Source organism: Pinus tabuliformis, chromosome 4_1 (genome assembly GCF_031772625.1).
Source record: "Pinus tabuliformis cultivar Carrire ecotype Pingquan chromosome 4_1, CPIR1, whole genome shotgun sequence".
Taxonomy (NCBI): Eukaryota; Viridiplantae; Streptophyta; class Pinopsida; order Pinales; family Pinaceae; genus Pinus; species Pinus tabuliformis.
Window position 1 is genome coordinate 966390064 of NC_142303.1, and position 72089 is coordinate 966462152.

A 72089-nucleotide genomic window follows, 5' to 3' on the forward strand; every position below is an offset into this window, starting at 1 on the left:
TTTTGTCCATCTCTAGAAGACTCTTCTTGAGTGGATGTCTCCACTCCTAGAACCTCGACATCGAGCTGCTCCACATTAGTCTGAGGCTCCTCCTCCTTAGGAACCAACAGTTCCTCCACAACCTGTAGTTGGAGCTTCGTCTGAAGGGAAACTTGCATGTCCTTCTGCTCATCAAACTTGAGATCTCTGCGAACCACTATCCTATGACTGGTAGGCAAGTACACCCGATAGTTGTGAGGTGTATTAGTGTACCCCACAAATATCCGCAACTCTACTATTGTATCAAGCTTCTTCCATGCATCCTTTGTCATATGGAAATATACCGATGAGCCAAAGATCCTAAAGTGACTCACATCTGGTCTCTTACTGGAGAAAGCTTCCTCTGGAGTGTTCATCCCAGGTATGCAATGCAGGCTTCTATTCTACAAGTAGACCGCTATGTTGCATGCCTCAACCCACAAGTGAAGTGGTAGGCCTTGGTCATGCAGAATTGCTCGTGTTGCCCCTACAAAAGTTTTTTTCTTCCTCTTATCCACCCCATTTTGTTGTCATTGTGGTTTATGAGGTGACATCAACTCTCGTTTAATTCCTTTCATTGCACAGAATTCCTTAAAATGTTGAGAGACATATTCTCCACCGTTGTTGCTTCTCAAGGCCTTAATCTTCTTCCCTGACTCTTTCTTGACCAAAGCTTTGAACTAACAAAACTTTGTGAAAGTTTTGTCCTGCTTCTGCATGAAATAAATCTAGAATTTACTAGAATAGTCATCAATGAAAATCACGAAATACCTTTTCTTCATTGTGGATGTCGTCGAGAATGGTCCACACACATCAGTATGAACTCACTCTAAGATAGCCTCTGCTCGACTGTCTCAATCATGAAAGGAAGAATTGGTGCACTTTCCCAAGGTACAACCTTTGCATGTGTCAACTTGCTCAAGTTTACCTCTGGGAAGTCCTATAGATATCTGTTGCATTATCTTCAAAGCCCCATGATGCAAATGGCCTAACTACCTATGCCACAACTTGCCAATGTCTTGGCTTTGCACCAATTCTGCTTTTGTACTTAATGTTGCACAATCGTCTACCTCTAGTTTATAGAGATGCTTCAACCGAATCAGTATCCTCTTGGTCTGACCCATGGCTATGTGTGTTAGGAATGCCTTTCCTTTACTGAGGACAACATTGTAGCATTTTTCCTCCAGCATTTTGACTGATACCAAGTTCTTCTTCAGTCCAGGCACATACTTCACATATGTCAAGGTGATAGGAGCTCCATGCTCCCTCTGAAAACAACTGTGCCCACTCTTGAAACACTATACATTCTGTCATCACCCATCTCTATGTGCATCTTGAGGTGTTTCTCCTCCAAGGCACTCAATGAACTTTTATCACCGGTCATGTGGAATGAGGCTCCACTGTAAATATACCAGACACAACCCATCATCAATGACACCATGCATGTGATGCGGGTAAAGTCCATTTCGAGCTAAGAATATAGTGCCTCACCTTCCAATCCTTCCGAGAATCCCTTCTTGGACTTCTTTGATGGGAAATTAGTCACATAATGTCCCATCTTGTGACAATTAAAGAATCTTACTTTAGACATGTCATCCTTCCTCCCTCCATGAGAATAATTTTATTTGGAATGGGAATTCTTCCCCTTCCCTTTCCTTTCCTTACTTGCTAAGGTCATATCTTTTTCATCATCATCCTCGCATGAAGAACCATCTTGTGTGCTCCTCCTGATCTCCTCCTACATAAGATCCAACCATAGTCATTCCCAACCCAACAGTTTCTCCCTTCCACTCACAGAGTCATTGTAGCTATTCCAACACTTTGGAAGGCCAAGGAGAAAGAGGCTCAACATATCATCATCGGCAGTAGTTATTCCCACACTGCCAAGCTCATCCCTGTAGGTGGTGAGCTTGTTCAGATATGTGGAAATAGTATTGCCCTTGTTCTGGTAGAGGTCCTTTAATGTCTTACACGTTGATAATGGAGTATCCTTCCCATGGAGACTCGACACAATATGGTCTCAAACTCCCTCAAGGATGATCTATCTCACCTTTGCCACACACTTCTTCCACTCGGCCAACTCTTGTGCATTAGTTGAAGATGGCTTTGTGATTTCTTGATCAAAGAATTCCTTTAAGGCATTGTCTTCTAATACGAATTGCATTCTATCTTTCTATGCTATGTAATTCGACCTACCTTCCAAGGCATACTCGAGTCTCAAGCCCAGAACGACACTGGTCAACCTTGAAGTATGATATGAGTTCTATTTGCACCTACAACCCCGAACATCAAACTTCGAATTCTCTTCTCAGTATATTGTTCACAACTCTGATACCATGTATATATTTCTACAAATCCATTTCTGATACCATGTAGAAAATCTAATGTAGTTTAACCCAATAATGCAGTATAAATCAAAGCAGAATACAATAACCTACTTCTACTATCAATTTGTAGAAGCTTAAACATCAAGCTGAACAATATAACCCGAAGAAGAAGAATTAATGCACAATACACATGAAAATACTTTGGGGAAAGCCTCAGCTAAAAACCCCACTATCTGTATTATCATTCAAGGTGGAAATACATATGAATTATACAAAGCCTTAACTCTCACAGCTAGCTATCTCTTAGTACAATCTACACAGATGCTCACAGGAAATCTTGGCTTCTCTCAAGCCTTCCTGTGTACCCTCCAAGCTCCCATTTCCTTGCATTATTCCTCAGGGATGATTCTCCTATGACCAAGTGGAAAACTTCCTCCAACCATGTGGAATACTTCCTCCAAAACTGCAATCCTTAAGGCTCAAATCCTTTACTGCATGCACTAGTTTTTTCCATGAGAAAACACATGCAACTTATAGTACATTGTCCTTGAAATTAATCTCAACTGGGTCTTTCACATAATATAGATGCATGAGTTTTTGAGGAGGGAATCTTCAGTTAACTAGAGTAGGCTCATTTCCTGTCAAGAATAGACCGTCATTATATAAAACCAAAATCAAAGCCATACCTTGGTCCACTTTTGAAGTATAGGTTTTGATTGATACATCATCCTAGATTCAACAAATAACTACCAATGTAGACAAATCGGGCTGAAGAATCTTGCTTCATACAATGCTTTCTGCAAACATAACACTTGACCAAGGAAATATGTTTAGCCTTACACAAATCAATATTGTGCAATCAAATCAACTATGTCAAATTATCAAAGTTTAGATATCAGATCAAAATTGATATCAAACTCATCAATAACACTTTAATGAATTATTTGGACTAGGTGACTGGTAGAGATCATTTCCAAATGTCTAGTTACAACACTATCAATCAAACTTTATCAATCCACACTCATGAGCATAGCATGAACCATTTTTGCTACTAAATATGACTGGATAGATCGAGGACAAGTCATATAAGTGTCCTCACAAATAAAATCGCACCCCCACCCAAGGGGACACATTGGGTCTGATATAACCTTTATCTAATAGTCCTTGAAGATACATTTTTAACTCTATCAACTCTGGAACACTCATTCTGTAAGGAGCTTTGGAAACTGGAGCAACTCTAGGGATCAATTCTATAGTAAAATCAAGATTCCTTCTGGGTGGTAATCTCAGAATATCTTCTTGAAAGACATCCTTAAATTCTTTAACAATTGGGATGTTGCCCAAGACATATATTATATCTTTAGAGTTAGTATATCCTACCTAGACTGCGTAAAGTTTTTAGCCTTTACACATACCTTTCCCTAATTGGTGAGGTGTAATGGGTCACAACTTAACTTCTCTTCTAATACCGTGAATTTCTACTCTGTTTCCATTATCATATTGGAAGTTAATTGTTTTTCCCTTACAGTCTAATATGTTCTAATGTTGCTCTAGCCAATCCATACCTATTAATACATCATAGAAATGTAATGGTAGAAAATTTAAATTGGTTTTAACTTGTTGTCTCGGAGATATATTTACACAATCATATACATTTGCATTAACTCTTCTCTTAGATCCTGTTACTAATAGGACCATTCAAGGATTCTTGAACTTTGTACTTATCAAACGACATAAATCACTACTCTTGGGTTAACATAGCTTAAGCTTTCACCCATATCTATTAGAGTGGAAACAGGGTCGTTGGATATATTACCTTCCAGTTCCACCATCGATGGTTGTTATTCTGCATGTTGATCCTTCCACATTGTGTTAATCCTTGGTATTTTCCTAGCCATATCACGAACAATAGAAGCTTCTTGAACATTCGCAACTAGTTCAGTTCTCCCTCAATGGAGACATTTTTTCAGTAATGGGGTTCCCCACAACCCCAACGCTATAAAGGAGTCTTAGGAACGTGATTAGTTTCCATCTTGCCAGATGCTTCGGTCTGTTTCACTTCACCTTAACGTCTATAGCTTTGTTGATTCCTACCTACTGGTCCACTTGATCCTTTTCGACCTGGATATCTGGTACTAATATTTTTCATGCTCTTGCTAGTTGAGAAATTTCTTTACCCTTTCTTATTTGTCCAATTTTTGGTGATGTCACCCTTCTGTTTCATCTGCTGATAGAAAGTTCGAGCCTTCCGAACAACCTCATCCATCATCCTAGGATTGTCATATTCCAAATTTTCCTTCATATAAATCTGTAAATTGTTGATGAAGCATTGGAATTTAGCCTTCTCTTCCTAAATGAAAGGAAAATATCCCAACATGGAGGTAGACATAGCTATGAACTCATCCATTTGCTGTCCCAATTTTAGGTCATGAAACTCTTATGCCCTGTCATTGTAGAACTACTCATTCAGATATTTGTCCTTAAAATGCTTATGGAATTGTCCCCATGTGACCTTTTTCTCATCAATATCCCTCACTATTTTAATTTCTTTCCACCACAAAGTGGCCTTACCCTGCAGCTGGTATATTGCTAACCATACCTTCAAATTTTCATTGTATTGACAGATTTGAAAGTATTTTTTCATGTTGATTAACAAAGCCTCTACCACTTCCTCAACCTCTCCATTGTATATTGGTGTATTGATCTTTTCAAATTCCCCTTGAAGTTTGGTTTTATGTCTCTTAAATCATTTTTCACCAGAAAAGTTATTAGATTCTTCTTCACGGAATGTTCACCCTCCCTTAGACTTTGGATATTCATCTTGCTATCTATGTGACTCTTTTCTATTTTCCTTATCCTAAATGGGATTAGGATTCCCTTGATTCTGCCTGTCCGAAAGACTATTCATAATCTTTTCCTGCTGCAATCGTAATATTTCATTATCTGCTCATAAGTTAAACATCTTTGCTAGTAGTTGTTGGACTATTTCCAGTATTGTTCCCCGTAGTGCAACATTTTTGTTCTGATTTGGCTCACTCCACTGTACTCAAACCTCTCGGTTAGGTCCAATTGTCCCTCTAGAGGGGGCATATACTGCCCCTCATCTCACAATGCATCAACCATCTTCCTCTGTGTATCATAATTACTTTTTTTATTCAATAATCTTCCTTTCTAGCCTCAGTGTAGCAACCTAAGGGCTCTTATACCACTTGTCACACCTACATGACCTAAGTATAAGGTAACGAAAGAAAATTTACATTCATACTACCTTTTAACTCGCTAGCTCATCCAAATTACCATAAAGGTCTATTCAATATAATTCGGAATTAACTCAAGCAATACGATCATGCCATAAGCATTTGATTAATTACATATATACGTCTGATTATACTACATATATTTAATGGGAATAAACCTGACAAAGATTGCAAATCTAAATTTGGACTTCATGCTACATTTCCTGACAATTGTTGTGAGATTTAACCATGGTAATTACTATATGCACTCATATTTAATTTGGATGGTTCTCAAACCCTCAAGTTTCCCTCTAGGTGCATGTCGATCCACCCTCCACTTGGCATCCCTTCCATATTGTTTCCCCGAGGCAGCTCATAAAACGCTCGAGAGGGAACACATGAGGGTTAGGGTACCTGCCTACTTGGCTCATCATGGACCATCCTCATTCTTATTCCTTGCATCTGAAGAAATGAGCTCAACTCTTCCCTAGTTCTACTATTCTCCACTCAGAAAATATATATGGTCATACTGTTTGAGGTTCATGTTGAGATTTCCTTGTCACTCGATGGCTGGTACAGGGTATTGCCGCTGCTCAGCACTTAGCCTACCCCCGTCATGTCATCGCACTTGCAACAAAATCTAGGAATCCTCATTCACTTATTCATTTTTGGTCTTTTTTGTTGCGTCAGAGGTGAATATCGAGCTTAATGTCTATCTCCTTCTATTTGTAGGTTCCCTAATGGGTTTTCGAAGCAGTGGGTAAGGTTTAGGGTCCTAGAGGATGGCTTGGAAGGAATGAATCTCCACCTTCAAGTTGGAAATCACATATGTTCCCTTGCAGCTCTCGTGAAAAGTTATCCCTATCATGCGAAAAAAGCAATAGGCTCTTAAGGCGTTTCTTCAGAACAGAACCTCAAAGGTTCTGGGTTTGCACTTCAAGCTTGTTAATGGAGCTAAGGACTAATTCAAGTTCCTTTTGCCATTTTGCTGAGGTTTAATATTTTTTTCGAGAGAGTTTAACCATCATGTTTTCTCATGTGGCTTAAATGTAACACTTGCTTAAGTTTGTTTAATATATGTATATCAAGCATGATTTATTACTACTTTCCGTTTCAAAGCCATTGCTCTGTATTGCATATTTGGCTCTTTTCAATTACAGGCCTGCTGCTACACTATCAGCTAGGTTAACTAGTCAAGATTCCTCGATGTAACTTTGTTTTCGAGGGTTTTAATCTCTTGGGAAATAATATTCAATCTACCTCTCTTGAGTTCAATTTAATTAAGAAATGCTTGGTTCATCATGGACCATCCTCGTTCTTATTCCTTGCATCTGGAGAAATGAGATCAACTCTTCCCTAGTTCTACTATTCTCCACTCAGAAAATCTATATGGTCCTACTGTTTGAGGTTCATGTTGAGAATTCCTTGTCACTCGATGGCTGGTACATGGTATTGCCGCTGCTCAGCACTTAGCCTACCCCCGTCACATCATCCCACTTGCAACAAAATCTGGTAATCCTCATTCACTTATTCATTTTTGGTCTTTTTTGTGGCGTCACAGGTGAATATCCAGCTTAATGTCTATCTCCTTCTATTTGTAGGTTTCCCAATGGGTTTTCGAAGCAGTGGGTAAGGTTTAAGGTCCTAGAGGATGGCTTGGAAGGAATGACTCTCCACCTTCAAGTTGGAAATCACATATGTTCCCTTGCAGCTCCCATGAAAAGTTAAGTTATCTGTATCATGCGGGAAAAGGAATAGGCTCTTGATGCGTTTCTTCAGAACATAACCTCGAGGGTTCTGGGTTTGCACTTCAAGCTTGTTAATGGAGCTAAGGACTAATTCATGTTCTTTTTGGCATTTCGCTGAGGTTTAATATTCTTTTTCCAGAGGGTTTCACCATCAGGTTTATCTCATGTGGCTTAAATGTAACACTTGCTTAAGTTTGTTTAATATATGTATATCAAGCATGATTTATTACTACTTTCCGTTTCAAAGCCATTGCTCTGTATAGCATATTTGGCTCTTTTCAATTACAGGCCTACTGCTACACCATCAGCTAGGTTAACTAGTCAAGATTCCTCGATGTAACTTTGTTTTCGAGGGTTTTAGTCTCTTGGGAAATAAGATTCAATCTACCTCTCTTGAGTTCAATTTAATTAAGAAATGCTTCCCCAAGACTCATATCTGTTTTTGTCTTTGTAATGGCTAGAATGAATGTTGTAGGTTATCTATGCTTGCTACTCATTTGATATTATTGAAGCTAATGTCATTTTGTGTGTTATGAATTAATTCGGTTACAATTAGTGGCTACCCTAATAAAAGTGTTTCCTTTCTTTAAGGTAAAAGTATCAGATTCCACCTTCAACCACCAGGAACTACCTCCTCATTGTCCTAATGGGACCGGCCAAAAGGTAAATTCGGTGGGTAGGTTTGGTGTTTTCCTTACTATGGCCTAAACGTGACTCAAGTTTGCGATTCAAAACGTAGAGTTTTTTGGTTTAGGTTCACTGTGCAATAGAACATCTCTCACTGTTAACTATTCTAAATCAACACAATTAGCCAAAATTATTCTTATATGCATATACATGTTTGATATTCATTATTATTAGGATAGTGTTACCTCTTTTGGGTGCCATGCATGATTGTTCTCTGTATTTAGAGAGTATTACTAGTAAACTGAAGAACATTACTCGCAGGGTGTATTTAGAGGGTATTTCTAGTAAATTGAAGAGCATTACTCACGGGGTGCATAGCCATAACAAGAATCCATTCACCACCCTATTCTTAGGTATAGTCCCTCCCTTTTAGTTCAACAATTATTTAACAAGAGTAACACACTTTTTAACTCAACAATGCTTTTACCAACAGTAACAGGTTTTACATCTTATTATCAGCAACATTGTCTATAGTTTTCCCTTAACAAGGGTTGACATACTCGAAAATACACATTGTTGGTCCATACCAACCATTAAACCTTTACTCCTAGCTAACTTCAATATAAGAAAGAACTACAACAAATATTTTTAAAGAAACAACGAAACGTTTACTTATTTCTATTCATAAATTAGTTGGAAGTTCCAAACATTATTATGAACTTATTCTATCATAAAAAGCAATGAGTAATATACTTATCAGAAATTCCTTACATGATTAAGAGTTTGGAACCAGAATGAGACCAGTCCACCATTCCAATGGAACTCACAATTACGTCCACATTTCCCCCCTAGCAAAATTTTCACACAACTATATATAACTTGTCAATATTAGGCTTCCAAACCTTACGACCCGAGTCTAGACTAGAGCTTCTCAAAAATCAATCTCACTGGAGAAATTTCCACTTGTCCAAACCAACTCTGGAAATACTCCTACTTTTCATGTATCTTTCTTCTTTAGGTGATTCCTCCCTATGGTAGGAAACATCCAATTCATCGATATGGTAGCGAACATCAAATTCATCCCTCACTAGCCTTTTTTATCTCGAGGACTTAGAAGAAAGGAACTGAATAATAAGTGCCTTCAACTATTTTCCCAATCTTTCTTTAGATTATCCTTGAATCTTCATTATATTTTGACTCTTACCCATTTTCCAAAATTCCAGAAAAGAAATTCATTATTATCTGTTGTAACTGTTCATTTTTATATTTATTTCCATAATTACAAAAATTCAAAAAAAAATACTAATACCAAAAATATTAATCAAGAAAAAAACAAACCAATCTATATCAATTTTGAAGTTGAACTTATAAACCATTTAAACTCATCATATTTATTTGACTATAATATTTAATGGTCTTATGTAAATAAATTAATATACAATATTTCATTAAATAATAAAATAAAGTGTAATATGTTGTGTTTCTATTTAGTACTTCCATCTTATGAAAAAAATAATTGATAATTTGGAAAAATACCAATATTTTTACTGATAATTTAAAAAAAATGTATATATATATATATATATAGAGAGAGAGAGAGAGAGAGAGAGAGAACATAGTTTAATATAATTTATATTAATGTAATGTTAAAATTAATTATAAAAATTTAACATAATAAGATCTTCATAATATTTTGAGAAATCACAAATTTTATTTAGAAATCAATTGAATTTATATATTTAAAATATTAATTTATCTTAAATTAAAACATAATCATTTCTAATATAATAGACAAACAATAAATATAAGGTTATAACAATAAATGTAAGGCTATAGAGTGCCTACCTATTCGGTCAAGAAATTAGCGAGTATAAAAATGTTATGAAATAAAATTAAAATAAATTATTTTGATTTTGAAATGAGTTATGGTTTTTGGGGAAATGTTATTGAGAAGTCATGGTAATGGCCCATGGTATTGTAACAAACTCGGATAACAATAGAAACAAAGTTATAGATTGCGTACCTATTTGGTCAAGAACTAGGTAAGTATAAAAATATTATGAAATAAAATTAAAAAAAAATATTTTGATTTTGAAATGAATTATTGTTTTTGGGCAAATGGTATTGATAAATTATGGTGTTGCCCATAATATTGTACAAACTTGTTAAACAATAAAAACAAAACTATAGATTGTATAATATTTTCCTCATCTTGACTCGGATTAGGATTCCTTTGATTCTGCATGTTTGAAAGACTCTTCATAACCTTTTCCTACTCCAATCGTAAACTTTCATTGTGTGCTCGTAAGTTCAACATCTCTACTAGTAGTTGTTGGACTATTTCTAGTGTTGTTTCGAGTAGTGCAACATTTTTTTTTCTGATTTGGCTCAATCAACTGTACCCAAACCTCTGGGTTATGTCTAGTTGTCCCTCTATAGGGGGCATATCTTGATCCTCCTCTCACAATGCATCAACCCTCTTCCTCTGTGTATCATAATTACTTTTTTCATTCAATAATCTTCCTTTCAGTCCTCAGTGCAACAACCTGAGGGCTCTAATACCACTTGTCACACCTACATGACCTAAGTATAAGGAAATGAAAGAAAATTTACATTCATACTACCTTTTAACTCCCTAGCTCATCCAAATTGCCATAAAGGTCTATTGAATATAATTGCGGAATTAACTCAAGCAATACAATCATGCCATAAACATTTGATTAATTACATATATTAGTATGATTATGGTACAAACATTTAGTTGGAATAAGCCTCGCAGACATTACAAATCTAAGTTTCGATTTCATGCTATATTGCCTGACAATTGTTATGAGATTTAAACATGGTAATTCCTATATGCGCTCATCTTTAATTTAGATGGTTCTCGAACCATTGAGGTTCCCTCAAGGTGCATGTTGATCCACCATCCACTTGGAAGCATTTCCATATTGTTTCTCCAAGGAAGCCCATTAGACGCTCGAGAGGCAAGACATGAGGTTTAGGGTACCTACCTACCTGGTTCATCATGGACCATCCTTGTTCTCATTCCTTGCGTCTGGATAAACGAGCTTGACTCTTCCCTGGTTCTGTTATTCTCCACTGAGAAAATCGATATGGTCCTATTGTTTTAGGTTCATGGTGAGCTTTCCTTGTTGCTCAATGGTGAGTACAGGGTATTGCCACTACTTAGCACTGAGCCTACCCTTGTCAGGCCACCCCACTTGTAGAAAAATTTGTTAATCCTCATTCACTTATTAATTTTTTGTCTTTATTGTGGCGTCAGAGGTGAATATCTAGCTTAATGTTTGTGTCCTTTTGTTTTTAGGTTACCCAACAGGTTTTCGAAGACGTAGGTAAGGTTCAGGGTCCCAGGGGATGGCTTGGAATGAACGACTCTCCACCTTCAAGTTGGAAATTGTGTATGTTCCCTTGTGGCTCTCATGAAATATTATCCCCTTCATGTGGAAAAATGAATAGCCTCTTAATGTGTTTCTTCAGAACAGATCCTCAGAGGTTTTATGTTTGCACTTCAAGCTTGTTAATGGATCTAAGGACTAATTCAAGTTCCTTTTGGCATTTCATCGAGATTTAATATTTGTTTTCAGGATGGTTTCACCCTCGGGTTTATCTCTTCTATCAAGAATGTATATCAAGCATGATTTGTTACTCCTTTCCATTTGAGAGTCATTGCTCTGTATTTCATATTTGGTTCTTTTTTATTGTAGACCTGTTGTTGCACTGTCAACAAGGTTAACTAGTGAGCTAAGCTATTTATGTTTGCTACTCATTTGATATTATTGAAGCTATTATCATTTTGTGTGTTATGAATCAATTCAATTACACTTAGCGGCTACCTTGATAACAAGGTTTCGTTTCTTTAAGGTAAAAGTCTCAGATTCCACCTTCAACCACTGGGAATCGCCTCCTTGCTGTCCTAATGGGACAGGCGAGAAGGTAAATTCGGTGACTAGGTTCGGTGTTTTCCTTACTATGGCCTAAACGTGACTCAAGTTCGCTACTCATAATGTAGAGTTGTTTGGTTTAGGTTCACAGTGCAATAGAAAATCTCTCATTGTTAACTATTCTAAATCAACAAAATTAGCCACACTTATTCTTATATGCATATACATGTTTTATATTCATTATTGTTAGGATATTGTTACCTCTTTGGGGTGCCATGCATGTTTGTTCTTTGTATTTAGAGGGTATTACTAGTAAATTGAAGAACATTGCTTGCAGGATGTATTTAGAGCGTATTACTAGTAAATTGAAGAGAATTACTCGCAAGGTGCATAACCGTAACAAGAATCCATTCACCGCGCTATTTTTATGTACAGTCCCCACCTTTTAATTCAACAATTCTTTAACAAGAGTAACACACCATTTAACTCAACAATGTTGTTACCAACAATAACAAGTTTTCCATCTTATTATCAACAACATTGTCTATAGTTTTCCCTTAACAAGTATTAACATACTCGCAAATACAAATTGTTGGTTAGTACCAACCATAAACCTCTACTGCTAGCTAACTTCCATATAAGAAAGAACTACAAGAAATCTTTTTTAAGGAAACAACCAAACCTTTATTTCTTTCTATTCATAAATTAGTTCAAAGTGTCACACATTATTATGAACATCTTCTATCATAAGAAACAATGAGTAATATACTTATCTGAAATTCCTCAGATGATTAAGAGTTTGGAACTAGAATGAGACCAGTCTGCCCTTCCAATGGAACTTCCAATTACGTCTCTGGATCTTCTTAGAAATCAATCTGCCTTGAAAAATTTCCACTCATCCAAACCAATTCTGGAAATACTCCTACTTTCATGTATCCTTCTTCTTCAAGTGATTCCTCCCTATGGTAGCCAACATCCAATTCGTCGCTCACGAGCCTTTTTTATCCCAAGGACTTAGAAGAAAGCAACTGAAAAATAAGTGCCTTCAATTGTTTTCAAAAACTTTCTTTATATTATCATGGAATCTTCAATATATTTTGACTCTAGAAATTCCTTATTATCCATTGTAACTGTTCATTTTTATATTTCTTTTCATAATTACAAAAATTTAAAATAAAAATACTAACAACAATAATTTGATTTCATTTTTTACTTCCACATGTGGGGCGTTACATATTTACATGATCGAAAATATTAATTAAGAAAAAAACTAACCAACTTATATCAATTTTGAAGTTGAATTTATAAACCATTTAAACTCATCATATTTATTTGACTATAATATTTAATGGTTTTATGTAAATAAAGTAATATATAATATTTCATTAAATAATCAAATACTTGCATCTTATAAAAAAAAGTTGATAATTTAGAATAATAACAATATTTTTAGTGATAATTTATATTTATCTATATAGAAAAATCTAACCTAATAAGATCTTCAAAATATTTTCGGACATCACAAATTTTATTTAGAATTCAATTGAATTTATTTATTTAAAATTTTACTTGTAATTTACCTTTATGAATTTTATTTTAAATTAATAGAAAATTATTTCTAATATAATAGACTTACAATAAATACAAGGTTATAGAGTGTGTATCTATTTGGTCAAGAAATTAGCAAGTATACAAATGTTATGAAATAAAATTAAAATAAATTATTTTGATTTTGAAATGAGTTATGGTTTTTGGAGAAATGGTATTGATAAGTCATGGTAATGGTCAATGATATTGTAACAAACCGGGATAACAATAAACACAAAGTTATAGATTGTGTACCTATTTGGTCAAGAACTAGGTATGTATAAAAATATTACGAAATAAAATTAAAATAATAATTTGATTTTGAAATAAGTTATGGTTTTTGGGAAAATGGTATTGATAAGTTATGGTAGTTGCCCGTGATATTGTACAAACCCGATAAACAATAAACACAAAATTATAGATTGTATACCTATTTGGTTAAAAACTTAGGGCGTAAATAAAAAACCTCATAACAATGTACTGTCTATCTTAAAAATAATATATATATCTATATATATATAAAACAATACTTTACTTTCTAATCTTTCGGGTGTGCACACCACTCATTATAGCAATAAATAAAATTAAATAGATTGATTATATCCCTTTTATAACTATAAATGAAACTAAACCTATGAATTATATATTTTTTAAATATATATATTTTTTTGTTAATAGGATTAATCTTTATTTTATTATTTAAAATTAAATATTAGGTCCATCTTTATTTTATATAGATAAAAATAATAACTGTTTTTATTTTAATTTAAAATACAAGAATTGTTTGGCTGAAAACCTACTTTTCCGTTTACTATTTAGTATAAGTAGTTGAATATTCTCCTTGAGAGTTATATTGTGTTAATGGTGACTCGCCAATGCTACAAATAGAGAACCGTCTTGGTAGCTTGTGATGGAGCAGAGAACTGTCTTGGGTAGATTGTGATCCAGCAGAGAACTGTCTTGGGTAGCTTGTGATACTGAAGTTCTGTAAGAAGAGAACTGTCTTGGGTAGCTTGTGATCTAGTAGAGAACTTTCTTGGGTAGCTTGTGACACTGAATCTCTGTAAGAAGAGAACTGTCTTGGGCAGCTTGTGATACAGAAGGTGTGTAAGTCTATAGCTAGAAACAGTGTATTGGAAATCATTTGCAAGACATGGGTGATGATGATAGATCAACTTGTGGAAAAGCTTTTAATGGAACTCCAAGGATACGTGGCAGGCCTAGTCGAGGTCAAGATATGGATCCTCACAGCGTAGATAAACCGGTGAGAAAATATTTTATTTTTCCTCTGAAATCTTTTAGTCTTGTGAAGGTTTTGACTTTTTTGCTAATTATCTGGCAGGAAGGGAGAGACAGAATTGGACAAAACTTGAAAGCTTTGCATGAGCTTGTTCCAAATGCTAATAAGATAAGTAAAAGAGGAATTCGTAAATATTAGTGATTTTTTTTGAAGTGTAAGTAAAAGAGGAATTCCTAAATATTAGTGATTTTTTTTTGAAGTATTCCTGTTTTATATGAGTAATAGAATAGCAAATCCCTGATGGCAAGAGCATACCCTGATTTATCCGTAATTGTAAGAGCATACCCTGATCATCTAGAAATGTATTTGTGGATAAACACTGTGACTCTTTACTACTAGGCTCTTAGTGTTTTTCATAATTTCGGCCCTAGCTTTTTCACAATTCACCTTCCACGAGATATTTGACATGAAAACGCCCATGTTGAATGAACTTATATGAATGGCGAGTCAAATTTGATTAGAAATGCTGGGTGATTGACAAAAATTCTCGAAATTATATTGTATTCAGTCGTTTTGACTATGCAAATAATTGTAATTATGTTTTTAATCTGAGTATAATAAAGTTCAAATAAAGTTGATGGCCTCCACCATTCTCCTCAAATTATCTTCTATAAGTTGATAAGTTCGGCACTTATTCACACCTGGTTCTAGTCCAATTCCGACCAAAACTATGTATTTCTGCGAAGTATTCCCAGCCTGATTTCTTCAGTTCAGAAATAAATTCATGACACTGCAAAGAAACTAATATATATAAATTGAAGGAGATAACGATTCTCCATTATGCTATGGGATCACATAGTCTTGGGGATCAAATGGCAACCCACTCATTGCCAGAGATAGAGACAAATTTGTTAATATTTGTCTGTTGTTAGCTCATGTAAACTGTGGAATGCTTATATGCATTTACTGTCATTCAATACATGGAATGTTGGTGATTGATAAGAATCCAAGGTACTGGGTTGTTTGAAGTTTTTGATTTTCGTAATTGTTTGTTCTTTATATTTTGGTAAATGATTGTTCTTTAAATGATGGAAAGATTGCTGTTATATATGCAGACGGACAGAGCATCGATGCTGGATGAAATAATTGAGTATGTCAAACTTCTGCAGATGCAAATAAAGGTTGTTCTCAAATCTCTTGCAACATTGAATTTCTGCAGCCTATGATAAGCTCAATTCTTGTTCTCAAAGCTCAGCTGTTCTGCAGGTTTTGAGCGCGAGTAAGCTTGACAGCAATGTTGCAGCTGAGGTACAGGCCTGATTATTGATTTTTACTAGCAATAGAAATGTATTCTGTTACTGGAACAGCGACGTTGTTTTACTTTGTTGCTGATGCTACCTTTTTTCGGTTTGCAAGGCATCAGCGGGTCTGCTTCAACCTGGTAGCTCGCTATTTAAGGAAGGCCGAGAGTTTGAGCACAATATTGTGAAGTACATGGAGAGGGATATGAATGGAGCTACGGAGTACTTACGAAGTAAAGGGCTCTGTTTGATTCCAGTTGCACAGGCAAGGGCTCTCTTTGATTCCATATCTAATGAAGGTCGAAACCCAGGGCTCGGATCATCTCGGGCTTCAGATTCTATAACTAATGAAAGTCGAAACGCAGAAACTATCACCAGTCGTTCAGGTGTTCTTGGAATGGGAGCTGCTGGATCTGGCAGCGATTTAGCTTTAAAGGGAAACAAAGTAATAAAGAAAGGAAAAGAATTAGTTCCCACCGATAAGTCAGATGAAGCAGATTCTCTGTGATAATATCTTGTTTGTGCAAAACTATGCAAAAAGAATAGGGAAGGTATCTTGAGGCCAATAACACACTTTTACTATATGAATTTTATCGAATTTTAATAGGATCTTGTACATAAATGGAATGTATCCTGGCAGTGCAGATATGAAATACCGTAGGTTGGAGATGAATCTAATCATTTTCAATTTTTTTATGTTTTTTTAGTTTGTTGAGAACACAGGTCATGTTATTAATACTTTAAAATTGACACTAGGAATAAGTTGAATACAAATAAAGTAATAATGTTTAATGATAAAAAAATTATAATGAAATCAACGTGTTGATTTCAATGTAGATATCAATTTCTAACACAATAGTTTCAATAACCATGTCAATTTTAGTTTATACTTATATTCATGTAGTTTTTGTTTATGAAGCATTTATTTTATATTTTTCTTTCAGTTACCATATTTATCAATTTTGTTTACATAAATTTGTTTTTGCAAAACATTACTTATAAGTATGGGGTTCATTATTTAATTTATATTAACTCATATCTATTATATGGATGAAATACAAAAGCTTAAGAAGAGTTGGATTTTTTAAAGTGTAGAACTATTTTAAAGTATAAACTTTCAGTAATAGTTTACATTGCCACACATTATATATATATATACACACACACACACACACACATTTACTCAATTTTTCTAGTGACATCATTTTTTAGATGATCAATATTATGTATATGTGTATGTTGGAGATGAATCTAATCATTTTTAAATTTTTAACTTTTTTTAGTTTGTTGAGAATAGAGTTCATATTATTAATACTTTAAAATTGACACTAGGAATAAGTTGAATACAAATAATGTAATAATGTTTAATGATCAAAAAAATTATAATGAAATCAACGTGTTGATTTCAGTGTACATGTCAATTTCTAACACAATGGTTTCAATAACCATGTCAATTTTAGTTTATACTTATATTCGTCTTAGTTTTTGTTTAATTTCAATTTTAATATCAACAAGAATTACTATTTGTGGTTGATATTTTTTATTTGATTTCAATTTTAATGTCAATGTAAATTATTATTATATTTCAACTATGGGCACTTCATACTACATACCAAAACCTCAAGGTAGCAAGGGGTTGCTCAACAAGCTCACCCTAGGAACTCTTTGTGATCATATAGATCTATTAGAAACTAGAGAGTAGAAAATAAAATGGAGGTAGATCCAAAGCTTGATAACAAATTAAAATTGTTATAATAGAAGTAGGACAAAGAAACTATTAGGGTTTGAAATTGAACTGAAAAAAGGGTGTCATGTCCCTAACCCCCCATTGGGAAATGCTAGCACAACCAAACCACTCATAATGCCAACGTGTAACTGAGTAAAGGAGAATTGGATCATAGGATATGGGTATGATGTATGTTCAAAATTCATAAATACAACATTCGCATCTACAAACCATTATACACCATGAATCATAATTTCACAATGGAATACTATTAATAATTGATGCATTATTATTGATAGCAATGCATATAATCTAGAAAATTAGGGTGTCCAACACACATTAATTGATTGAAAATAAAATCACATGATAAACATGAAAAATTATCTAGAATGAAATAAGAAGTTGGTTGTAGGCTCTCCACGTTCCACCCAACCGTAGACCTTAAGGTTCATCAATCTCAACCACGATTCACCCCTACAGCTACAACTCCACAACTCCACAGTCAATGGTGTAAAAAGCAAATAAGAAACACATACTATCGAACAACGTACCCATCCAACAAACACTACCCCAACCACATGCTCCCATTTTCTCAAACATGCACTAGTGGTACACCACTTGTATATGCCCTGCTAATCTCTCAATGGGGCCCACCTTTATGGTTGTGTTACATCGAGTTAGAGACAGTCTAATCATGGGCTTGTAAGACATCTCACTACTCTCTCGACACCTTCCCAAACATAAATTGAAATACCTTCCAACTAGCCTAGAACTCTAAGCACAAGGCTAGGTAACCGTTTGCACCATAGTTTATCAGACTAAAATGGGATACAATAAAGTGTCAAATCCATAATGACTCCCTCTATATCCCTTAGGAAAATATACACATTTTAAATCTGTATGGCCTTTCTCCACCATGTGGCACTCCCTTAAGCCATTTCAGCCCCATTATCCCTTTTCCCCATCATTGGAACAAATACCTATTCTTATCACCATGGAGTTACACTATCCCCATACTATTTTTTCCTAACAGTCATATGTGTGGGGGGAATTTGTTATCACCAAAAAATGATCACCTAGCCATTTCTAACTAGGAGCATCGAAATACACCATGTAGATTTAATTTTACCATAGTAAAATCACTTCCACTTTAGAAAATAATCTAGTAAATCACTTTTATTAAATTATTTTCTCATTTAAACAAAAAAACACATTATAATAATTAGATAAATCATTATTTATTTAATTTTATCTAGGAATAATTATTAAATAATTATTTAAATAATTATTCCTTGTGACATTTGACTAAATCCCTTAGGAATAATTAAATAAATCACTATTTATTTAATTTTCCTTATTTCAGTTATTGGAATAATTGTTAAATCACTATTTAATAATTACTTAATTTTCACACCATTCTTAATTCTTGAAAAATAATTAATAAAACATTTTATTTATTAATTATTTCTAAATAAATATATTTAACCATTTTAAATATCTTTTCCCTCTCCAATATATGTAATAAAGTGTTCCAAGTAGTAAGATCTTGGTTTGGTTGATATTATTTTATTATTATCCATTTTCGTGATTCACTCAATACTTTGTTATAAATAGGTGAGTATTTCATTCATTCCTCAGCATGATGATAATCATCGTCACCATTATCATCTTTTTTCTTTTGAACTCCCATTTGAGTTCTCCAAATTTTGTTTAGGTTTTTCACATATTGAGAGAGAAGAACATTTTCTGAAGCATCAAGGACATCTAAGGACCCATTCCATAGGGAGGGACTTATAGACCCATCTCTAGATCTCCTTCACGAGGTGTTTTTAATAGAAGATTTGTTCAATTTAAGTCTTTCCATTTGGGTTATTGCATTGGATACTTTTAGTTTTGCTGTATATTTTGGATCATTTATACTTTTTGTTGCACATTTTCCATTTTTATTCCGGATATAAATCGCAAGTATCCATCAAGTTTTTTTAGGGTCACTTGTCACCTAGTGACTTAAGTGAAGTGTTTTTAGTACACCTTCCAAGAAATTTCACACTAACACCTTAGACATATACGACCCAAAAATAAGAAAGAGAAGAGAAAAATGATCCATGACGATGTGAAAATGAGATAGAAGTCACTTGCATTTATAGCCTTCCAAGGGCGTCAAATTTTCTTTAGGGCCAACCTGATCAAATATGCACATGTGGGCCAATAATTAAAAAATATATTTTCACTTATCCAAATTTGATGATATTTAGGTCGATTTTGGTCCTCTTAAGAAGAGGAATTCAATATAATCATTATCACCATCAAAAGAGATATCCAAAGTGGAATTTTGGTGTAGTTTCCAGTTTCGGCGCTCCCTCTCAACTAAGGAGAATTCCACTTGCATGATGTCATGTGTATCATGTCATCAAATCATATCCAATCTCAAGTATCCCATCATCATGTCTCATCATTGTTCACATCGATTCATCTCTTGCTTAGTTCTACATATCTCTTAATTGTCCCTTCTCATATGGTCAACATTATCGAATCTAAAATAAAAAGAATTTGACATTAGAGGGAGGCTTAATCTACCACCCTCTATCCATCAGGGAGCCACAACTACCACTCAAAATCTCTGTGAGTAGGGAGCGTAATTATACCACTAGGGAAAATTTAGAAAGGAGCCAAATCTATGACCTACATCAACATTGGAGAGATTAGCTCGATCTGGAACAACATCAACGAGCTTTATCTTAACCTATAATATCACAAGGGAGTTAAACATCTACAACTCCATATTGAGCAGTAGGTGATATAGGCAAGCACATCCCAACCCATCCTATTTCCTACTGATATTCGCAATAATGACCCTCAAGAACCATGTGGTATAACACCTACATCATAGTCCAATATTTGTATAGATACCTGACTTACCAATAGCTAACGATCACATGTCCTAAGCCTCCTCAACCTGTTTCCCATACAGGGAGGGACAATCCCAACAAGCTATACTAGTGGGTATGATGCCAACTAGGATAAAATCTACAAATACCAAGATAGGGGAGGAATAGATTCGACCTTATGTGTAATAGATAAGGGTGACACCCTATTTTCCATAGATGCCTCAACCCGAGGAGCCCTCCATCTAAACTCCTCGATCATTGATTCTCTATGTAGATCAACAAGATATTGTTATGCTCATATCTAGTAATCATCATGTTTCAATAGAAATTGTCTCCTGTTCATACAAGACATCAAATAAAATATCATATTAGAAAAAAAATATACATATCACAAAGAGGATACCATATTCATTCTCCCTCTCATAGAGGCAGCAACCACAAGCCTAAGTTTGTGTCATAGATAAACAATGTATCAATATATGAAGCCATCTTAGTCCTAGCTATATACGATATTGTTTTCCAATTAGATCCCACTCGGTGTTATCACATTGTAATCTTGCCATATCCAGAATCTACTCAAACAACTCTCCAAAGAGCTTATTCATCCTGCCTCATAGCTATCCATGCTAGCAAATTCATGCAGAGCATTGGTCATGCCTAAAGAGACGAACTTTGTCATCCAAAATATCATCAAATATAAAATAATAAGGAAACACCAAAATGTGCTTATTTCATCAACAAAGATCCCAAATAGCATCAATAAATCCATGTAGTGAGATATCATAGGAAGAACATCTCATACCAAAACTACATATGTGTGTTGACATGGAACACCAATGCTTCAAGCAACTAGCGGTTGCCAAGATAAGTTCAATAATATTTTCATAACTTCTTGAAATCTGATCGGAATGTCCAAGGATTTTCATTTCCACTTTGTTTAATATCTTCAGTATATAGATTTTATTTTCCCAACTTTAGTACATAATAGATCATGCAATGTTTCTACATTTTGAAATTCAGAGGCCATCTCCCTCTTACTTTGATCATTATAGTGTAGAAAATTTGATGTAGGTTAACTTGATAATGCAATATAAATCAAAGTAGAATACAATAACCTACTTCTACTATCAATTTGCAGAAGCTTAAAGATCGAGCTCAACAATATAACCAGAAGAAGAAAAATCAATGCACAATACACATGAAAATACTTTGGGGAAAGCCTCAACTAAAAACCCCACTATCTGTATTATCATACAAGGTCGAAATAAGTAGGAATTATAGAAAGCCTTAGCTCTCACATCTAGCCAACTCTTAGTACAATCCTCACAGATTCTCACAGGAAATCTTGGCTTCTCTCAAGCCTTCGTCTCTACCCTCCCAGCTCCTATTTCCTTGTGTTTTTCCTCTGGGATGATTCTCCTCTGACCAAGTGGAAAACTTTCTCTAAAATTGCGCAATCCTCAAGCCTTAAATCCTTGATTTCATGCATTAGTTTTTTCCATGACCAAACACATGCAACTGATATTACACTATCCTTTACATTAATATCTATTTGGTCTTTCCTGGAATAGACATGCATGAGTCGTTGATGAGGGAATCTTCAATTAACTGGAGTAGCACTAGTGGATGCATTAATGCATCAACTCACTGTTAACTCTCTATTAGTTCCTCAAACAATTTGGAACTAATTTAACTGGACTTAACTCAATAAACTGAGTTAAGTAATTACAACTCAAATATAACTCAATCTTATCTCCTTAATTTAAGGGATAACTCTTGCATGACTTCAAAAAGACTTCTAAAATGAATTTTTCCAACTAATTAATTCAAAATAAATTAATTAATTATATCCAAGTAGCTTTTAAGACTAAATTCAACTTTAATTCAAGGACAAATTAAATTGGAATATTCTTGTTGCAATATTTCAACACTCCCTCTCAATAGGAAAGGGATTATCTGCCATGTCGATCCTGTCTCTATGGAACCTGACTTTACACTTTGACAATGTGTTTGTCAAAATGTCAGCATCTTTATCCTCCTTCGAAATATACTGTAGCAACATGATCCTCTCGATGTGTGAAAATCCAAGAGATACAAATCTTGACTTATGCTTCTCCAAACTACCATCAGCAGCTTGTTTTACCTTCTAAATCAAACAGGAACTCACAACTGACTTGTTCTCCAGTCTTGGAACCAAGTCCCAAACATTGTTACGAACTATGGAGTCATACTCCTCCACCATAGAATCAACCCAAATCGGCTGCTGCACTCCTTCCTTAGGAACCAACAGTTCCTCCACAACTTGTAGTTGGAGCTTCGTCTGAAGGGAAACTTGCATGTCCTTCTGCTCATCAAACTTGAGATCTCTGCGAACCACTATCCTACGACTAGTAGGCAGGTACACCCGATAGTTGTGAGGTGTATTAGTGTACCCCACAAATATCCCCAACTCTACTATCGTATCAAGATTCTTCCATGCATCCTTTGTCATATGGAAATATACCGATGAGCCAAAGATCCTAAAGTGACTCACATCTGGTCTCTTACTGGAGAAAGCTTCCACTAGAGTGTTCATCCCAAGTATGCAATGCAGGCTTCTATTCTACAAGTAGACCGCTATGTTGCATGCCTCAACCCACAAGTGAAGTGGTAGGCCTTGGTCATGCAGAATTGCTCGTGTTGCCCCTACAAAAGTTTTTTTCCTCCTCTTATCCACCCCATTTTGTTGTGGTTTATGAGGTGACATCAACTCTCATTTAATTCCTTTCATTACACAGAATTCCTTAAACTTTTGAGAGACATATTCTCCACCGTTGTTGCTTCTCAAGGCCTTAATCTTCTTCCCTGACTCTTTCTTGACCAAAGCTTTGAACTGACAAAACTTTGTGAAATTTTTGTCCTGCTTCTGCATGAAATAAATCTAGAATTTACTAGAATAGTCATCAATGAAAATCACAAAATACCTTTGCTTCATTGTGGATGTCGTCGAGAATGGTCCACACACATCAGTATGAACTCACTCTAAGATAGCCTCTGCTCGACTGTCTCAATCATGAAAGGAAGAATTGGTGCACTTTCCCAAGGTACAACTTTTGCATGTGTCAACTTGCTCAAGTTTACCTCTGGGAAGTCCTATAGATATCTGTTGCATTATCTTCAAAGCCCCATGATGCAAATGGCCTAACTAACTATGCCACAACTTGCCAATGTCTTGGCTTTGCACCAATTCTGCTTTTGTACTTAATGCTGCACAATCATCTACCTCTAGTTTATAGAGATGCTTTAACTGAATCAGTATCCTCTTGGTCTGACCCATGGCTATGTGTGTTAGGAATGCCTTTCCTTTACTGAGGACAACATCGTAGCATTTTTCCTCCAGCATTGTGACTGATACCAAGTTCTTCTTCAGTCCAGGCACATACTTCACATATCTCAAGGTGATAGGAGTTCCATGCTCCCTCTGAAAACAACCGTGCCCACTCTTGAAACACTATACATTCTGTCATCACCCATCTCTATACGCTCCACTGTAAAGATACCAGACACAACCCATCATCAATGACGCCATGCATGTGATGGGGTTAAAGTCCATTTCGAGCTAAGAAGATAGTGCCTCACCTTCCAATCCTTCCGAGAATCCCTTCTTGGACTTCTTTGATGGGAAATTAGTCGCATAATGTCCCATCTTGTGACAATTAAAGAATCTTACTTTAGACATGTCATGCTTCCTCCCTCCATGAGAATAATTTTATTTGGAATGGGAATTCTTCCCCTTCCCTTTCCTTTCCTTACTTGCTAAGGTCATATTTTTTTCATCATCCTCGGATGAAGAACCATCTCGTGTGCTCCTCCTGATCTCCTCCTACATAAGATCCAACCATAGTCATTCCCAACCCAACAGTTTCTCCCTTCCACTCACAGAGTCATGGTAGCTATTCCAACACTTTGGAAGGTCAAGGCGAACAAGGCTCAACATATCATCATCGGTAATAGTTATTACCACACTGCCAAGCTCATCCCTGTAGGTGGTGAGCTTGTTTAGATATGTGGAAATAGTATTGCCCTTCTCCATCTTCATTCTTCGAAGCTTATCCTTGAGTGCCAATTTCCTCTGGTCACTACTGTTCTGGTAGAGGTCCTTTAATGTCTTACACGTTGATAATGGAGTATCCTTCCCATGGAGACTCAACACAATATGGTCTCAAACTCCCTCAAGGATGATCTATCTCACCTTTGCCACACACTTCTTCCACTCGGCCAACTCTTGTGCATTAGTTGAAGATGGCTTTGGGATTTCTTGATCAAAGAATTCCTTCAAGCCATTGTATTCTAATACAAATTGCATTCTATCCTTCCATGCTATGTAATTCGACCTACCTTCCAAGGCATACTCGAGTCTCAAGCCAAGAACGACACTCGTCAACCTTGAAGTATGATATGAGTTCTATTTGCACCTACAACCTCGAACATCAAACTTTGAATTCTCTTCTGAGTATATTGTTCACAACTCTAATACCATTTATATATTTCTACAAAACCATTTCTGATACCATGTTGAAAATCTAATGTAGTTTAACCCAATAATGCAATATAAATCAAAGCAGAATACAATAACCTACTTCTACTATCAATTTGCATAAGCTTAAAGATCGAGGTGAACAATATAACCAGAAGAAGAAGAATTAATGCACAATACACATGAAAATACTTTGGGGAAAGCCTCAGCTAAAAACCCCACAATCTGTATTATCATTCAAGGTGGAAATACATATGAATTATACAAAGCCTTAACTCTCACAGCTAGCTATCTCTTAGTACAATCTACATAGATGCTCACAGGCAATCTTGGCTTCTCTCAAGCCTTCCTGTGTACCCTCCAAGCTCCCATTTCCTTGCATTATTCCTCTGGGATGATTCTCCTATGACCAAGTGGAAAACTTCCTCCAACCAAGTGGAATACTTCCTCCAAAACTACAATCCTTATGCCTTAAATCCTTTACTGCATGCACTAGTTTTTTCCATGCGAAAACACATGCAACTTATAGTACATTGTCCTTGACATTAATCTCAACTGGGTCTTTCACATAATATAGATGCATGAGTTTTTGAGGAGGGAATATTCAGTTAACTAGAGTAGCACTAGTGGATGCATTAATGCATCAACTGACTATTAACTCTCTATTATTTCCTCATACAATTTGGAACTAATTTAACTGAACTTAACTCAGTAAACTAAGTTAACTAATTACAACTCAAATATAACTCAATCTTATCTCCTTGATTTAAGGGATAACTCTTTCATGACTTCAGAAAGACTTCTAACTTGAATTTATCCAACTAATTAATTCAAAATGAATTAATTAATTATTTCCAAGTAGCTGTTAAGACTAAATTCGATTTTAATTCACAATTCAATTCAAGGACAAATTAAATTGCAGTATTATTGTTGCCATATTTCAACACATAGGCTCATTTCCTGTCAAGAATAGACCGTCATTATATAAAACCAAAATCAAAGCCATACCTTGGTCCACTTTTGAAGTATAGGTTTTGATTGATACATCATCCTAGATTCAACAAATAACTACCAATGTAGACAAATCAGGCTGAGGAATCTTGCTTCATACAATGCTTTCTGCAAACATAACACTTGACCAAGGAAATATGTTTAGCCTTACACAAATCAATATTGTGCAATCAAATCAACTATGTCAAATTATCAAAGTTTGGATATCAGATCAAAATTGATATCAAACTCATCAATAACACTTTAATGAATTATTTGGACTAGGTGACTGGTAGAGATCATTTCCAAATGTCTAGTTACAACACTATCAATCAAACTTTATCAATCCACACTCATGAGCATAGCATGAACAATTTTTGCTACTTAATATGACTGGATAGATCGAGGACAAGTCATATAAGTGTTCTCACAAATAAAATCGCACCCCCACCCAAGGGGACACGTTGGGTCTGATATAACCTTTATCTAATAGTCCTTGAAGATACATTTTTAATTCTGTCAACTCTGGAACACTCATTATGTAAGGAGCTTTGCAAACTGGAGCAACTCTAGGGATCAATTCTATAGTGAAATCAAGATTCCTTCTGGGTGGTAATCTCGGAATATCTTCTTGAAAGACATCCTTAAATTCTTTAACAATTGGGATGTTGCCCAAGACATATATTATATCTTTAGAGTTAGTATATCCTACCTAGATTGCGTAAATATTTTAGCCCTTACACATACCTTTCCCTAATTGGTGAGGTGTAATGGGTCACAACTTAACTTCTCTTCTAATACACTGAATTTCTACTCTATTGCCATTATCATATAGGAAGTTAATTGTTTTTCCCTTACAGTCTAATATGTTCCAATGTTGCTCTAGCCAATCCATACCTATTAATACATCATAGAAATGTAATGGTAGAAAATTTAAATTGGTTTTAACTTGTTGTCTCGGAGATTTATTTACACGGTCATATACATTTTCATTAACTCTTCTCTTAGATCCTGTTACTAACAGGACCATCCAAGGATTCTTGAACTTTGTACTTGTCAAACGACATAAATCACTACTCTTGGGTTAACATAGCTTAAGCTTTCACCCATATCTATTAGAATGGAAACAGGGTCGTTGGATATATTACCTTCCAGTTCCACCATCGATGGATGTTATTCTGCATGCTGATCCTTCCACATTGTGTTAATCCTTGGTATTTTCCTAGCCATATCACGAACAATAGAAGCTTCTTGAACATTCGCAACTAGTTAAGTTCTCCCTCAATGGAGACATTTTTTTAGTAATGGGGTTCCCCACAACCCCAACGCTGTAAAGGAGGCTTAGGAACCTGATTAGTTTCCATCTTGCCAGATGCTTCGGTCTGTTTCACTTCACCTTAACGTCTATAGCTTTGTTGATTCCTACCTACTGGTCCACCTGATCCTTTTCGACCTGGATATCTGGTACTAATATTTTTCATGCTCTTGCTAGTTGAGAAATTTCTTTACCCTTTCTTATTTGTCCAATTTTTTGTGACGTCGCCCTTCTGTTTCATCTGCCGATAGAAAATTCGAGCCTTCCGAACAACCCCATCCATCATCCTAGGATTGTCATATTCCAAATTTTCCTTCATATAAATCTGTAAATTGTTGATGAAGCATTGGAATTTAGCCTTATCTTCCTAAATGAAAGGAAAATATCCCAACATGGAGGTAAACATAGCTATGAACTCATCCATTTGATGTCCCAATTTCAGGTCATGAAACTCTTTTGCCTTGTCATTGTAGAACTACTCATTCAGATATTTGTCCTTAAAATGCTTATGGAATTGTCCCCATGTGACCTTTTTCTCATCAATTTCCCTCACTATTTTAATTTCTTCCCACCACAAAGTGGCCTTACCCTGCAACTGGTATATTGCTAACCATACCTTCAAATTTTCATTGTATTGACAGATTTGAAAGTATTTTTTCATGTTGATTAACAAAGCCTCTACCACTTCCTCAACCTCTCCATTGTATACTGGTGTCCTGATCTTTTCAAATTCCCCTTGAAGTTTTGTTTTATGTCTCTTAAATCATTTTTCACCAGAAAAGTTATTAGATTCTTCTTCACGGAAAGTTCACCCTCCCTTAGACTTTGGATGTTCATCTTGCTATATATGTGACTCTTTTCTATTTTCCTTATCCTAAATGGGATTAGGATTCCTTTGATTCTGCCTGTCCGAAAGACTATTCATAATCTTTTCCTGCTGCAATCGTAATATTTCATTATCTGCTCATAAGTTCAACATCTTTGCTAGTAGTTGTTGGACTATTTCTAGTATTGTTCCCCGTAGTGCAATATTTTTGTTCTGATTTGGCTCACTCAACTGTACCAAACCTCTCAGTTAGGTCCAATTGTCCCTCTAGAGGGGGCATATACTGCCCCTCATCTCACAATGTGTCAACCATCTTCCTCTGTGTGTCATAATTACTTTTTTTATTGAATAATCTTCCTTTCTAGCCTCAGTGTAGCAACCTAAGGGCTCTTATACCACTTGTCACACCTACATGACCTAAGTATAAGGTAATGAAAGAAAATTTACATTCATACTAACTTTTAACTCCTTAGCTCATCCAAATTACCATAAAGGTCTATTCAATATAATTCGGAATTAACTCAAGCAACACAATCATGCCATAAACATTTGATTAATTACATATATACGTCTGATTATACTACATATATTTAATGGGAATAAACCTGACAGAAATTGCAAATCTAAATTTGGACTTCATGCTACATTTCCTGACAATTGTTGTGAGATTTAACCATGGTAATTACTATATGCTCTCATATTTAATTTGGATGGTTCTCAAACCCTCAAGTTTCCCTCTAGGTGCATGTCGATCCACCCTCCACTTGGCATCCCTTCCATATTGTTTCCCCGAGGCAGCTCATCAAATGCTCGAGAGGGAAGACATGAGGGTTAGTGTACCTGCCTACTTGGTTCATCATGGACCATCCTCGTTCTTATTCCTTGCATCTGGAGAAATGAGCTCAACTCTTCCGTAGTTCTACTATTCTCCACTCAGAAAATCTATATGGTCCTACTATTTGAGGTTCATGTTGAGATTTCCTTGTCACTCGATGGCTGGTACAGGGTATTGCCGCTGCTCAGCACTTAGCCTACCCCCGTCACGTCATCGCACTTGCAACAAAATCTAGGAATCCTCATTCACTTATTCATTTTTGGTCTTTTTTGTGGCGTCAGAGGTGAATATCGAGCTTAATGTCTATCTCGTTCTATTTGTAGGTTCCCCAATCGTAAACTTTCATTGTCCGCTCATAAGTTCAACATCTCTGCTAATAGTTGTTGGACTATTTCTAGTGTTTTTTCGAGTAGTGCAACATTTTTTTTTCTGATTTGGCTCAATCAACTGTACCCAAACCTCTGGGTTATGTCTAGTTGTCCCTCTATAGGGGGCATATCTTGATCCTCCTCTCACAATGCATCAACCCTCTTCCTCTGTGTATCATAATTACTTTTGTCATTGAATAATCTTCCTTTCAATCCTCAGTGCAACAACCTGAGGGCTCTAATACCACTTGTCACACCTACATGACCTAAATATAAGGAAATGAAAGAAAATTTGCATCCATACTACCTTTTAACTCCCTAGCTGATCCAAATTACCATAAAGGTCTATTGAATATAATTGCAGAATTAACTCAAGGAATACAATCATGCCATAAACATTTGATTAATTACATATATAAGTATGATTATGGTACAAACATTTAATTGGAATAAGCCTTGAACATATTACAAATCTAAGTTTCGACTTCATGCTATATTGTCTGACAATTGTTATGAGATTTAAACATGGTAATTCCTATATGCAATCATCTTTAATTCAGATGGTTATCAAACCCTTGAGGTGCCCTCAAGGTGCATGTTGATCCACCATCCACTTGGAAGCATTTCCATATTGTTTCCCCAATGAAGCCCATTAGATTCTCGAGAGGCAAGACATGAGGTTTAGGGTTCCTACCTACCTGGTTAATCATGGACCATCTTCGTTCTCATTCCTTGCATCTGGAGAAACGAGCTTGACTCTTCCCTGGTTCTGTTATTCTCCATTGGGAAAATCGATATGGTCCTATTGTTTCAAGTTCATGGTGAGCTTTCCTTGTTGCTCAATGGTGAGTACAGGGTATTGTCGCTACTTAGCACTCAGCATACCCTCATTAGGCCACCCCACTTACAGAAAAATCTGTTAATCCTCATTCACTTATAAATTTTCTGTCTTTATTGTGGCGTCGGAGGTGAATATCTAGCTTAATGTTTGTGTCCCTCTGTTTTTAGGTTACCCAACAAGTTTTCGAAGAGGTAGGTAAGGTTCAGGGTCCTAGAGGATGGCTTGGAATGAACGACTCTCCACCTTGAAGTTGGCAATTGCGTATGTTCCCTTGTGGCTCTCATGAAATATTATCCCGTTCATGCGGAAAAATGAATAGCCTCTTAATGCGTTTCTTCATAACAGATCCTCAGAGGTTTTGTGTTTGCACTTCAAGCTTGTTAATGGATCTAAGGAATAATTCAAGTTCCTTTTGGCATTTCACCGAGGTTTAATATTTGTTTTTAGGAGGGTTTCACCCTCGGGTTTATCTCTTCTATCAAGCATGTATATCAAGCATGATTTATTAGTCCTTTCCGTTTGAGATTCATTGCTCTGTATTTCATATTTGGTTCTTTTCGATTGTAGACCTGCTGTTGCACTGTCAACAAGGTTAACTAGTCAGCTAAGCTATTGATGTTTGCTACACATTTGATATTATTGAAGCTATTATCATTTTGTGTGTTATGAATCAATTCAGTTACAATTAGCGGCTACCTTGATAACAAGGTTTCCTTTCTTTAAGGTAAAAGTCTCAGATTGCACCTTCAACCACTGGGAATCGCCTCCTCGATGTCCTAATGGGACAGGCCAAAAGGTAAATTCAGTGACTAGGTTCGGTGATTTCCTTACTATGGCTTGAACGTGACTCAAGTTTGCTACTCACAATGTAGATTTGTTTGGTTTAGGTTCACGGTGCAATAGAAAATCTCTCACGGTTAACTATTCTAAATCAACAAAATTAGCCACACTTATTCTTATATGCATATACATGTTTTATATTCATTAGCATTAGGATACTGTTACCTCTTTGGGGTGCCATGCATGGTTGTTCTTTGTATTTAGAGGGTATTACTAGTAAATTGAAGAACATTACTTGCAGGATGTATTTAGAGCGCATTACTAGTAAATTGAAGAGCATTACTCGCAAGGTGCATAACCGTAACAAGAATCCATTCACAGCGCTATTTTTATGTACAGACCCCACCTTTTAATTAAACAATTCTTTAACAAGAGTAACGCACCATTTAACTCAACAATGCTATCTCCAACAGTAACAGGTTTTCCATCTTATTATCAACAACATTGTCTATAATTTTCCCTTAACAAGTATTAACATACTCGCAAATACAAATTGTTGGTCCATACCAACCATAAACCTCTACTGCTAGCTAACTTCCATATAAGAAAGAACTACAAGAAATCTTTTTTAAAGAAACAACCAAACCTTTATTTCTTTCTATTCATAAATTAGTTCAAAGTGTCACACATTATTATGAACTTATTCTATCATAAGAAACAATGAGTAATGTACTTATATGAAATTCCTCAGATGATTAAGAGTTTGGAACTAGAATGAGACGAGTCTTCCCTTCCAATGGAACTCCCAATTACGTCTCTGGATCTTCTTAGAAATCAATCTGACTTGAAAAATTTCCACTCATCCAAACCAACTCTGGAAATACTCTACTTTCATGTATCCTTCTTCTTCAAGTGGTTCCTCCCTATGGTACCCAACATCCAATTCGTCCCTCATGAGCCTTTTTTATCCCAAGGACTTAGAAGAAAGCAACTGAATAATAAGTGCCTTCAACTGTTTCCAAAAATTTTCTTTATATTATCGTGGAATCTTCAATATATTTTGACTCTAAAAATTCCTTATTATCTGTTGTAACTGTTCATGTTTATATTTATTTTCGTAATTACAAAAATTTAAAATAAAAATACTAACAACAATAATTTGATTTCATTTTTTACTTCCACATGTGGGCCGTTACATATTTACATGATCAAAAATATTAATTAAGAAAAAAACTAACCAACTTATATGAATTTTGAAGTTGAATTTATAAACCATTTAAACTCATCATATTTATTTGACTATAACATTTAATGGTTTTATGTAAATAAAGTAATATATAATATTTCATTAAATAATCAAATACTTGCATCTTATTAAAAAAAAAAAAATTGATAATTTAGAATAATAACAATATTTTTACTGATAATTTATATTCATCTATATAGCATAGCATAGCTTAATATAATTTATATTAATGTAATATTAAAAATAAATATAAAAATCTAACATAATAAGATCTTCAAAATATTTTGGGACATCACAAATTTTATTTAGAATTCAATTGAATTTATTTATTTAAAATTTTAGTTGCAATTTACGTTTATGAATTTTATTTTAAATTAAAAGAAAACTATTTCTAATATAATAGACTTACAATAAATACAAGGTTATAGAGTGTGTATCTATTTGGTCAAGAAATTAGCAAGTATACAAATGTTATGAAATAAAATTAAAATAAATTATTTTGATTTTGAAATGAGTTATGGTTTTTGGAGAAATGGTATTGAGGTATTGATAAGTCATGGTAATGGTTAATGATATTGTAACAAACCGGGATAACAATAAACACAAAGTTATAGATTGTGTACCTATTTGGTCAAGAACTAGGTATGTATAAAAATATTACGAAATAAAATTAAAATAATAATTTGATTTTGAAATAAGTTATGGTTTTTGGGCAAATGGTATTGAAATGTTATGGTAGTTGCCCGTGATATTGTACAAACCCGATAAACAATAAACACAAAATTATAGATTGTATACCTATTTGGTTAAAAACTTAGTGGGTAAATAAAAAAACCTCATAACAATGTATTGTCTATCTTAAAAATAATATTAAAAAATAAATATTATATATATATATATATATATATATATATATATATATATAACAATACTTTACTTTCTAATCTTTCGGGTGTGCACACCACACATTATAGCAATAAATAAAATTAAATAGATTGATTATATCCTTTTATAACCATAAATGAAACTAAACCTACTAATTATATATTTTTTAAATATATATATTTTTTTTGTTAATAGGATTAATCTTTATTTTATTATTTAAAATTAAATATTAGGTCCATCTTTATTTTATATAGATAAAAATAATAACTGTTTTTATTTTAATTTAAAATACAAGAATTGTTTGGCTGAAAACCTACTTTTAGGTTTACTATTTAGTATAAGTAGTTGAATATTCTCAACAGAAAGGCAAATTGAATTTGTCTTAACAAACATTTGCCTTGAGAGTTATATTGTGTTGATGGTGACTATTTAGTATAAGTAGTTGAATATTCTCAACAGAAAAGCAAATTGACTTTGTCTTAACAAACATTTGCCTTGAGAGTTATATTGTGTTAATGGTGACTCGCCAATGCTACAAATAGAGAACCGTCTTGGTAGCTTGTGATCCAGCAGAGAACTGTCTTGGGTAGCTTGTGATACTGAAGCTCTGTAAGAAGAGAACTGTCTTGGGTAGATTGTGATCAAGTAGAGAACTGTCTTGGGTAGCTTGTGACACTGAATCTCTGTAAGAAGAGAATTGTCTTGGGCAGCTTGTGATACACAAGCTCTGTAAGTCTATAGCTAGAAACAGTGTATTGGAAATCATTTGCAAGACATGGGTGATGCTGATAGATCAACTGGTGGAAAAGCTTTTAATGGAACTCCAAGGATACGTGGGAGGGCTAGTCGAGGTCAAGATATGGATCCTCACAGTGTAGATAAACCGGTGAGAAAATATTTTATTTTTCCTCTGAAATCTTTTAGTCTGGTGAAGGTTTTGACGTTTTTGCTAATTATCTCGCAGGAAGGGAGAGACAGAATTGGACAAAACTTGAAAGCTTTGCATCAGCTTGTTCCAAATGCTAATAAGGTAAGTAAAAGAGGAATTCCTAAATATTAGTGATTGTTTTTTTAAGTATTCCTGTTTTATATAAGTAATAGAATAGCAAATCCATGATGGTAAGAGCATACCCTGATGATCTAGAAATGTATTTGTGAATGAACACTGTGACTCTTTATTACTAGGCTCTTAGTGTTTTTCATAATTTCGGCCCTACCTCTTTCACAATTCACCTTCCACGAGATATTTGACATGAAAACGCCCATGGTGAATGAACTTATATGAATCGCGAATCAAATTTGATTAGAAATGCTGGGTGATTGACAAAAATTCTCGAAATTATATTGTATTCAGTTGTTTTGACTATGCAAATAATTGTAATTATGTTTTTAATCTCAGTATAATAAAGTTTCAAATAAAGTTGATGGCCTCCACCATTCTCCTCAAATTATCTTCTATAAGTTGATAAGTTCGGCACTTATTCACACGTGGCTCTAGTCCAATTCTGACCAAAACTATGTATTTCTGCGAAGTATTCCAAGCCTGATTTCTTCAGTTCAGAAATAAATTCATGACACTGCAAAGAAACTAATATATATAAATTGAAGGAGATAACGATTCTCCATAATGCTATGGGATCACATAGTCTTGGGGATCAAATGGCAACCCACTCATTGCCATAGATGGAGACAAATTTGTTAATATTTGTCTGTTGTTAACTCATGTAAACTGTGGAATGCTTATATGCATTTACTGTCATTCAATACATGGAATGTTGGTGATTGATAAGAATCCAAGGTACTGGGTTGTTTGAAGTTTTTGATTTTCGTAATTGTTTGTTCTTTATATTTTGGTAAATGATTGTTCTTTAAATGATGGAAAGATTGTTGTTATATATGCAGACGGACAGAGCATCGATGCTGGATGAAATAATTGAGTATGTCAAACTTCTGCAGATGCAAATAAAGGTTGTTATGAAATCTCTTGCAACATTGAATTTCTGCAGCCTATGATAAGCTCAATTCTTGTTCTCAAAGCTCAGCTGTTCTGCAGGTTTTGAGCGCGAGTAAGCTTGACAGCAATGTTGCAGCTGAGGTACAGGCCTGATTATTGATTTTTACTAGCAATAGAAATGTATTCTGTTACTGGAACAGTGACGTGTGTTTTACTTTGTTGGCTGATGCTAACTTTTTTCGGTTTGCAAGGCATCAGCGGGTCTGCTTCAACCTGGTAGCTCGCTATTTAAGGAAGGCCGAGAGTTTGAGCACAATATTGTGAAGTACATGGAGAGGGATATGAATGGAGCTACGGAGTACTTACGAAGTAAAGGGCTCTGTTTGATTCCAGTTGCACAGGCAAGGGCTCTCTTTGATTCCATATCTATTGAAGGTCGAAACCCAGGGCTCGGATCATCTCGGGCTTCAGATTCTATAACTAATGAAAGTCGAAACCCAGAAACTATCACTAGTCGTTCAGGTGTTCTTGGAATGGGAGCTGCTGGATCTGGCAGTGATTTAGCTTTAAAGGGAAACAAAGCAATAAAGAAAGGAAAAGAATTAGTTCCCACCGATAAGTCAGATGAAGCAGATTCTCTGTGATAATATCTTGTTTGTGCAAAACTATGGAAAAAGAATAGGGAAGGTATCCTCAGGCCAATAACACACTTTTACTATATGAATTTTATCGAATTTTAATAGGATCTCGTACATAAATGGAATGTATCGCAGTTCAGATATGAAATACCGTAGGTTGGAACATCTCGTTTGGAATTTTGGCAATGTTAATGTCGCTTGTGATTTAAACTGCAATCTCTCTCCCAACTAGTTGGAACATCAACTAGTTGGTTGTTGCCCATCTTAATTCCTTGGAAATGGCACAGTAATAGATTCCTTTCTATCAACGACGAGAGAATATTATAGAGAACTACTGTTGAGGAAATGAGACATTTGATTACACTTTCTATAGGGTAATTTGTTACAAAGACAGGTTAGAAAAATGTATTTGAGAACAGTAATAATCAACTGAAATCATTAGGAAAGGATTTAGGATTGACATATATCTAAGATTTCAGATAATAGATAGTTGACATATTTATATGTTTATTTCAGTTACTCTAGTCATTTTATATATGAACTTGCAGTAGGTCATTGAATAGGAGTATTGTAGAAGTGGAAGCAGTTGAATGAATAAATAGTGTTTTTCAATGGGAATAGATGCACTTGAATGAATTAATAGTGTTTTTTAATCACGTATGGATGAAAAATATTAGATGAAGTTAAATGTTTTCAAATTCAATGTTATGCTTAGCACTTAGTTATGGTTTTTCTATTGGATTTGAGGCTTTTAGATTTTGAACAGTTTGATGACTAAGTGATATCTATTTCTTTTAAATTTTGATATTTCAATGTATATGAAGGATTTATTTTATATTTTTCTTTCACTTACCATATTTATCAATTTTTTTTATATAAATTTGTTTTTTGCAAAACATTACCTATAAGTATCAGGTTCATTATTTAATTTATATTAACTCATATCTATTATATGGATGAAATACAAAAGCTTAAGAGACTTGAATTTTTTGAAAGTGTAGAACTATTTTAAAGTATAAAATTTCAGGAATAGTTTACATTGCCACACATTATATATATATATATATATATATATATATATATATATATATATATAGACACACATTTACTCAAATTTTCTAGTGACATCATTTTGTAGATGATCAATATTATGTATATGTGTATGTTGGAGATGAATCTAATCATTTTCAATTTTTTATGTTTTTTTAGTTTGTTGAGAACACAGTTCATGTTATTAATTCTTTAAAATTGACACTAGGAATAAGTTGAATACAAATAAAGTAATAATGTTTAATGATAAAAAAATTATAATGAAATCAACATGTTGATTTCAATGTAGATATCAATTTCTAACACAATAGTTTCAATAACCATGTCAATTTTAGTTTATACTTATATTCATGTTAGTTTTTGTTTAATTTCAATTATCTTGAGAGCACTGTCTTGGGTAGCTTGTGATACACAAGCTCTGTAAGTCTATAGCTAGAAACAACGTATTGGAAATCATTCGCAAGACATCAGTGATGTTGATAGGTCAACTCGTGGAAAAGATTTTAATGGAACTACAAGGATACGTGGGAGGGTTAGTCAAGGTCAAGATATGGATCCTCACAGTGTAGGTAAACCGGTGAGAAAATATTCTATTTTTTGTCTCGAATATTTTATTCTCGAGACTCTTTTGACCTTTTTTCCTAATTATCTGGCACGAACGGAGAGACAGAATTGGACAAAACTTGAAAGCTTTGCATGAGCTTGCATGAGCTTGTTCCAAATGCTAATAAGGTAAGTAAAAGAGGAATTCCTAAATGAGGTATAGCAAAAGAGGCATCCCTAAATATTAGTGGTTGTTTTTTTAAGTATTCCTGTTTTATATGAGTAATAGAATAACAAATCCCTGATGGTAAGAGCATACCCTGATGATCTAGAAATGTATTTGTGATGAACACTGTGACTCTTTACTACTAGGCTCTTAGTGCTTTTCATAATTTCAGCCCTATCTTTTTCACAATTCACCTTCCACGAGATATTTGGCATGAAAACGCCCACGGTGAATGAACTTATATGAATCGCGAATCAAATTTGATTAGAAATGCTGGGTGATTGACAAAAATTCTTGAAATTATATTGTATTCAGTTGTTTTGACTATGCAAATAGTTGCAATTATGTTTTTAATCTCAGTATAATAAAATTTCAAATAAAATTGATGGCCTCCACCATTCTCCTCAAACTATCTCCTATAAGATGATAAGTTCAACACTTATTCACACGTGGTCCTAGTCCAATTCCGACCAAACTATGTATTTCTGCGAAGTATTCCAAGCCTGATTTCTTTAGTTCAGGAAAAAAATTCATGACACTGCAAAGAAACTAATATATATAAATTGAAGGAGATAACGATTCTCCATAATGCTATGGGATCACATAGTCTTGGGGATCAAATGGCAACCCACTCATTGCCAAAGATGAAGACAAATTAGTTAATATTTTTCTGTTGTGTATTCATGTAAACTGTGAAATGCTTATATGCATTTACTGTCATTCAATACATGGAATGTTGGTGATTGATAAGAATCCAAGGTACTGGGTTGTTTAAAGTTCTTTTGATTTTTGTAATTGTTTGTTCTTTATATTTTGGTAAATGATTGTTCTTTAAATGATGGAAAGATTGTTGTTATATATGCAAATGGATAGAGCATCGACACTGGATGAAATAATTGAGTAAGTCAAACTTCTGCATGTTGGAATGATAATTTCAACCCGCCGGAAGCTGATAGTTGAACAACGACCCAGCTTATTCAGAAAACAACCATTTGAGTTTCCATGCGATGTGATCTGGTCGCATATCGCATTTTTCCCTTGTTTCATTTTTTGTTACCTTTTGTTTACTGCGATCGCGATCGCAAATTTTAAACTTCTGCGTGTTAAGCTCTTTGATCCTTATCCGCCGATGCGATGGTGCGATGTTGTGATAAGCCATGCATTAAATTCCAATAAGATATTTTCAACCGTGTAATTAATGATGTTTACTACGTTTGGTAAATATAGGTGAAATTTTTAATTTTATTGTTTTCTATTTTATGGAAGTATGGGCACAAGCAACAAGTATTGTAAGATATTTTTGCGTTGTTCATTATGTAAAAAAATGCAAGAGCAGATAGTGTAGAGTAGAATTAGAGAAAGAGTTGTTTTTTTTTTCTTCTGCAATGCACAGCAGTGCTGAACTTTTAGTTTTCTGAGATAATGAAATTGGTTTCTGGAACTGGAGCGTTCTTGATGTAATCCCTCATAAGAGGAAGACAATTTTGTAAAAAAAAAAATTGTATTTAATAAAGATCCTGTATTTGAAATAGAGCGTTGTTCTCTGTGCTATTTCTTTTGTGTTTGGAATAAACAGAAATTTTCCAACATGGTACCAGAGCCATTCTAGGCACTTAGTGAGTCAAAAACAGAGTTTTTTTTTCACTGTAGGAGCTGTAAGAAATAAATATGTTTTAACTTTCATTGATGATTACACCAGAAAGACATGGGTGTATATGTTAAAACAGAAGAGTGATGTGTTTGAGAAATTCCGCCACTTCAAAACTCTTGTTGAGAAGCAGTGTGGGCATTATATCAAAGTGCTCATAACAGATAAAGGAGGAGAGTACATCTCCAAAGACTTTCTGCATTTTTGCAGAGAGAATGGCATACAAAAGCAGTTCACCGCCAGGTATACACCTCAGCAAAATGGTGTTGCGGAAAGGAAGAATAGGACCATTCTTGACATGGCCATAAGTATGCTAAAGCCAAAACACTTGCCGCATGAGTATTGGGCAGAAGTTGTCACTTGCGCAGTTTACATCTTGAATAGATGCCCAACCAAAGTTGTCATGAACAAAATACCAGAAGAAGCATGGAGTGGTCAAAATCAAACTGTCACTCACATGAGAGTATTCGGTTGTGTGGCATATGCACATGTACCGGATCAGCTAAGAAAGAAGCTTGACGGTAAGGGGGAGAATTGTGTCTTTATTGGCTATTGTGATGAGTCAAAAGCATACAAACTCTATAATCCATCCACCAAGAAATTGATAGTAAGCATAGATGTGCAGTTCATTGAAGATGAAGCTTGGGATGGAAGCTTAGAGAAGATAGTGAATGTGAAGACAATTGTGTCTCACGAAGAAGAAGAGGAAGGGACAGTAGCAAATAATCCTTCATTGGTGGCTCCTCCTCCACCACAGTAAGTATAACAAACCACACCACACGCTGGAATTTGAACAGCCTTGAGAAGTCATGGAAGTGCTTCTCCAAGCACATCACAGGGATCAGAAATACGAGGAACTCCTAGCACACCAAGAAGACCAAGATTCAGAGATGTGAGTGAGATTTATGAACAAGGAGAGGTAAGTAACAATACCGGTCTGAATTCATTATTCACTTTGTATTGTCATGTTGATGACCCAGTTGATTTTGAAGATGATGTAAATGAAGATAAATGGATTAAAGCAATGAATGAAGAAATTGGTGCAATTGAGAAGAGTAAAAGATGGGAGTTAGTGGATCTCCCTGAAGGAAAAGATGCCATTGGAGTTAAGTGGGTCTATAAGACCAAAAGTAATGCTGGAGGCAAGATTGACAGGCACAAAGCAAGACTTGTTGTGAAAGGCTACAAGCAGCAACAAGGCAAAGACTATGATGAAACCTTTGCACCAGTAGCACAGATGGAAACAGTTAGAACAGTGTTGTCTATTGCAGCATAACACAAATGGAAGATTTATCAGATGGATGTTAAATTTTCATTCCTAAATGGAGTATTAAAAGAAGAGGTTTATGTTGATCAACCTCCGGGCTATGAAGTTGAAGGCCAAGAGCATAAAGTTTGTAAACTGAAAAAGGCTCTTTATGGGCTGAAGCAAGCTCCAAGAGCATGGTACAGCAGAATAAATGCTTATCTGATTGAGAATGGGTTTGATAAGTGTCATGGTCAACCCACACTCTACATAAAACAAAATGATGGTAAGATTATTATTGTTGTTTTATATGTAGATGGTCTGATTTTTACTAGCAATGATGCTTCTATCATTGCTGTTTTTAAAGCAGCCATGAAAAGTGAATTTGAAATGACTAACTTGGGCTTCTTAAGATATTTTCTTGGAATTGAAGTAGACCGAAGTGAAAATGGTGTTTTCATTTCTCAAGATAAATATGTAGAAGCAGTGTTGAAGAGATTTAAGTTGTGACTCCAACTGTAGTAGGGTTGAAATTGACCAAAGAAGACAGCATAAAATATTTTGATCCAAAACTGTACAAGAGCATAGTTGGCAGCCTTATGTACTTGATTGCAACTAGGCCGGACATTATGCACGCTGTGAGTTTAATTTCCAGATTTATGGAAAGACCGAAAGAGACTCATTGGCAAGCAGCCAAGAGGATTCTAAGGTATGTGAATGGAACGAAGGGGTTTGGTATTTTATACTCCTCTTCTGAAAGTTTCATTTTGACAGGCTACAGTGACATTGATTGGGCTGGAAGTGTTGATGATAGGAAAAGCACATCAGGGTATGTGTTTCATATGGGATCGGGAGTTATCTCATGGGCTTCCAAGAAGCAACCAGTTGTGTCTTTGTCAATAGCAGAGGCAGAGTACGTGGTAGCCACAACAGCAACATGCCAAGCAGTATGGCTGAGAAGAGTTCTCAGAGATTTGTGTTATGAACAAGAAAATGGCACAACCATTTACTGTGACAATAGCTCAGCAATAGCATTGTCTAAAAACTCTGTTTTTCATAAAAGGACAAAGCACATAGACACCAAATTTCACTTCATACGTCAATTGGTTAACAATGGTGAGATTTTTTTGCAGCACTGCAAAACAGAGGATCAGTTAGCTGACATCTTGACAAAACCATTGGGAAAGAAAGTTTTGATCATTTCAGGAAATGCCTGGGTATGCAAAAAAACCCAGCAGTTGAAATTAAAGGGGAGTGTTGGAATGATAATTTCAACTTGCTGGAAGTTGACACTTGAAAAACGACCTAGCTTATTCAGAAAACAACCATTGGAGTTTCCCTGCGATGTGATCTAGTCGCATATCGAATTTTTCCCTTGTTTCATTTTTTGTTACCTTTTGTTTTCTGCGATCGCGATCCTGCGATGCGATCAAATCGCACATCACAAATCTTAAACCTCTGCGCGTTAAGCTTTTTTTTCCTTATCCACCGATGCGATGGTGCGATGTTGTGATAAGTCATGCATTAAATTCCGATAAGATATTTTCAGCTGTGTCATTAATTATATTTACTACGTTTTGTAAATATAGGTGAAATTTTTAATTTTATTGTTCTCTATTTTACGAAAGTATGGGCACAAGCAACATGTATTGTAAGATATTTTTGCGTTGTTCATTATATAAAAAAAAAATGCAAGAGCAGATAGTGTAGAGTAGAATTAGAGAAAGAGTTGTTTTTTTTCTTCTACAACGCACAACAGTGCTGAACTTTTAGTTTTCTGAGATAATGAAATTTGTTTCTGGAACTGGAGTGTTCCTGATGTAATCCCTCAGAAGAGGAAGACAATTTTGTAATAGTTTTTTTTGTATTTAATAAAGATCCTGTATTTGAAACAGAGCATTGTTCTCTGTGCTATTCCTTTTGTGTTTGAAATAAACAGAAATTTTCCAACACTGCAGATGCAAATAAAGGTTGTTCCCAAATCTCTTGCAACATTGAATTTTTGTAGCCTATGATAAGCTTAGTTCTTGTTCTCAAAGCTCAGATGTTCTATAGGTTTTGAGTGCGAGTAAGCTTGAAAGCAATGTTGGTTTAGTTGGGCCTCTAACTCCTAATGTTGTAGCTGAGGTACAGGCCTGATTATTGATTTTTTCTAGCAATAGAAATGTATTATGTTATTGGAACAACGACATGTGTCTTACTTTGTTGGCTGATGCTATCTTTTTTCGGTTTGCAAGGCATCAGCGGGTCTGCTTCAACATGGTGGCTCGCTATTTAAGGAAGGTCGAGAGTTTGAACACAATATTGTGAAGTACATGGAGAGGGATATGAATGGACCTATGGAGTACTTACGAAGTTAAGGGCTCTGTTTGATTCCAGTTGCACACGCAAGGCCTCTCTTTGATTCCATATCTAATGAAGGTCGAAACCCCGTTTCTGGTGTTCTTGGAAGGGGAGCTGCTGGATCTGGCAGTGATTTAGCTTTAAAGGGAAACAAAGCAATAAAGAAAGGAAAAGAATTAGTTCCCACCGATAAGTCAAACGAAGCGGATTCTTTGTGATAATATCTTGCTTGTGCAAAAGTATGGAAAAGGAATAGGGAAGGTATCGTGAGGCCAGTGACACACTTTTACTATAAATGTATTTTATCGAATTTTAATAGGATCTCGTACATAAATGGAATGTATCCTGGCAGTTCAGATATGAAATACCGTAGGTTGGAACATCCCGTTTGGAATTTTGGCAATGTTAATGTCGCTTGTGATTTAAACTGCAATCTCTCTGCAATCTCTCTCCCAACTAGTTGGAACATCAACTAGTTGGTTGTTGCCCATCTTAATTCCTTGGAAATGGAATAGTAATAGATTCCTTTCTATCAACGACAAGAGAATATTATAGAGAACTATTGTTGAAGAAATGTGACATTTGATTACACTTTCTATAGGGTTATTTGTTACAGATCCATGTTAGAAAATTTTATTTGATAACCGTAATAATCAACTGAAATCTTTAGGAAAGGATTTAGGATTGACATATCTGTAAGATTTCAGGTAATAGATAGTTGACATATTTATATGTTTATTTCAGTTACTTGAGTCATTTTATATATGAACTTGCAGTAGGTAATTGAATAAGAGTATTGTAGAAATGCAAGCAGTTGAATGAATAAATAGTGTTTTTCAATGGGAATAGATGCACTTGAATGAATTAATATTGTCTTTTAATCAGGTATGGATGAGAAATATTAGATGAAGTTAAATGTTTTCAAATTCAATGTTACACTTAGCACTTAGTTATGGTTTTTCTATTGGATTTGAGGCTTTTAGATTTTGAACATTTTGATGACTAAGTGATATATGTTTCTTTTAAATTTTGATATTTCAATGTATATGAAGGATTTATTTTATATTTTTCTTTCAGTTACCATATTTATCAATTTTGTTTACATAAATTTGTTTTTGCAAAACATTACTTATAAGTATGGGGTTCATTATTTAATTTATATTAACTCATATCTATTATATGAATGAAATACAAAAGCTTAAGAAGAGTTGAATTTTTTAAAGTGTAGAACTATTTTAAAGTATAAACTTTCAGGACTAGTTTACATTGCCACACATTGTATCTCTCTCTCTCTCTCTCTCTCTATCTCTCTCTCTCTCTCTCTCTCTCTCTATATATATATATATATATATATATATATATATATACACACACACACACACACACACACACACACACACACACACACATTTACTCAATTTTTCTAGTGACATCATTTTTTAGATGATCAATATTATGTATATGTGTATGTTGGAGATGAATCTAATCATTTTCAAATTTTTAAGTTTTTTTAGTTTGTTGAGAATACAGTTCATATTATTAATACTTTAAAATTGACACTAGGAATAAGTTGAATACAAATAAAGTAATAATGTTTAATGATCAAAAAAATTATAATGAAATCAACGTGTTGATTTCAATGTACATGTCAATTTCTAACACAATGGTTTCAATAACCATGTCAATTTTAGTTTATACTTATATTCGTCTTAGTTTTTGTTTAATTTAAATTTTAATATCAACAAGAATTACTATTTGTGGTTGATATTTTTTATTTGATTTCAATTTTAATGTCAATGTAAATTATTATTATATTTCAACTATGGGCACTTCATACTATATACCAAAACCTCAAGGTAGCAAGGGGTTGCTCAACAAGCTCACCCTAGGAACTCTTTGTGATCATATAGATCTATTAGAAACTAGAGAGTAGAAAATAAAATGGAGGTAGATCCAAAGCTTGATAACAAGTTAAAATTGTTATAATAGAAGTAGGACAAAGAAACTATTAGGGTTTGAAATTGAACTGCAAAAAGGGTGTCATGTCCCTAACCCCCCATTGGGAAATGCTAGCACAACCAAACCACTCATAATGCCAACGTGTAACTCAGTAAAGGAGAATTGGATCATAGGATATGGGTATGATGTATGTTCAAAATGCATAAATACAACATTCGCATCTACAAACCATTATACACCATGGATCATAATTTCACAATGTAATACTATTAATAATTGATGCATTATTACTGATAGCAATGCATATAATATAGAAAATTAGGGTGTCCAACACACATTAATTGATTGAAAATAAAATCACATGATAAACATGAAAAATTATCTAGAATGAAATAAGAAGTTGGTTGTAGGCTCTCCACGTTCCACCCAACCGTAGACCTTAAGGTTCATCAATCTCAACCACGATTCACCCCTACAGCTACAACTCCACAACTCCACAGTCAATGGTGTAAAAATAAAATAAGAAACACATACTATCGAACAACGTACCCATCCAACAAACACTACCCTAACCACATGCTCCCACTTTCTCAAACATGCACTAGTGGTACACCACTTGTATATGCCCTGCTAATCTCTCAATGGGGCCCACCTTTATGGTTGTGTTACATCCAGTTAGAGACAGTCTAATCATGGGCTTGTAAGACATCTCCCTTAGGAAAATATACACATTTTAAATCTGTATGGCCTTTCTCTGCCATGTGGCACTCCCTTAAGCAATTTCAGCCCCATTATCCCTTTTCCCCATCATTGAAACAAATACCTATTCTTATCACCATGGAGTTACACTATCCCCATACTATTTTTTCCTAACAGTCATATGTGTGGGGGGAATTTGTTATCACCAAAAAATGATCACCTAGCCATTTCTAACTAGGAGGATCGAAATACACCATCTAGATTTAATTTTACCATAGTAAAATCACTTCCACTTTAGAAAATAATCTAGTAAATCACTTTTATTAAATTATTTTCTCATTTAAATAAAAAAACACATTATAATAATTAGATAAATAGCCCACGGGGTTTTGGATTGACGGTGAATGAGTGCGCTGTTACGACACTCCTTGCTATAGGTCACCGGTTCAAATCCCCTGTGGGTACTTAGGTTAGTCTTAACTAGAAAAAAAAAATTAGATAAATCATTATTTATTTAATTTTATCTAGGAATAATTATTAAATAATTATTTAAATAATTATTCCTTGTGACATTTGACTAAATCCCTTAGGAATAATTAAATAAATCACTATTTATTTAATTTTCCTTATTTCAGTTATTGGAATAATTATTAAATCACTATTTAATAATTACTTAATTTTCACACCATTCTTAATTCTTGCAAAATAATTAATAAAACATTTTATTTATTAATTATTTCTAAATAAATATATTTAACCATTTTAAATATCTTTTCCCTCTCCAATATATGTAATAAAGTGTTCCAAGTAGTAAGATCTTGATTTGGTTGATATTATTTTATTATTATCCATTTTCGTGATTCACTCAATACTTTGTTATAAATAGGTGAGTATTTCATTCATTCCTCACCATGACGATAATCATCGTCACCATTATCATCTTTTTTCTTTTGAACTCCCATTTGAGTTCTCCAAATTTTGTTTAGGTTTTTCACATATTGAGAGAGAAGAACATTTTCTGAAGCATCAAGGACATCTAAGGACCCATTCCATAGAGAGGGACTTATAGACCCATCTCTAGATCTCCTTCACGAGGTGTTTTTAATAGAAGATTTGTTCAATTTAAGTCTTTCCATTTGGGTTATTGCATTGGATATTTTTAGTTTTGCTTTATATTTTGGATCATTTATACTTTTTGTTGCACATTTTCCATTTTTATTCCAGATATAAATCGCAAGTATCCATCAAGTTTTTTTAGGGTCACTTGTCACCTAGTGACTTAAGTGAAGTGTTTTTAGTACACCTTCCAAGAAATTTCACACTAACACCTCAGACATATACAAGCCAAAACTAAGAAAGAGAAGAGAAAAATGATCCATGACGATGTGAAAATGAGATAGAAGTCACTTGCATTTATAGCCTTCCAAGGGTGTCAAATTTTCTTTAGGGCCAACCTGATCAAATATGCACATGTGGGCCAATAATTAAAAAATATACTTTCACTTATCCAAATTTTATGATATTTAGGTCGATTTTGGTCCTCTTAAGAAGAGGAATTCAATATAATCATTATCACCATCAAAAGAGCTATCCAAAGTGGAATTTTGGTGTAGTTTCCAGTTTCGGCACTCCCTATCAACTAAGGAGAATTACACTTGCATGATGTCATGTGTATCATGTCATCAAATCATATCCAATCTCAAGCATCTCATCATCATGTCTCATCATTGTTCACATCGATTCATCTCTTGCTTAGTTCTACATATCTCTTAATTGTCCCTTCTCATATGGTCAACATTCTCGAATCTAAAATAAAAAGAATTTGACATTAGAGGGAGGCTTAATCTACCACCCTCTATCCATCAGGGAGCCACAACTACCACTCAAAATCTCTGTGAGTAGGGAGCATAATTATACCACTAGGGAAAATTTAGAAAGGAGCCAAATCTATGACCTACATCAACATTGGAGTGATTAGCTCGATCTGGAACAACATCAACGAGCTTTATCTTAACCTATAATATCACAAGGGAGTTAAACATCTACAACTCCATATTGAGCAATAGGTGACATAGGCAAGCACATCCCAACCCATCCTATTTCCTACTGATATTCGCAATAATGACCCTAAATAACCATGTGGTATAACACCTACATCATAGTCCAATATTTGTATAGATACCTGACTTACCAATAGCTAACGATCACATGTCCTAAGCCTCCTCAACCTGTTTCCCATACAAGGAGGGACAATCCCAACAAGCTGTACCAGTGGGTATGATGCCAACTAGGATAAAATCTACAAATACCAAGATAGGGGAGGAACATATTCGCCCTTATGTGTAATAGATAGGGGTGACACCCTATTTTCCATAGATGCCTCAACTCCAGGAGCCCTTCATCTAAACTCCACACCATGGGAACTAAAATCGAGGCGACAAGCTAGCTTTGTGTCCTCAATCATTGATTCTCTATGTAGATCAACAAGATATTGTTATGCTCATATCTAGTAATCATCATGTTTCATTAGAATTTGTCTCCTGTTCATACAAGACATCAAATAAAATATCATATTAGAAAAAAAATATACATATCAAAAAGAGGATACCATATTCATTCTCCCTCTCATAGAGGCAGCAACCACAAGCCTAAGTTTGTCTCATAGATAAACAATGTATCAATATATGAAGCCATCTTAGTCCTAGCTATATACGATATTGTTTTCCAATTAGATCCCACTCGGTGTTATCACATTGTAATCTTTCCATATCCAGAATCTACTCAAACAACTCTCCAAAGAGCTTCTTCATCCTGCCTCATAGCTATCCATGCTAGCAAATTCATGGAGAGCATTGATCATGCCTAAAGAGACGGACTTTGTCATCCAAAATATCATCAAATATAAAATAATAAGGAAACACCAAAATGTGCTTATTTCATCAACAAAGATCCCAAATAGCATCAATAAATCCATGTAGTGAGATATCATAGGAAGAACATCTCATACCAAAACTACATATGTGTGTTGACATGGAACACCAATGCTTCAATCAACTAGCGGTTGCCAAGATAAGTTCAATAATATTTTCATAACTTCTTGAAATCTGATCGGAATGTCCAAGGATTTTCATTTCCACTTTCTTTAATAGCTTCAGTATATAGATTTTATTTTCCCAACTTTAGTACATAATAGATCATGCAATGATTTTACATTTTGAAATTCAGAGGCCATCTCCCTCTTACTTTGATCATTATAGTGTAGAAAATTTGATGTAGGTTAACTTGACAATGCAATATAAATCAAAGCAGAATACAATAACCTACTTCTACTATCAATTTGCAGAAGCTTAAAGATCGAGCTGAACAATATAACCAGAAGAAGAAAAATCAATGCACAATACACATGAAAATACTTTGGGGAAAGCCTCAACTAAAAACCCCACTATCTGTATTATCATACAAGGTCGAAATAAGTAGGAATTATACAAAGCCTTAGCTCTCACATCTAGCCAACTCTTAGTACAATCCTCACAGATTCTCACAGGAAATATTGGCTTCTCTCAAGCCTTCGTCTCTACCCTCCAAGCTCCTATTTCCTTGTGTTTTTCCTCTGGGATGATTCTCCTCTGACCAAGTGGAAAACTTTCTCTAAAATTGCGCAATCCTCAAGGCTTAAATCCTTGATTGCATGCATTAGTTTTTTCCATGACCAAACACATGCAACTGATAGTACACTATCCTTGACATTAATATCTATTGGGTCTTTCCTGGAATAGACATGCATGAGTCGTTGATGAGGGAATCTTCAATTAACTGGAGTAGCACTAGTGGATGCATTAATGCATCAACTCACTGTTAACTCTCTATTAGTTCCTCAAACAGTTTGGAACTAATTTAACTGGACTTAACTCAATAAACTGAGTTAACTAATTACAACTCAAATATAACTCAATCTTATCTCCTTAATTTAAGGGATAACTCTTGCATGACTTCAAAAAGACTTCTAAAATTAATTTCTCCAACTAATTAATTCAAAATAAATTAATTAATTATATCCAAGTAGTTGTTAAGACTAAATTCAATTTTAATTCAAGGAAAAATTAAATTGGAATATTCTTGTTGCAATATTTCAACACTCCCTCTCAATAGGAAAGGGATTATCTGCCATGTCGATCCTGTCTCTATGGAACCTGAATTTACACTTTGACAATGTGTTTGTGAAAATGTCAGCATCTTTCTCCTGCTTCGAAATATACTGTAGCAACATGATCCTCTCGATGTGTGAAAATCCACGAGATACAAATCTTGCCTTATGCTTCTCCAAACTACCATCAGCAGCTTGCTTTACCTTCTAAATCGAATAGGAACTCACAACTGACTTGTTCTCCAGTCTTGGAACCAAGTCCCAAACATTGTTACGAACTATGGAGTCATTCTCCTCCACCATAGAATCAACCCAAATCGGTTGCTGCACTCCTTCCTCAAAGAAGATGGCCCAGTCTCAACACAATCCCCAGTAAGGGTCATGTATCTAGTGTACCTCTCAAGTGACCTCCTGAGTCTGCGCTGAGAAGATGGTGCTCCCACATTCTCTCTCGCATCTTCCAACAATTTGTTAACTTATCTTGTGTGCTTTTGTCCATCTCTAGAAGACTCTTCTTGAGTGGATGTCTCCACTCCTAGAACCTCGACATCCAGCTGCTCCACATTAGTCTGAGGCTCCTCCTCCTTAGGAACCAACAGTTCCTCCACAACCTGTAGTTGGAGCTTCGTCTGAAGGGAAACTTGCATGTCCTTCTGCTCATCAAACTTGAGATCTCTGCGAACCACTATCCTACGACTGGTAGGCAAGTACACCCAATAGTTGTGAGGTGTATTAGTGTACCCCACAAATATCTGCAACTCTACTATTGTATCAAGCTTCTTCCATGCATCCTTTTTCATATGGAAATATACCGATGAGCCAAAGATCCTAAAGTGACTCACATCTGGTCTCTTACTGGAGAAAGCTTCCTCTAGAGTGTTCATCCCCGGGTATGCAATGCAGGCTTCTATTCTACAAGTAGACCGCTATGTTGCATGCCTCAACCCACAAGTGAAGTGGTAGGCCTTGGTCATGCAGAATTGCTCGTGTTGCCCCTACAAAAGTTTTTTTCTTCCTCTTATCCACCCCATTTTGTTGTGGTTTATGAGGTGACATCAACTCTCGTTTAATTCCTTTCATTGCACAGAATTCCTTAAACTCTTGAGAGACATATTCTCCACAGTTGTTGCTTCTCAAGGCCTTAATCTTCTTCCCTGACTCTTTCTTAACCAAAGCTTTGAACTGACAAAACTTTGTGAAAGTTTTGTCCTACTTCTGCATGAAATAAATCTAGAATTTACTAGAATAGTCATCAATGAAAATCAAAAAATACCTTTTCTTCATTGTGGATGTCATCAAGAATGGTCCACACACATCAGTATGAACTCCTAAGATAGCCTCTGCTCGACTGTCTCAATCATGAAAGGAAGAATTGGTGCACTTTCCCAAGGTAAAACCTTTGCATGTGTCAACTTTCTCAAGTTTACCTCTGGGAAGTCCTATAGATATCTGTTGCATTATCTTCAAAGCCCCATGATGCAAATGGCCTAACTACCTATGCCACAACTTGCCAATGTCTTGGCTTTGCACCAATTCTGCTTTTGTACTTAATGCTGCACAATCATCTACCTCTAGTTTATAGAGATGCTTCAACCGAATCAGTATCCTCTTGGTCTGACCCATGGCTATGTGTGTTAGGAATGCCTTTCCTTTACTGAGGACAACATTGTAGCAATTTTCCTCAAGCATTGTGACTGATACCAAGTTCTTCTTCAGTCCAGGCACATACTTCACATATGTCAAGGTGATAGGAGCTCCATGCTCCCTCTGAAAACAATTGTGCCCACTCTTGAAACACTATACATTCTGTCATCACCCATCTCTATGCGCATCTTGAGGTCTTTCTCCTCCAAGGCACTCAATGAACTTTTATCACCGGTCATGTGGAATGAGGCTCCACTATAAAGATACGAGACACAACCCATCATCAATGACACCATGCATGTGATGGGGGTAAAGTCCATTTCGAGCTAAGAATATAGTGCCTCACCTTCCAATCCTTCCGAGAATCCCTTCTTGGACTTCTTTGATGGGAAATTAGTCGCATAATGTCCCATCTTGTGACAATTAAAGAATCTTACTTTAGACATGTCATCCTTCCTCCCTCCATGAGAATAATTTTATTTGGAATGGGAATTCTTCCCCTTCCCTTTCCTTTCCTTACTTGCTATGGTCATATCTTTTTCATCATCATCCTCGGATGAAGAACCATCTTGTGTGCTCCTCCTGATCTCCTCCTACATAAGATCCAACCATAGTCATTCCCAACCCAGCAGTTTCTCCCTTCCACTCACAGAGTCATGGTAGCTATTCCAACACTTTGGAAGGCCAAGGAGAAAGAGGCTCAACATATCATCATCGGCAGTAGTTATTCCCACACTGCCAAGCTCATCCCTGTAGGTGGTGAGCTTGTTCAGATATGTGGAAATAGTATTGCCCTTCTTCATCTTCATTCTTCGAAGCTTATCCTTGAGTGCCAATTTCCTCTGGTCACTACTGTTCTGGTGGACGTCCTTTAATATCTTACACGTTGATAATGGAGTATCCTTCCCATGGAGACTCGACACAATATGGTCTCAAACTCCCTCAAGGATGATCTATCTCACCTTTGCCACACACTTCTTCCACTCGGCCAACTCTTGTGCATTAGTTGAAGATGGCTTTGGGATTTCTTGATCAAAGAATTCCTTCAAGCCATTGTCTTCTATTACAAATTGCATTCTATCCTTCCATGCTATGTAATTTGACCTACCTTCCAAGGCATACTTGAGTCTCAAGCCAAGAACGACACTCATCAACCTTGAAGTATGATATGAGTTCTATTTGCACCTACAACCCCGAACATCAAACTTCGAATTCTCTTCTCAGTATATTGTTCACAACTCTGATACCATGCATATATTTCTACAAATCCATTTCTGATACCATGTAGAAAATCTAATGTAGTTTAACCCAATAATGCAATATAAATCAAAGCAGAATACAATAACCTACTTCTACTATCAATTTGCAGAAGCTTAAACATCGAGCTGAACAATATAACCAAAAGAAGAAGAATTAATGCACAATACACATGAAAATACTTTGGGGAAAGCCTCAGCTAAAAACCCCACTATCTGTATTATCATTCAAGGTGGAAATACATATGAATTATACAAAGCCTTAACTCTCACAGCTAGCTATCTCTTAGTACAATCTACACAGATGCTCACAGGCAATCTTGGCTTCTCTCAAGCCTTCCTGTGTACCCTCCAAGCTCTCATTTCCTTGCATTATTCCTCAGGGATGATTCTCCTATGACCAAGTGGAAAACTTCCTCCAACCATGTGGAATACTTCCTCCAAAACTGCAATCCTTAAGGCTCAAATCCTTTACTGCATGCACTAGTTTTTTCCATGAGAAAACACATGCAACTTATAGTACATTGTCCTTGAAATTAATCTCAACTGGGTCTTTCACATAATATAGATGCATGAGTTTTTGAGGAGGGAATCTTCAGTTAACTAGAGTAGCACTAGTGGATGCATTAATGCATCAACTGACTATTAACTCTCTATTATTTCCTCAAACAATCTGGAACTAATTTAACTGAACTTAACTCAGTAAACTAAGTTAACTAATTACAACTCAAATATAACTCAATCTTATCTCCTTGATTTAAGGGATAACTCTTTCATGACTTCAGAAAGACTTCTAACTTGAATTTATCCAACTAATTAATTCAAAATAAATTATTTAATTATTTCCAAGTAGCTGTTAAGACTAAATTCGATTTTAATTCACAATTCAGTTCAAGGACAAATTAAATTGCAGTATTATTGTTGCCATATTTCAACACATAGGCTCATTTCCTGTCAAGAATAGACCGTCATTATATAAAACCAAAATCAAAGCCATACCTTGGTCCACTTTTGAAGTATAGGTTTTGATTGATACATCATCCTAGATTCAACAAATAACTACCAATGTAGACAAATCAGGCTGAGGAATCTTGCTTCATACAATGCTTTCTGCAAACATAACACTTGACCAAGGAAATATGTTTAGCCTTACACAAATCAATATTGTGCAATCAAATCAACTATGTCAAATTATCAAAGTTTAGATATCAGATCAAAATTGATATCAAACTCATCAATAACACTTTAATGAATTATTTGGACTAGGTGACTGGTAGAGATCATTTCCAAATGTCTAGTTACAACACTATCAATCAAACTTTATCAATCCACACTCATGAGCATAGCATGAACCATTTTTGCTACTAAATATGACTGGATAGATCAAGGACAAGTCATATAAGTGTCCTCACAAATAAAATCGCACCCCCACCCAAGGGGACACGTTGGGTCTGATATAACCTTTATCTAATAGTCCTTGAAGATACATTTTTAACTCTGTCAACTCTGGAACACTCATTCTGTAAGGAGCTTTGGAAACTGGAGCAACTCTAGGGATCAATTCTATAGTAAAATCAAGATTCCTTCTGGGTGGTAATCTCAGAATATCTTCTTGAAAGACATCCTTAAATTCTTTAACAATTGGGATGTTGCCCAAGACATATATTATATCTTTAGAGTTAGTATATCCTACCTAGACTGCGTAAATTTTTTAGCCTTTACACATACCTTTCCCTAATTGGTGAGGTGTAATGGGTCACAACTTAACTTCTCTTCTAATACCGTGAATTTCTACTCTGTTGCCATTATCATATTGGAAGTTAATTGTTTTTCCCTTACAGTCTAATATGTTCCAATGTTGCTCTATCCAATCCATACCTATTAATACATCATAGAAATGTAATGGTAGAAAATTTAAATTGGTTTTAACTTGTTGTCTCGGAGATATATTTACACAATCATATACATTTGCATTAACTCTTCTCTTAGATCCTGTTACTAATAGGACCATCCAAGGATTCCTGAACTTTGTACTTATCAAACGACATAAATCACTACTCTTGGGTTAACATAGCTTAAGCTTTCACCCATATCTATTAGAATGGAAACAAGGTCGTTGGATATATTACCTTCCAGTTCCACCATCGATGGTTGTTATTCTGCATGCTGATCCTTCCACATTGTGTTAATCCTTGGTATTTTCCTAGCCATATCACGAACAATAGAAGCTTCTTGAACATTTGCAACTAGTTCAGTTCTCCCTCAATGGAGACATTTTTTTAGTAATGGGGTTCCCCACAACCCCAACGCTGTAAAGGAGTCTTAGGAACCTAATTAGTTTCCATCTTGCCAGATGCTTCGGTCTGTTTCACTTCACCTTAACGTCTATAGCTTTGTTGATTCCTACCTACTGGTCCACTTGATGCTTTTCGATCTGGATATCTGGTACTAATATTTTTCATGCTCTTGCTAGTTGAGAAATTTCTTTACCCTTTCTTATTTGTCCAATTTTTGGTGACGTCGCCCTTCTATTTCATCTGCTGATAGAAAGTTTGAGCCTTCCGAACAACCTCATCCATCATCCTAGGATTGTCATATTCCAAATTTTCCTTCATATAAATCTGTAAATTGTTGATGAAGCATTGGAATTTAGCCTTCTCTTCCTAAATGAAAGGAAAATATCCCCACATGGAGGTAAACATAGCTATGGACTCATCCATTTGCTGTCCCAATTTCAGGTCATGAAACTCTTTTGCCTTGTCATTGTAGAACTACTCATTCAGATATTTGTCCTTAAAATCCTTATGGAATTGTCCCCATGTGACCTTTTTCTCATCAATTTCCCTCACTATTTTAATTTCTTTCCACCACAAAGTGGCCTTACCCTGCAACTGGTATATTGCTAACCATACCTTCAAATTTTCATTGTATTGACAGATTTGAAAGTATTTTTTCATGTTGATTAACAAAGCCTCTACCACTTCCTCAACCTCTCCATTGTATATTGGTGTCTTGATCTTTTCAAATTCCCCTTGAAGTTTGGTTTTATGTCTCTTAAATCATTTTTCACCAGAAAAGTTATTAGATTCTTCTTCGCGGAATGTTCACCCTCCCTTAGACTTTGGATATTCATCTTGCTATCTATGCGACTCTTTTCTATTTTCCTTATCCTAAATGGGATTAGGATTCCTTTGATTCTGCCTGTCCGAAAGACTATTCATAATCTTTTCCTGCTGCAATCGTAATATTTCATTATCTGCTCATAAGTTCAACATCTTTGCTAGTAGTTGTTGGACTATTTCTAGTATTGTTCCCCGTAGTGCAATATTTTTGTTCTGATTTGGCTCACTCAACTGTACCCAAACCTCTCGGTTAGGTCCAATTGTCCCTCTTGAGGGGGCATGTACTGCCCCTCATCTCACAATGCGTCAACCATCTTCCTCTGTGTATCATAATTACTTTTTTTATTCAATAATATTCCTTTCTAACCTCAGTGTAGCAACCTAAGGGCTCTTATACCACTTGTCACACCTACATGACCTAAGTATAAGGTAATGAAAGAAAATTTACATTCATACTACCTTTTAACTCGCTAGCTCATCCAAATTACCATAAAGGTCTATTCAATATAATTCGGAATTAACTCAAGCAATACAATCATGCCATAAGCATTTGATTAATTACATATATACGTCTGATTATACTACATATATTTAATGGGAATAAACCTGACAAAGATTGCAAATCTAAATTTGGACTTCATGCTACATTTCGTGACAATTGTTGTGAGATTTAACCATGGTAATTACTATATGCACTCATATATAATTTGGATGGTTCTCAAACCCTCAAGTTTCCCTCTAGGTGCATGTCGATCCACCCTCCACTTGGCATCCCTTCCATATTGTTTCCTCGAGGCAGCTCATCAAACGCTCCAGAGGGAAGACATGAGGGTTAGGGTACCTGCCTACTTGGTTCATCATGGACCATCCTCGTTCTTATTCCTTGCATCTGGAGAAATGAGCTCAACTCTTCCCTAGTTCTACTATTCTCCACTCAGAAAATATATATGGTCATACTGTTTGAGGTTCATGTTGAGATTTCCTTGTCACTCGATGGCTGGTACAGGGTATTTCCGCTGCTCAGCACTTAGCCTACCCCCGTCACGTCATCGCACTTGCAACAAAATCTAGGAATCCTCATTCACTTATTCATTTTTGGTCTTTTTTGTGGCGTCAGAGGTGAATATCGAGCTTAATGTCTATCTCCTTCTATTTGTAGGTTCCCCAATGGGTCTTCGGAGCAGTGGGTAAGGTTTAGGGTCCTAGAGGATGGCTTGGAAGGAATGAATCTCCACCTTCAAGTTGGAAATCACATATGTTCCCTTGCAGCTCTCGTGAAAAGTTATCCCTATCATGCGGAAAAAGCAATAGGCTCTTAAGGCGTTTCTTCAGAACAGAACCTCAACGGTTCTGGGTTTGCACTTCAAGCTTGTTAATGGAGCTAAGGACTAATTCAAGTTCCTTTTGGCATTTCGCCGAGCTTTAATATTTTTTTCGAGAGAGTTTAACCATCATGTTTTCTCATGTGGCTTAAATGTAACACTTGCTTAAGTTTGTTTAATATATGTATATCAAGCATGATTTATTACTACTTTCCGTTTCAAAGCCATTGCTCTGTATTGCATATTTAGCTCTTTTCAATTACAGACCTGCTGCTACACCATCAACTAGGTTAACTAGTCAATATTCCTCGATGTAACTTTGTTTTCGAGGGTTTTAGTCTCTTGGGAAATAATATTCAATCTACCTCTTTTGAGTTCAATTTAATTAAGAAATGCTTGGTTCATCATGGACCAACCTCATTCTTATTCCTTGCATTTGGAGAAATGAGCTCAACTCTTCCCTACTTCTACAATTCTCCACTCAGAAAATCTATATGGTCCTACTGTTTGAGGTTCATGTTGAGATTTCCTTGTCACTCGATGGCTGGTACATGGTATTGCCGCTGCTCAGCACTTAGCCTACCCCCGTCACGTCATCCCACTTGCAACAAAATCTGGTAATCCTCATTCACTTATTCATTTTTGGTCTTTTTTGTGGCGTCATAGGTGAATATCCAGCTTAATGTCTATCTCCTTCTATTTGTAGGTTTCCTAATGGGTTTTCGAAGCAGTGGGTAAGGTTTAAGGTCCTAGAGGATGGCTTGGAAGTAATGAATCTCCACCTTCAAGTTGGAAATCACATATGTTCCCTTGCAGCTCTCATGAAAAGTTATCTGTATCATGCGGAAAAAGGAATAGGCTCTTGATGTGTTTCTTCATAACAAAACCTCAAAGGTTCTGGGTTTGCACTTCAAGCTTGTTAATGGAGCTAAGGACTAATTCAAGTTCCTTTTGGCATTTCGCTGAGGTTTAATATTCTTTTTCCAGAGGGTTTCACCATCAGGTTTATCTCATGTGGCTTAAATGTAACACTTGCTTAAGTTTGTTTAATATATGTATATCAAGCATGATTTATTACTACTTTCCGTTTCAAAGCCATTGCTCTGTATTGCATATTTGGCTCTTTTCAATTACAGGCCTACTGCTACACCATCAGCTAGGATAACTAGTCAAGATTCCTCGATGTAACTTTGTTTTCGAGGGTTTTAGTCTCTTGGGAAATAAGATTCAATCTACCTCTCTTGAGTTCAATTTAATTAAGAAATGCTTCCCCACGACTCATATCTGTTTTTGTCTTTGTAATGGCTAGAATGAATGTAGTAGGTTATCTATGCTTGCTACTCATTTGATATTATTGAAGCTAATGTCATTTTGTGTGTTATAAATTAATTCGGTTACAATTAGTGGCTACCCTAATAAAAGTGTTTCCTTTCTTTAAGGTAAAAGTATCAGATTCCACCTTCAACCAGCAGGAACTACCTCCTCATTGTCCTAATGGGACTGGCCAAAAGCTAAATTCGGTGGGTAGGTTTGGTGTTTTCCTTACTATGGCCTAAACGTGACTCAAGTTTGCGATTCAAAACGTAGAGTTTTTTGGTTTAGGTTCACTGTGCAATAGAACATCTCTCACTGTTAACTATTCTAAATCAACACAATTAGCCAAAATTATTCTTATATGCATATACATGTTTGATATTCATCATTATTAGGATAATGTTACCTCTTTGGGGTGCCATGCATGATTGTTCTTTGTATTTAGAGAGTATTACTAGTAAACTGAAGAACATTACTCGCAGGGTGTATTTAGAGGGTATTTCTAGTAAAATGAAGAGCATTACTCACGGGGTGCATAGCCATAACAAGAATCCATTCACCACCCTATTCTTACGTATAGTCCCCCCTTTTAGTTCAACAATTATTTAACAAGAGTAACACACTCTTTAACTCAACAATGCTTTTACCAACAGTAACAGGTTTTACATCTTATTATCAGCAACATTGTCTATAGTTTTCCCTTAACAAGGGTTGACTTACTCGAAAATACACATTGTTGGTCCATACCAACCATTAAACCTTTACTCCTAGCTAACTTCAATATAAGAAAGAACTACAACAAATATTTTTAAAGAAACAACGAAACGTTTACTTATTTCTATTCATAAATTAGTTGGAAGTGTCAAACATTATTATGAACTTATTCTATCATAAAAAGCAATGAGTAATATACTTATCAGAAATTCCTTACATGATTAAGAGTTTGGAACCAGAATGAGACCAGTCCACCATTCCAATGGAACTCACAATTACGTCCACATTTCCCCCCTAGCAAAATTTTCACACAACTATATATAACTTGTCAATATTAGGCTTCCAAACCTTACGACCCGAGTCTAGACTAGAGCTTCTCAAAAATCAATCTCACTGGAGAAATTTCCACTTGTCCAAACCAACTCTGGAAATACTCCTACTTTTCATGTATCTTTCTTCTTTAGGTGATTCCTCCCTATGGTAGTAAACATCCAATTCATCGATATGGTAGCGAACATCAAATTCATCCCTCACTAGCCTTTTTTATCTCGAGGACTTAGATGAAAGGAACTGAATAATAAGTGCCTTCAACTATTTTCCCAATCTTTCTTTAGATTATCCTTGAATCTTCATTATATTTTGACTCTTACCCATTTTCCAAAATTCCAGAAAAGAAATTCATTATTATCTGTTGTAACTGTTCATTTTTATATTTATTTCCATAGTTACAAAAATTCAAAAAAAAAATACTAATTCCAAAAATATTAATCAAGAAAAAAACAAACCAATCTATATCAATTTTGAAGTTGAACTTATAAACCATTTAAACTCATCATATTTATTTGACTATAATATTTAATGGTCTTATGTAAATAAAGTAATATACAATATTTCATTAAATAATAAAATAAAGTGTAATATGTTGTGTTTCTATTTAGTACTTGCATCTTATGAAAAAAATAATTGATAATTTGGAAAAATACCAATATTTTTACTGATAATTTAAAAAAAATGTATATATATCTATATATATATATATATATATATATATATATATATAGAGAGAGAGAGAGAGAGAGAGAGAGAGAGAGAGAGAGAGAGAGTTTAATATAATTTATATTAATGTAATGTTAAAATTAATTATAAAAATTTAACATAATAAGATCTTCATAATATTTTGAGAAATCACAAATTTTATTTAGAAATCAATTGAATTTATATATTTAAAATATTAATTTATCTTAAATTAAAAGATAATCATTTCTAATATAATAGACAAACAATAAATATAAGGTTATAACAATAAATATAAGGTTATAGAGTGCCTACCTATTCGGTCAAGAAATTAGCGAGTATAAAAATGTTATGAAATAAAATTAAAATAAATTATTTTGATTTTGAAATGAGTTATGGTTTTTGGGGAAATGTTATTGAGAAGTCATGGTAATGGCCCATGGTGTTGTAACAAACTCGGATAACAATAGAAACAAAGTTATAGATTGCGTACCTATTTGGTCAAGAACTAGGTAAGTATAAAGATATTATGAAATAAAATAAAATAAAAATTATTTTGATTTTGAAATGAATTATGGTTTTTGGGAAAATGGTATTGATAAATTATGGTGTTGCCCATAATATTGTACAAACTTGATAAACAATAAACACAAAAATATAGATTGTATAATATTTTCCTCACCTTGACTCGGATTAGGATTCCTTTGATTTTGCGTGTTTGAAAGACTCTTCATAACCTTTTCCTACTCCAATCGTAAACTTTCATTGTGTGCTCGTAAGTTCAACATCTCTGCTAGTAGTTGTTGGACTATTTCTAGTGTTGTTTCGAGTAGTGCAACATTTTTTTTTCTGATTTGGCTCAATCAACTTTACGAAACCTCTGGGTTATGTCTAGTTGTCCCTCTATAGGGGGCATATCTTGATCCTCCTCTCACAATGCGTCAACCCTCTTCCTCTGTGTATCATAATTACTTTTTTCATTCAATAATCTTCCTTTCAGTCCTCAGTGCAACAACCTGAGGGCTCTAATACCACTTGTCACACCTACATGACCTAAGTATAAGGAAATGAAAGAAAATTTACATTCATACTACCTTTTAACTCCCTAGCTCATCCAAATTACCATAAAGGTCTATTGAATATAATTGCGGAATTAACTCAAGCAATACAATCATGCCATAAACATTTGATTAATTACATATATAAGTATGATTATGGTACAAACATTTAATTGGAATAAGCCTGGCAGAGATTACAAATCTAAGTTTCGATTTCATGCTATATTGCCTGATAATTGTTATGAGATTTAAACATGGTAATTCCTATATGCGCTCATCTTTAATTTAGATGGTTCTCAAACCCTTGAGGTGCCCTCAAGGTGCATGTTGATCCACCATCCACTTGGAAGCATTTCCATATTGTTTCTCCAAGGAAGCCCATTAGACGCTCGAGAGGCAAGACATGAGGTTTAGGGTACCTACCTACCTAGTTCATCATGGACCATCCTTGTTCTCATTCCTTCCGTCTGGATAAACGAGCTTGACTCTTCCCTGGTTCTGTTATTCTCCACTGGGAAAATCGATATGGTCCTATTGTTTTAGGTTCATGGTGAGCTTTCCTTGTTGCTCAATGGTGAGTACACGATATTGCCGCTACTTAGCACTGAGCCTACCCTTGTGAGGCCACCCCACTTGTAGAAAAATTTGTTAATCCTCATTCACTTATTAATTTTTTGTCTTTATTGTGGCATGAGAGGTGAATATCTAGCTTAATGTTTGTGTCCTTCTGTTTTTAGGTTACCCAACAGGTTTTCGAAGACGTAGGTAAGGTTCAGGGTCCCAGGGGATGGCTTGGAATGAACGACTCTCCACCTTCAAGTTGGAAATTGCGTATGTTCCCTTGTGGCTCTCATGAAATATTATCCCCTTCATGTGGAAAAATGAATAGCCTCTTAATGTGTTTCTTCAGAACAGATCCTCAGAGGTTTTGTGTTTGCACTTCAAGCTTGTTAATGGATCTAAGGACTAATTCAAGTTCCTTTTGGCATTTCATCGAGGTTTAATATTTGTTTTCAGGAGGGTTTCACCCTTGGGTTTATCTCTTCTATCAAGCATTTATATCAAGCATGATTTGTTACTCCTTTCCATTTGAGAGTCATTGCTCTGTATTTCATATTTGGTTCTTTTCGATTGTAGACCTGTTGTTGCACTGTCAACAAGGTTAACTAGTCAGCTAAGCTATTTATGTTTGCTACTCATTTGATATTATTGAAGCTATTATCATTTTGTGTGTTATGAATCAATTCAATTACAATTAGCGGCTACCTTGATAACAAGGTTTCCTTTCTTTAAGGTAAAAGTCTCAGATTCCACCTTCAACCACTGGGAATCGCCTCCTTGCTGTCCTAATGGGACGGGCGAGAAGGTAAATTCGGTGACTAGGTTCGGTGTTTTCCTTACTATGGCCTAAACGTGACTCAAGTTCGCTACTCATAATGTAGAGTTGTTTGGTTTAGGTTCACAGTGCAATAGAAAATCTCTCATTGTTAACTATTCTAAATCAACAAAAGTAGCCACACTTATTCTTATATGCATATACATGTTTTATATTCATTATTATTAGGATACTGTTACCTCTTTGGGGTGCCATGCATGTTTGTTCTTTGTATTTAGAGGGTATTACTAGTAAATTGAAGAACATTGCTTACATGATGTATTTAGAGCGTATTACTAGTAAATTGAAGAGCATTACTCGCAAGGTGCATAACCGTAACAAGAATCCATTCACCGCGCTATTTTTATGTACAGTCCCCCCTTTTAATTCAACAATTCCTTAACAAGAGTAACACACCATTTAACTCAACAATGTTGTTACCAACAATAACAAGTTTTCCATCTTATTATCAACAACATTGTCTATAGTTTTCCCTTAACAAGTATTAACATACTTGCAAATACAAATTGTTGGTCAGTACCAACCATAAACCTCTACTGCTAGCTAACTTCCATATAAGAAAGAACTACAAGAAAGCTTTTTTAAGGAAACAACCAAACCTTTATTTCTTTCTATTCATAAATTAGTTCAAAGTATCACACATTATTATGAACATCTTCTATCATAAGAAACAATGAGTAATATACTTATCTGAAATTCCTCAGATGATTAAGAGTTTGGAACTAGAATGAGACCACTCTGCACTTCCAATGGAACTCCCAATTACGTCTCTGGATCTTCTTAGAAATCAATCTGCCTTGAAAAATTTCCACTCATCCAAACCAATTCTGGAAATACTCCTACTTTCATGTATCCTTCTTCTTCAAGTGATTCCTCCCTATGGTAGCCAACATCCAATTCGTCGCTCATGAGCCTTTTTTATCCCAAGGACTTAGAAGAAAGCAACTGAAAAATAAGTGCCTTCAATTGTTTTCAAAAACTTTCTTTATATTATCGTGGAATCTTCAATATATTTTGACTCTAGAAATTCCTTATTATCCATTGTAACTGTTCATTTTTATATTTCTTTTCATAATTACAAAAATTTAAAATAAAAATACTAACAACAATAATTTGATTTCATTTTTTACTTCCACATGTGGGGCGTTACATATTTACATGATCGAAAATATTAATTAAGAAAAAAACTAACCAACTTATATCAATTTTGAAGTTGAATTTATAAACCATTTAAACTCATCATATTTATTTGACTATAATATTTAATGGTTTTATGTAAATAAAGTAATATATAATATTTCATTAAATAATCAAAAACTTGCATCTTATAAAAAAAAGTTGATAATTTAGAATAATAACAATATTTTTAGTGATAATTTATATTTATCTATATAGCATAGCATAGCTTAATATAATTTATATTAATGTAATATTAAAAATAAATATAAAAATCTAACATAATAAGATCTTCAAAATATTTTCGGACATCACAAATTTTATTTAGAATTCAATTGAATTTATTTATTTAAAATTTTACTTGTAATTTACCTTTATGAATTTTATTTTAAATTAATAGAAAATTATTTCTAATATAATAGACTTACAATAAATACAAGGTTATATAGTGTGTATCTATTTGGTCAAGAAATTAGCAAGTATACAAATGTTATGAAATAAAATTAAAATAAATTATTTTGATTTTGAAATGAGTTATGGTTTTTTGAGAAATGGTATTGATAAGTCATGGTAATGGTCCATGATATTGTAACAAACCTGGATAACAATCAACACAAAGTTATAGATTGTGTACCTATTTGGTCGAGAATTAGGTAGGTATAAAAATATTACGAAATAAAATTATAATAATAATTTGATTTTGAAATAAGTTATGGTTTTTGGGCAAATGGTATTGATAAGTTATGGTAGTTGCCGTGATATTTTACAAACCCGATAAACAATAAACACAAAATTATACATTGTATACCTATTTGGTTAAAAACTTAGTGGGTAAATAAAAAAACCTCATAACAATGTAGTGTCTATCTTAAAAATAATATTAAAAAATAAATTATATATATATATATAAAACAATACTTTACTTTCTAGTCTTTGGGGTGTGCACACCACACATTATAGCAATAAATAAAATTAAATAGACTGATTATATCCCTTTTATAACCATAAATGAAACTAAACCTACTAATTATATATTTTTTAAATATATGTATTTTATTGTTAATAAGATTAATCTTTCTTTTATTATTTAAAATTAAATTATTAGGTCCATCTTTATTTTATATAGATAAAAATAATAACTCTTTTTATTTTAATTTAAATACAACAATTGTTTGGCTGAAAACCTACTTTTCTGTTTACTATTTAGTATAAGTAGTCAAATATTCTCAACCGAAAAACAAATTGACTTTGTCTTAACAAACATTTGCCTTAGAGTGTTATATTGTGTTAATGGTGACCCGCCAATGCTACAAATAGAGAACTGTCTTGGTAGCATGTGATCGAGCAGAGAACTGTCTTGGGTAGCTTGTGATGCTGAAGCTCTGTAAGAAGAGAACTGTATTGGGTAGCTTGTGATTGAGCAGAGAACTGTCTTGCTTAGCTTGTGACACTGAATCTCTCTAAAAAGAGCATTGTCTTGGGTAGCTTTCTCTTGCCTAGCTTGTGACACTGAATCTCTGTAAAAAGAGCATTGTCTTGGGTAGCTTCTGATACACAAGCTCTGTAAGTCTATAGTTGGAAACAGTGTATTGGAAATCATTTGCAAGACATGGGTGATGCTGATAGGTCAACTGGTGGAAAAGCTTTTAATGGAACTCCAAGGATAGGTGGGAGGGCTAGTCGAGGTCAAGATATGGATCCTCACATTGTAGATAAACTGGTGAGAAAATATTTTATTTTTTTGTCTGAAATCTTTTAGTCTGGAGACGGTTTTGACCTTTTTTGCTAATTATCTGGCAGGAACGAAGAGACAGAATTGGACAAAACTTGAAAGCTTTGCATGAGCTTGTTCCAAATGCTAATAAGGTAAGTAAAAGAGGAATTCCTAAATATTAGTGATTGTTTTTTTTAAGTATTCCTGTTTTATATGAGTAATAGAATAGAGAATCCCCGATGGTAAGAGTATACCCTGATTTATCCGTAATTGTAAAAGCATACCCTGATGATCTAGAAATGTATTTGTGGATGAACACTGTGACTCTTTATTACTAGGCTCTTAGTGTTTTTCATAATTTCGGCCCTAGCTTTTCACAATTCACCTTCCACGAGATATTTGACATGAAAACTCCCATGGTGAATGATCTTATATGAATCGCGAATCAAATTTGATTAGAAATGCTGGGTGATTGACAAAAATTCTCGAAATTATATTGTATTCAGTTGTTTTGACTACGCAAATAATTGTAATTATGTTTTTAATCTCAGTATAATAAATTTTCAAATAAAATTGATGACCTCCACCATTCTCCTCAAATTATCTTCTATAAGTTGATAAGTTCGGCACTTATTCACACGTGGTCCTAGTCCAATTCCGACCAAAACTACGTATTTCTGCGAAGTATTCCAAGCCTGATTTCTTCAGTTGAGCAAAAAATTCATGACACTTCAAAGAAAATAATATATATAAATGGAAGGAGATAACGATTCTCCATAATGCTATGGGATCACATAGTCTTGGGGATCAAAGGGCAACCCACTCATTGCCAAAGATGAAGACAAATTTGTTAATATTTGTCTGTTGTTTACTCATGTAAACTGTGAAATGTTTATATGCATTTACTGTCATTCAATACATGGAATGTTGGTGATTGATAAGAATCCAAGGTACTGGGTTGTTTAAAGTTATTTTGATTTTCGTAATTGCTTGTTCTTTATGTTTTGGTAAATGATTGTTCTTTAAATGATGGAAAGATTGCTGTTATATATGCAGATGGACAGAGCATCGATGCTGGATGAAATAATTGAGTATATCAAACTTCTGCAGATGCAAATAAAGGTTGTTCCCAAATCTCTTGCAACATTGAATTTCTGCAGCCTATGATAAGCTCAGTTCTTGTTCTCAAAGCTCAGCTGTTCTGCAGGTTTTGAGCGCGAGTAAGCTTGACAGCAATGTTGGTTCAGTTGGGCCTCTAACTCGTAATGTTGCAGCTGAGGTACAGGCCTGATTATTGATTTTTACTAGCAATAGAAATGTATTCTGTTACTGGAACAGCGACATGTGTTTTACTTTGTTGGCTGATGCTATCTTTTTTCGGTTTGCAAGGCATCAGCGGGTCTGCTTCAACCTGGTAGCTCGCTATTTAAGGAAGGCCGAGAGTTTGAGCACAATATTGTGAAGTACATGGAGAGGGATATGAATGGAGCTACGGAGTACTTACGAAGTAAAGGGCTCTGTTTGATTCCAGTTGCACACGCAAGGGCTATCTTTGATTCCATATCTAATGAAGGTCGAAACCCAGGGCTCGGATCATCTCGGGCTTCAGATTCTATATCTAATGAAAGTCGAACAGCAGAAACTATCACTAGTCGTTCAGGTGTTCTTGGAATGGGAGCTGCTGGATCTGGCAGCTATTTAGCTTTAAAGGGAAACAAAGCAATAAAGAAAGGAAAAGAATTAGTTCCCACCGATAAGTCAGATGAAGCAGATTCTCTGTGATAATATCTTGTTTGTGCAAAACTATGGAAAATGAATAGGGAAGGTATCCTGAGGCCAATAACACACTTTTTCTATATATGAATTTTATCGAATTTTAATAGGATCTCGTACATAAATGGAATGTATCCTGGCAGTTCAGATATGAAATACCGTAGGTTGGAACATCTCATTTGGAGTTTTGGCAATGTTGATGTCGCTTGTGATTTAAACTGCAATCTCTCTCCCAACTAGTTGGTTGTTGCCCATCTTAATTCCTTGGAAATGGCATAGTAATAGATTCCTTTCTATCAACAGCGAGAGAATATTATAGAGAACTACTGTTGAGGAAATGTGACATCTGATTACACTTTCTATAGGGTTATTTCTTACAAAGGCAAGTTAGAAAAATGTATTTGATAACAGTAATAATCAACTGAAATCTTTAGGAAAGGATTTAGGACTGACATATATCTAAGATTTCAGATAATAGATAGTTGACATATTTATATGTTTATTTCAGTTACTTGAGTCATTTTATATATGAACATGCAGTAGGTCATTGAATAAGAGTATTGTAGAAGTGGAAGCAGTTGAATGAATCAATAGTGTTTTTCAATAGGAATAGATGTACTTGAATGCATTAATAGTGTTTTTTAATCAGGTATGGATGAAAAATATTAGATGAAGTTAAATATTTTCAAATTCAATGTTACACTTAGCACTTAGTTATGGTTTTCTATTGGATTTGAGGTTTTTAGATTTTGAACATTTTGATGAGTAAGTGATATCTATTTCTTTTAAATTTTGATATTTCAATGTATATGAAGGATTTATTTTATATTTTTCTTTCACTTACCATATTTATCAATTTTGTTTATATAAATTTGTTTTTTGCAAAACATTACTTTCATTATTTAATTATATTAACTCATATCTATTATATGGATGAAATACAAAAGCTTAAGAAGAGTTGAATTTTTTGAAAGTGTAGAACTATTCTAAACTATAAAATTTCAGGAATAGTTTACATTGCCACACATTACATATATATATATACATACATACATATATATATATAGACACACATTTACTCAAATTTTCTAATGACATCATTTTGTATATGATCAATATTATGCATATGTGTATGTTGGAGATGAATCTAATCATTTTCAATTTTTAATGTTTTTTTAGTTTGTTGAGAACACAGTTCATATTATTAATACTTTAAAATTGACACTACTAATAAGTTTAATACAAATAAAGTAATAATGTTTAATGATAAAAAAATTACAATGAAATCAATGTGTTAATTTCAATGTACATGTCAATTTCTAACACAATAGTTTCAATAACCATGTCAATTTTAGTTTATACTTATATTCATGTTAATTTTTGTTTAATTTCAATTATCTTGAGAGCACTGCCTTGGGTAGCTTGTGATATACAAGCTCTGTAAGTCTATAGTTGGAAACAGCATATTGGAAATCATTCCCAAGACATGGGTGATGTTGATAGGTCAACTGGTGGAAAAGCTTTTAATGAAACTCCAAGGATACTTGGGAGGGCTAGTGGAGGTCAAGATATGGATCCTCACAGTGTAGGTAAACCAGTGAGAAAATATTCTATTTTTTGTCTCAAATCTTTTAGTCTAGAGACTGCTTTGACCTTTTTTTGCTAATCATCCTGCAGGAACGGAGAGACAGAATTGGACAAAACTTGAAAGCTTTGCATGAGGTTGTTCCAAATGCTAATAAGGAAAGTAAAAGAGGAATTACTAAATGAGGTATAGCAAAAGAGGCATCCCTAAATATTAGTGATTGTTTTTCTAAGTATTCCTGTTTTATATGAGTAATAGAATAGCAAATTCACCTTCCACGGGATATTTGGCATGAAAACGCCCATGGTGAATGAACTTATATGAATCGCGAATCAAATTTGATTAGAAATGCTGGGTGATTGACAAAAATTCTCGAAATTATATTGTATAGTGTTGTTTTGAATATGCAAATAATTGCAATTATCTTTTTAATCTCAGTATAATAAAGTTTCAAATAAAATTGATGACCTCCACCATTCTCCTAAAATTATCTCCTATAAGTTGATAAGTTCAGCATTTATTCACACGTGGTTCTAGTCCAATTCCGACCAAAACTATGTATTTCTGCGTAGTATTCCAAGCCTGATTTCTTCAGTTAAGGAAAAAAATTCATGCCACTGCAAAGAAAATAATATATATAAATTGAAGGAGATAACGATTCTCCATAATGCTATGGGGTCACATAGTCTTGGGGATCAAATGGCAACCCACTCATTGCCAGAGATGAAGACAAATTTGTTAATATTTGTCTGTTGTGTACTCATGTAAACTGTGAAATGCTTATATGCATTTACTGTCATTCAATACATGGAATGTTGGTGATTGATAAGAATCCAAGGCACTGGGTTGTTTAAAGTTCTTTTGATTTTCGTAATTGTTTGTTCTTTATATTTTGGTAAATGATTGTTCTTTAAATGATGGAAAGATTGTTGTTATATATGCAGACGGACAGAGCATCGACGCTGGATGAAATAATTGAGTATGTCAAACTTCTGCAGATGCAACTAATGGTTATTGCAAAATCAACAGTTCCTGTTCTCAAAGCTCAGCTGTTCTGCAGGTTTTGAGCGCGAGTAAGCTGGACAGCAATGTTGGTTCAGTTGGGCCTCTAACTCCTAATGTTGCAGCTGAGATACAGGCCTGATTATTGATTTTTACTAGCAATAGAAATGTATTCTGTTACCAGAACAACGACGTGTGTTTTACTTTGTTGGCTGATGATATCTTTTTTCGGTTTGCAAGGCATCAACGCATCTGCTTCAACCTGGTGGCTCGCTATTTAAGGAAGGCCGAGAGTTTGAGCACAATATTGTGAAGTACATGGAGAGGGATATGAATGGAGCTACGGAGTACTTACGAAGTTAAGGGCTCTGTTTGATTCCAGTTGCACAGGCAAGGGCTCTCTTTGATTCCATATCTAATGAAGGTCGAAACCCAGGGCTCCGATCATCTCGGGCTTCAGATTCTATATGTAATGAAGGTCGAAACGCAGAAACTATCACTAGTCGTTCAGGTGTTCTTGGAATGGGAGCTGCTGGATCTGGCAGCGATTTAGCTTTAAAGGGAAACAAAGCAATAAAGAAAGGAAAAGAATTAGTTCCCACCGATAAGTCAGATGAAGCGGATTCTCTGTGATAATATTTTGCTTGTGCAAAACTATGGAAAAGGAATAACACACTTTTACTATATATGAATTTTATCGAATTTTAATAGGATCTCGTACATAAATGGAATGTATCCTGGCAGTTCAGATATGAAATACCGTAGGTTGGAACATCCCGTTTGGAGTTTTGGCAATGTTGATGCCGCTTGTAATTTAAACTGCAATCTCTTTGCAATCTCTCTCCCAACTAGTTGGAACACCAACTAGTTTGTTGTTGCCCATCTCAATTCCTTGGAAATGGCATAGTAATAGATTCCTCAACAACGAGAGAATATTATATAGAACTACTGTTGAATAAATGTGACATTTGATTACACTTTCTATAGGGTTATTTGTTACAGAGGCATGTTAGAAAAATCTATTTGATAACCGTAATAATCAACTGAAATCTTTAGGAAAGGATTTAGGATTGACATATCTCTAAGATTTCAGATAATAGATACTTGACATATTTATATGTTTATTTCAGTTACTTGATTCATTTTAGATATGAACTTGCAGTAGGTCATTGAATAAGAGTATTATGGAAGCAGTTGAATGAATGAATAGTGTTTTTCAACGGGAATAGATGCACTTGAATGAATTAATATTGTCTTTTAATCAGGTATGGATGAGAAATATTAGATGAAGTTAAATGTTTTCAAATTCAATGTTACACTTAGCACTTAGTTATGGTTTTTCTATTGGATTTGAGGCTTTTAGATTTTGAACATTTTGATGACTAAGAGATATCTATTTCTTTTAAATTTTGATATTTTAATGTATCTGAAGGATTTATTTTATATTTTTCTTTCACTTACCATATTTATCAATTTTGTTTACTTAAATTTGTTTTTTGCAAAACATTACTTGTAAGTATGAGGTTCATTATTTAATTTATATTAACTCATATCTATTATATGGATGAAATACAAAAGCTTAAGAAGAGTTGAATTTTTGAAAGTGTAGAACTATTTTAAAGTATAAAATTTCAGGAATAGTTTACATTGCCACACATTGTATATATATATATATATATATATATATATATATATATATAGATATATATAGATACACACACATTTACTCAATTTTTCTAGTGACATAGATGGTCAATATTATGTATATGTGTATGTTGGAGATGAATCTAATCATTTTCAAATTTTTAAGTTTTTTTAGTTTGTTGAGAATACAGTTCAAATTGACACTAGGAATAAGTTGAATACAAATAAAGTAATAATGTTTAATGATCAAAAAAATTATAATGAAATCAACGTGTTGATTACAATGTACATGTCAATTTCTAACACAATGGTTTCAATAACCATGTCAATTTTAGTTTATACTTATATTTGTCTTAGTTTTTGTTTAATTTCAATTTTAATATCAACAAGAATTACTATTTGTGGTTGATATTTTTTATTTGATTTCAATTTAATGTCAATGTAAATTACTATAATATTTCAACTATGGGAACTTCATACTATATACCAAAACCTCAAGGTAGCAAGGGGTTGCTCAACAAGCTCACCCTAGGCACTCTTTGTGATCATATAGATCTATTAGAAACTAGAGAGTAGAAAATAAAATGAAGGTAGATCCAAAGCTTGATAACGAATTAAAATTGTTAGAATAGAAGTAGGACAAAGAAACTATTAGGGTTTGAAATTGAACTGCAAAAAGGGTGTCATGTCCCTAACCCCTGAC

General features: G+C 34.6%; 1 protein-coding gene across 1 annotated transcript; it reads left to right on the forward strand.

The window, feature by feature from the left end:
* The first annotated feature begins 33977 nt into the window (after positions 1–33977).
* On the forward strand, positions 33978–35800 carry LOC149179370 (transcription factor LRL2-like). Its single transcript, XM_089422438.1, has 5 exons — positions 33978–34088; positions 34167–34232; positions 35105–35139; positions 35240–35297; positions 35408–35800. Exons 1-5 carry the CDS (start codon positions 33978–33980, stop codon positions 35798–35800), a joined length of 663 nt encoding a protein of 220 aa, XP_089278564.1.
* Positions 35801–72089: the final 36289 nt, after the last annotated feature.

What these genes read in the sequence shown, in the direction of transcription:
- LOC149179370 (XM_089422438.1), top strand. Translation starts at nt 33,978, where the DNA reads ATGGGTGATGCTGATAGATCAACTGGTGGAAAAGCTTTTAATGGAACT. An exon ending in CTCACAGTGTAGATAAACCG is followed by an intron (nt 34,089 to 34,166) that starts GTGAGAAAATAT and finishes ATTATCTCGCAG; the next exon opens with GAAGGGAGAGACAGAATTGG. An exon ending in ACAGCAATGTTGCAGCTGAG is followed by an intron (nt 35,298 to 35,407) that starts GTACAGGCCTGA and finishes TCGGTTTGCAAG; the next exon opens with GCATCAGCGGGTCTGCTTCA.